The following is a 55526-nucleotide window of genomic DNA, read 5'->3' on the forward strand; positions in this document are numbered from 1 at the left end:
ACTCTCTGATCCCATTAAACTACACAACATGCACAATCAGGGTGACCAACAGTATTATCTTAAGTAAAAAACAATAACATTACACACATTTAAGTGAACGAACACAACAACTGAAATCCCTTGCACAGCTGTTGTAACCAAACTATTTTCCACAGCTATTTGCGTTTTTGGTGTGCACTGCATGCTGGGTACCCAAGGGCGCTGACGCTACAATATTTATTATCTAGATGTCTTCCGGCTGTGTAATATGACGAGATGCTAGCGATGCAAACATGAAAGCTTGTCTCGGGGGGTCATGCATGTGATCTCACTACAAGCTTTTGATTACACGTGAGGACTGTTAGCAAAGTATTTCTATTCGTGTTTTGTTAGTGATTGAATGGTAATGTCAGCTAGCTAAAAACAATGTTAGTTAGCTTGGCTAAAATGGTTTTCATAGCAACAGATATCAACAAATCAGATCTATCTAACTTTATTCAGAAGGGGGGGGGGGGAACATATAAACTAGAGGTGAAATGGTAGGCATTGTTCTGCCTTGAAGCTGCGTGCGCATCCTCATTGTTTGTAACCACCAACCCATCTATATGTAAAGATAACATCCAAGCTAGCAATTTCGCCAAATTTGACTGCAGATTTTTTACACCATATGTACTTCGTTATGGTTTTTGAGTCAAACAACTTGCTAAATGATTAAATGTATGTTAAATGTCAAATCCAACTTTAAATGTATAAAAGAGAGAATTAAACCTAGAGGTTGAAAAGGCTACGTTAAACTGACATGCACAAACTCAGAGCACTGAGTTTCAACATCCATGTACACATTTTGTCTCTATTATTTACTCTACTCTTTAACGCATGACTATGTTTAACTTAATGTCAGCACCTCTCTGTCATCAATTGTCTCTGGAGTGGGGGATGGGGGCTTCTTATCCAACAAATTACATCCCTGAACTTTTAAAACATATCAATGGCCTACTACAATTGTAAACATCCTTTGGCCTTCCCATGCTGGGAAGAAAACTACAGTTTTTCTTTGATTAAACGTTGACCTTGAATAAACGCTGCACCAAAAATGAACATTGTGTAATAAATGGCACCTTCGATTAAACGCCTCCCCCAAAAAATCAGAAAACGGTTATTTAATTGGTTAAATTAAAACACAGTATTTATTACACAAGTAATTTACAAGTGTAGCATACTATTATCCCATGAAACACTGGCAGGCACAAGTGTCTTTCTTGCTACAGATTTATTTGAAGCTTTTTCTCCAAATCCACCGTTAAAACTAAACTCACGCTGTAATGAGAAAATAAAGACCACATTAGCTTAATATGAACATGCAATGACATGCGCAGCATGTAAATAACATTCACCAAAGTCAAATACAGACACAAAACAACATACTTTGTTGGCTGCATGCTGTAGCCTACACAAGGGAATAGAGGTTTCCTTAGATTGCTAACAACCTCTATAACAACCTTAAACTTATCACTTAGAGTGAATGTGCATAAAGCTCCAGGACCTGACAACATCCCTGGCTGTGTTCTCAAGGCCTGTGCTCCTGAACTGGCAGAGGTGTTCACTGACATCTTTAACCTCTCCCTGTCGCAGTCTGTCGTCCCCAATAGGTTCAAGGGGGCCACCATCATCCCAGTCTCTAAGAAACCATCAGTGAGCTGTCTCAATGATTACCGCCCTGTTGCCCTGTTGTGATGAAATGCTTTGAGACGTTAGTCAAAGACCACATTACATCCTGCCTGTCACCTGCATTAGACCCACTCCAGTTTGCATATAGGCCGAACAGGTCTACAGATGATGTTGTAGCTTTGGCCTTGAACACTGCTCTCTTTCACTTGGATCAGAACAACATATACGTGCGGATGCTCTTCATCGACTTCAGCTCCGTTTTCAACACCATAGTACCATCCAGGCTCATCATAAAACTACAGGACCGGAACATCAGTCCTTCCATGTGCAGCTGGACAGGACACAGGCAGTACGGCTAGGTAACATCACCCCACCAGTCTAACACTCAGCACTGGTGCCCCACAGAGTTGTGTGTTAAGCCCACTGTTGTACTCTCTGTTCACCTATGGTTGTGCAGCCACAAAAAGGTCCAACACTATCATTATGTTTGCTGATGACACCACCATTATCGGCTGCATCAAGAATGGTGATGAGTCTGCCTACAGAGCAGAGGTGGCAACAATGACATCCTGGTGTCAGCATAACAGCCTGTTGCTTAATGTAGCAAAAACCAAGGAGTTGATAGTGGACTACAGGCGGCTGCAGGGAGAACATGCACCCATTCACATCGCGGGCACAGCTGTGGAGAGTCAAAAGTTTCAGATTTTTTGGTATCAACATCAGTGAGGATCTGAGCTGGACCACCATATTGGTGTGGTTACAAGGACAGCGAAACAGAGGCTCTTTTTTCAGCGGCGACTGTGGAAATTTGGCATGGACTGCACTATACTGACCAATTTTTACCGGTGCACCATTGAGAGCATACTGACTGGTGGCATTACAACATGGTTTGGCAACAGCACTGCCCCTGACAGGAAGACACTACAAAGAGTGGTCAAATCTGCACAGCGTATTACAAGGACTGCATTACCATCCATTCAGGACCTTTACAGCCAGCGGTGCAGGAGAAAGGCCAAGTGGATCATTTCTGACCCTAGTCATCCCTGCCACAGTCTTTTCTCCCTCCTGCCTTCTGGAAGGCGATACAAGAGTATAAGGTCCTGTACCAGCAGATACAGGGATAGTTTTCTCACACATGCCATCAGGATGCTGAACTGTCCTTGAAATATCTTTTTGCACTACAATTTTTCTTATTTTTTCTACCCTTTTTCTCCATTCTTTAGTATTGAATTTTTTTATTCTGCAAGTTGAACGGACATTGAGCACAAAGAATTTCATTACTTATAAATGCTGTTTATGAGTATATGATAATAAACTTGAACTTGAAACTTTTATCAGAGCTTTAAATTGTCTGTGCTTCGCTTGCTGTTAGGTTGTCGACTCTCTCACTCATGAGCGTCCCAAAAGGCCTTCAAAATAAAGTCACGTAATAATTCTGAATACAATTATATAATTCTAAATTAAGACATTGCTTGAAAAAAATTATACATTATTATAATGCAATTGCGACAATTGCATTCAGGCCTATAGATAGTTATACATATTGTATAGAATATGGCGAGGTAGCTGACTTAACCATTCCTGAATGTGCTTTTCATCAACACCAAGTTTGCGTGCTATAGATCTGTTGTGGTGGTGAGTGCTTTCTGCACAGGTTTCTGTTTGAAAGCTGTAAGAATGTTACGGCATGCTGCGTCAGATTTGTACACAAAGTAGAGACACGCGCGGCATACATTTTACACTGGGCTTTTGTTTGACTTCCTTGTCTATTCTGTGTTTGTCTATGGCTGCACTGCAGCTACAATTCACTGAATCTCTCTTACCAATTAAACGTTGCCCTTGAATGAACGCCACCCTCGAATAAACGCTGCACCACTAACTGCTCTATTAAAAGGGTTCACTATGAAGCAAACCATTCTAACAAAATAATAACAACATTTACAATGATTTCAACAAGAAGTCTCTCTGACTTGACAACTCTCTAAACAAGCAACTTTCCAAAGCAATCTCTGAAACAGCTGACCAGTGTGGTAATTTTACGTTGACAACTAAACCGCTGATTGGAAGTGCGCGGCTGATTGCCAATCACGAGATAGGGAGACTGATAGCCAACCGCCAACAAACGCTGACTAGACCATACCTGCATGCAGCGAATAGAAAGAAAGAGGGGAGAAAAGACAACTATACAGACTGAATTAGGACATTTTAAACATGGGTCCGTAACAAAGACGTTGTTAAAAATGCTCATTCACATTCATTTTTCTCAATTAATCTTATCACTTAAACACACTGGTTTAGCATTTTTTCCCACAAGGAAGTCTAACCTCAACAGTGGATCCTTGGTCCCTGGATCTCTTGCTGGAACATGGCATCTAAAAAACACATAGAAAAACCATCAAAAACTATGAAATGTAACATACCACACTACTGCTTAACAATTTCATAGTCTTACATTATCATAACTTCATACTCAACAGTTGTAGTATACAGACCTTTAAGAAAATATTGAAATGGTTAGGATTCTCAAAACACCAATCTCTGTACTGTAATCTCTGTAAAAAATATTTAGACATCCATTATTTACCTTTATTCAATTTACACTGTCTACATTCAAATTTAAGTCTGTAAAATGTAAACAGAGAAACGGACTCGACTATAAATACAAATTAAGACCAATTGAGAACAATTTATCTTGCAAATGGTTTTTACTTTAAATTCATGTTTCACCAAAAGAATCATCACAGTTTAACACAAATAACCAAACCTTACTGTTAAAATACTGCCAAGCCACTGACTCACATTAGAAAATTAAAACAAATAAACATAGCCTAGAAGATGTACCTGTAGGTCAATTACATAATCAAGAGCATGGAGTAGGAATGGATGGATGACAAAATACCCCGCCGAGCCCAATCCATTAAATATTTCCTACCCATAAGTTAATTTCCTGAAATGCAATTCACCAACATTTTGACAATTTCATGCTCCAAACTTTGTGGGAACAGTTTGGAGATGGCCCCTTCCTGTTCTAACATGACTGTGCAACAGTGCACAAAGCAAGGCCCATAAACACATGGATGAGCGAGATTGGTGTGGACGAACTTGAGTGGCCTGCACACAGTCCTGACCTCAACCCAATACAACACCTTTGGGATGAATTAGAGCAGGGACTGCGAGCCAAACCTTCTTGTTCCACATCAATGTTGGACCTCACAAATGCACTTCTGGAAGAATGGTAAAACATTTCCATAAACCTCTTAAACCTTGTGGAAAGCCTTCCTAGACGAGTTGAAACTATTATAGCTACAAAGGGTGGTCCGACATCATATCCTATGGTTTAAGAATGAGATGTCACTCACGTTCATGAGCGTGTAAAGGCAACCGAGCGAATACTTTGGCAATTTAGTGTATAAAATTGATACAAATATAAAATGTTATCAAGAGATAGGAAATCGTGCAGCATGGTACCAAATGCTGATTACAAACGTATTGTAGGTCTATAGGCTTTCAATGGAACTCCTAAACGATCAAACCATGAACCCAAACAAAGCTAGCAAGCAAAACAACCATGGTACCATTGCTACTTGCTTATGCTAGGTAGCTCTAACTGTGCAGCAAACTAGGCTACCTAGCTACAGTTTCAAAAAGAATAACTTACAATGTGAAGACCGTCAGAAAAACTTGGAACGAACAAACAAAATTACATCAACAATGACATGTAGCTAAAGATAGAATAACCCAACCGTAGGTAGGTACAGTACATAAATTTGAAACGCCGTCCACAAAAGCAAAAACTAGCCTTAAGGGTTATAGTTTGCTCGGCATTTATCTGACCTCTTTGTCTATTTGTTTGTGTATGGCCGCACTGCAACTACAATTCACTGAATCTGTCTTACTAATTAAACGTTGCCTTCGAATAAAAGCCGCACCACAAATGATCATTGTGTAATACACGCTGCAGTGTTTAATCGAAAGACACATTTGGAACTCACCGTACTAATTTAAATTACATCAACAATGACATGTAAAAATAGAACAACCCAACCGCATAGTCACGCACAGTATACAAATTTCAAACGCGTCTCACAGAAGCAAGTATAATGTTAAAGATTTTACGACTTGCTAGCCTGTAATACTGTCTGTACAAAGAGATATTCTTAGCTCAGCTAGCCTACAGTAGATAGATTAGCTGCTATCCTGTTTACGACAGTATAAAAGTCTTCAAGTTATCATACGAATACAAACGCTAAAATACATGTTTTGTACTGCCATTGTAGGATCTTATTACTCACTGTCAAATGTAACAATGAAAATCTCTGAGGGCTGCAGGAGTTCTCCAACGATAAAATAAAATGGTCGTCTTCTTGTGCGTGTACCAAGCTCGCGCGTGTGTCAAGGGGCTCTGGCCCCTTGTGTGTGAGAATGTGGAGCACGCGCGCACAGGAGCAAAGGGAGAGAGGATTTGGGGAAACAGCCCTAGAAATTAGCCAAGCATGCATGTTTCAAATATTCACTAAAAATCGAGTTTTCATGTTACAGTCAACTTTTTCTCAGATTTGTGTACTCAACATTCTCAAGAGTCTTCATATGAACTAGTGATTGAATCAGAGTATCATTTTTTGGCCGGCGGATGTGTAAAGCATTATTTTAGCATTAGCAATAAATTCAATTTGCTTTATATCAATCATTTTTAGAGGTATGAAGTTGCCTTTGCACATGGTAACATGTTGTAGTGTCTTCCACGTGACATACCAAGTTTGGTGTTGATATCTCAAAGATTTGCTGAGATTTGACCAAACGTCCTGTTTGGTTGCTTTGTTGCAGATTTTGATTGGCTCTACCGGACAAACGGTTTTGAAAATCAGAAATCCCTACGATAACTTTTGTGAGGCTCAGTCTGGATATCATCTATGGCAATTTTGAAGAAAATTCGACCAAAAATGTAGGAGGAGTAGGGAAAAAACGCGTTTCCTTAATCTTTATTGTACAGACAAATTCAATATGGCGGCCGTTATAGCTTCTTGAGGCTTTTTTATTCCTCATGAGAAATAAGGCATATGTAATGAATTTCAGAATTTTGGGACTTATGGCCTGCAAATGGCATCAATTTGAAAATTGACATATTGGGGCGTGGCCTGTAGCGCCACCTATTGTCTCACATGGCCCATGTTTGGTATGGTAGTTACTAATGGTCTGCAGTTTCAACATGCCAAATTTCACAACTTTTTACGGTACTGGTCTAGGGGCTGCCATTGACTCCCATGGGTAAAACATAATAATACCACCAATAACAATAGGGTTCTCCTACCGGAGGAACCCTAATAAGAAAAGGTAGAAACACTTAAGTGGCTTCGCCGCTTCGCGGCTTGGCCACCAATAAGAAAAGGTAGAAACACTTAAGTGGCTTCGCCGCTTCGCGGCTTGGCCACCAATTACACATGTAAACGGAGTAATCGTATTATTGGTATAAACCGACAATTGCTAGTAATCGTGTTTCTCATGGTCAAGTAAATGTACCAATCACCTGTGTGAGAGACTGAGTGGTGCGTGTCTGTCGTTACGGTGATGGTGCAGCTATGATTGCTAACGCGGTGAGGGCACAGAATAAGAGAAATGTAGCTAGAATCCACACCTCAAACAAGATAACCTAGACGCAAAACTGTACGTCCAATCCAAAATATAAGGATATTTTCCGAGACCCAAGACTCTGCCGAAACCAGAGATATTCTTTATATGTATGTGCAGTCAGAAATACGACTCTACCTGCAGTTTCAAAAACGTGTTCCTTTTGCTTTCCTGGTGCTTGTTTGTTTGGTTGCCACGGTGATGGTGCAGCTGTGATAGCTAACGAGCTAGGCAGAGAGAAAAACGAACATTTAGGTGTGGATTCTAGCTACATTTCTCTTATTCTCTGCCCTCAGCGCATTAGCAATCATAGCTGCACCATCGACAGACACGCACCACTCAGTCTCTCACACAGGTGATTGGTACGTTTACTTGACCATGAGAAACACGATTACTAGCAATTGTCGGTTTATGCCAATAATACGATTACTCCGTTTACATGTGCAATTAGTTATGCGATTACTCAATAAACACGTCTACATGATTCTTTTTTATTAATCGTTGTATGCTCCACGGACAAAACTTGCACCATCATCCTTCTGCAACAAAGTGTCGCCGTGTCTTCCTGTATCGGCCCTACTGCTGTATGTTTCATTCCATCAACACATTGAATCCAACTAAGAAAGCCGAGTAAACGCATAGGCTACATCTGCTACTGCTAATACTATCCCAACTATAATTTAATCTGTTAAAACGATAATATTCTTGTTACGACTAGCTAGCCTACTTCTTCTGTTTAACAGTTCAGCTTTCAGCTTCTCCCATATTGTAGGCCATTTTAGCTCTTAGCTTTGTTAAGATGATGCAGTTCAGCTTCCACACTGCCTCTTTTGTGTGACTCACACATTTTTTAAATTCATTTCAGCTTGCGGGTATTTTCTCATTTCTCACTTTTATACTTTTTAAAATATAAAGGTTTTTGTGCAAATTATTCTCCCTTTAAAAGTAATGGTAAATCCTTTCAAATCATTGTTGGAATGCTGCTCCAGTCCCTTTCAAAAATACCTTTCGGTTGCTTTGAAGCTTCAGCTTATAACTTTCTACTAAATTTTCACTATTTTCAGCTTTTTTAGCATGGTCAGCTATCCCCATTCAGGTTTTCAGCATTCTCACTGCTGTTTCGCAGGAACAGCCGTTTCTAGTTATTGTCTGAGATAACCATTTGCCATCCATTACAGTACTGTATATAGTTTATATCTTACCAGAAACCAAGCACAATCAATCATTTAAACATTAGTGCAGTGAAATGAAACACAATAATGTAATGCAAGTATCTTTAATCATGAATTTCTTTCAAGGTTATCAAGAGACAACAATGGATAAAATAATCTGATTGTTGGTAGAATCAGTTATAGATTCAGCATGACCTTCTGGTACAGTATTGGTATTTCCAGCGACGATCTCTGAAAGTACACAAGACAAACAGACATTTTGTTCCTGTTAGTTTTGTAGTCAATTCATCTTTTGCTGAAGCTTGTTTAATCCAAAAGCAAGATGTAGATACACACACACACACACACAGAGAGAGAGAGAAAATACTTGGAATCTGTGATGAATAATCATACTCACTCATGCTTGTTTTCATGGTAGCTTTCAACTCCAATCAGGTAGGTATTTGATGGGACATCAAATGCGAAGGCCTCATCAAATGAGTTTACGTAGTTTGTCCACTGGCAGGTATCAGTACAGAAGTTGCTGGCTCCACAGCAGGTGAACTTCCATCTGTAAAATGGTGGAAATTAGGTTCGAATTATGATATATTTTTTGTATTGACCTTGCAATTCACATTATAGTAGGGTTGTTCAACAAAAACAGTGCCTCCGTCAACCCTGTGTCACCTCTAGGAAGATTTTGCACCATTTAATCCCCAAATGTCTCTAAATGTCACCATCATTGTAAAGCACTAGTTATTTTGTTTGATTGGACAGTCATTTCTTGAAGATTAGTATTTATTTCATGTGATTAGTGACTCATTTACATCTCACCTTCTGTCCTCATGCTTGTTCTCATGATAGCTGTGCATCCCTGTGATGACCTGAGAGGTTGGGCATTGGTAGCTCAAAGGTTTGTCAAAGCCATTTACGTAGGAAGACGTAAAGCAGTTAGTTGCTGAGTCAAACGTGGCTTTGCACCTAAAGTCCCACACACGGTCTTCATGTTTGTTGTGATGCTCACTAAAATTGGATAAATACATTACAATGCACAAATTAATAGTTGAATTTATACGAAAACAAACATTTATGCAGGTTGAAGGTCTTATTGTTGCCCAACCAATTTTGTCCAGAATGCAATTGCAATAACCTAAATCCAAAATACAGAGCTAAACTACAGTTTAATTTCTCAAAATGGAAAATTGTAAATCTGAATCAACAGCAACTCTGTAATATGCAACAGCTTGCTAGGGTTTGAGAAAGGGTTAGGGTTAACTTGGCAGTGCAGCAGTAAAAAGCACACTTTGATTTGGAAATCTGTGCTTGTGAGTCAGTGCAGAATTCAGGTTTTGCAGAAGATTGGTTGTACGCAAGGAATCACCTCGCTATGTGAGATATGGATTGTCCTGAATTGCAATTAAAGAATAACGGCTCGTCATAGTTGTTCTGCCAGCGGAGGTCTGCAACACACAAACAATAGCACAAGAAAGACTTAATTGATCACTGTAGTAATTAGCACCTCCTCCTTTAAAAAAAAAAGATTTCTGACCACACACATTGCTTTTTGATTGAAATATTAAGTCCACATTTTGAGTTACTCTTCTACACATATGCTCAGGCTTTAATCCTCGACCTCACACGTGACATAAAGCATACCTTTTCCGTTGACCAACACACCAGCAAGAAGCAGAATAAAGACGTTGGCTCTCTTCATGGCTTTTCAGAGGGTTTTGAGGAGAACAAACTCAATCAGCGAGGGTGGTGCTCCATTTATAGACAGACGCGATCTGTGTCCATGCTGGACCTTAGGCCACGTACGTGTGAAATCTCAGTGTTTGAGCAGGTGCATTGCAGGTGTAATTCATGTTATACTGAACTGAACAAACATGCAACAATTTCAACGATTTTACTGAGTTACAGTAAAATGGGTTAGCTTGGAAGGGCGTAGGCCTTCCACAATCAGAATGAGTTTTTCTCCACAAAAGGGCTTTATTACAGACAGAAATACTCAGTTTCATCAGCTGTCCGGGTGGCTGGTGTCAGGCTATCTGGCAGGTGAAGGATCCGGATGTGGAGATCCTGGGCTGGCGTGCTTACATGTGGTCTGCGGTTGTGAGGCCGGTTGGACATACTGCTAAATTCTCTAAAACGACGTTGGAGGCAGCTTATGGTAGAGAAATTAACATTCAATTCTCTGGCAACAGCTCTGGTGGACATTCCTGCAGTCAGCATTTCAAGGGGTGGCGGGGTGGTTAGAGCGTTGGACTAGTAACTGAAAGGTTGCAAGATTGAATCCCCGAGCTGACAAAATCTGTCGCTCTGCCCCTGATAAAGGCAGTTAACCCATTGTTTCTAGGCCCGTCATTGAAAATACAAATTTGTTCTTAACTGACCTGCCTAGTTAAATAAAATAAAAATTGCACTCTCCCTCAAAGCTTGAGACATCTGTGGCATTGTGTTATGTGACAAAACTGCTCATTTTAGAGTGGCCTTTATAGTGCCACACCTGTAAAGTGGATGGATTATCTTGGCAAAGGAGAAATGCTCACTAACATGGATGTAAACACTGTTTCAGAGAAAAAAGCTTTTTAGGCTTATTGACATTTTCTGGGATCTGTTATATCAGCTCATGAAACACGAGACCAACACTTTACATGTTGCGTTTATATTTTTGTTCATGTGGGGGCTAAATTCTGAAGGTTTCAAGGAGGCACGGGTAGTCATTTTCTGAATCAAAGTACAAACTGGTTTAATCCATCTTAATGTACATGGTTTACAAATGAATGGAGAATCCACATGACAGCCCTGGCAGAGAGTGCACGACATAGAGTGCTGGCATAAAAGGCACAGAGCAAAAGACAGGAGATCATTTTATACAGTCAAGATATCGCCCCCTCCCAATCCTGAGTAGACAGAGAAACATCCTGTTATGGCATGTCTGTTCCCCCCTCCAGTATTTGGTTACGTTATCGGTCAGTTCTGTTCAATGTCGCAGTGTTCTATCTCCTAATTCAGGCAGGGGTAGAGCTCACAAGTTTCTTATTGATCCCTTATCAATCATAAACAGGCCAGCAAGTGCCCTAGAGAGTTTGTTCTGTTTACTTTGTTATTGGTTGGCTGTTACAGTAGTTCCAAAATTACACAAGACTGACAATATCTTTGAAAATGTTTATTTGTCAGAAAATCTATTTATAATCAATAAACTACTTTCTGTACATTGGATTCGCATTACATCTGTACAACAATACAACAATGCCTCATAGTAATCATTGACAAGTATGTGTGTACTCTCAGAGTGATGACTCTTAAGGGGAGATATTATCACAATAAATTACTAATTAGTTACACTGTAGACTCTATAACCTTTTCTTCCTTTCTTTCAAGCTGAATGTGTTCTCACATCCATCTCCCTCATCTCTTCCTTGTAATCTTTCTCACCTTCTATCATGTGGAATGATCAAAGGAATGTTTTTCCTTAAGCCCTCTTCCTAGGGAAAGAGATACCTAGTCAGTTGCTGAATGCATTCAACCGAAAAGCATACATCATACATTGACATGGCTGTTAAAGACACATAGGCTATTTAATGAAATTGTTAATAAGGCCAATTATGATGGCCGTCCGTCCATGCGAAAAAGGGCCTATAAAGTTTTGATTCTGCTATCATAATTTGCCAGGGTTTGAGGGGTGACCTAGTGGTCACTGTGTTTCATGGCAGCGCTCAGCTGAAGCGCCTCTTCTGTCAGCAGCTTTTTCCTTCTCACCACCTGTTCCCTGTTGTGCGCTGATTACACCCCTTATAAATAGGCTACCCTCTGTTTTCCCTCCTTCTTTGCCGAAGAGTTTTGTGATGTATAAAGACCAGTTCCATATCCTGCGATACATTCTTTTGTTCCAGCCACGTTGAGCCGCTTCCCTACCCTTCCCTGGACATATTGGACTGCCTTCCCGATCTCGGACCCTGCCTTTCTCGACTACTTTTTTGGATCACCCATGAGTTACCTTCTACGGCTTGCTTTCTGTTTTGTTTCCAGAGCCTTGCTTGTGTGATTTCAGTTGTCCTTTAATAGGCCCGACCAAAAAATAAAAAATGTCTATAAATTATATTGGCGATTCGCCCTGCTTGGGGGTTCTCTCACAACCCTGACAGGCTGAATTCAGAGTTCGGAAACAGGAATGAACAACTGTCTAAAAATCTCTTGTGATTAAGTGCATGAAAATAATAAAAAGGTCAAATCAAACTCTTGAAATTTATAACAGAATGGAAGCAAACAATAGATGTTTTAGTAATTATTGTCTGAGATAACCATTTGCCGTCCATTACAGTACTGTATAGAGTTTATATCTTACCAGAAACCAAGCACAATCAATCATTTAAACGTTAGTGCAGTGAAATGAAACACAATAATTTGATGCAAGTATCTTTAATCATGAATTTCTTTCAAGATGATCAAGAGACAACAATGGATAAAATAATCTGATTGTTGGAAGAATCAGTTATAGATTCAGCATGACCTTCTGGTACAATATTGGTATTTCCAGCGACGATCACTGAAAGTACACAAGACAAACAGTCATTTTGTTCCTGTTAGTTTTGTCGTCAATTCATCCTTTACTGAAGCTTGTTTAATCGAAAAGCAAAAATATGACACACATATACTGTAGATACACACACACACAGAGAGAGAAAATACTTGGAATCTGTTACATTAGCATACAGTACCAATGAATAATCATACTCACTCAGGACGGTTATCATGGTAGCTTTCAACTCCAATCAGGTAGGTATTTGGTGGGATATCAAAAGCGAAGGCCTCATCAAACGAGTTTACGTAGGTTGTCCACTGGCAGGTATCAGTACAGAAGTTTCTGGCTCCACAGCAGGTGAACTTCCATCTGTACAATGGTGGAAATTAGGTTTGAATTATGATATATTTTTGGTATTGACCTTGCAATTCACATTATAGTAGGGTTGTTCACCAAAAACAGTGCCTCCGTCAACCCTGTGTCACCTCTAGGAAGATTTTGCACCATTTAATCCCCAAATGTCTAAATGTCATCATCATTGTAAAGCACTAGTTATTTTGTTTGATTTGACAGTCATTTCTTGAAGATTAGTATTTATTTCATGTGATTAGTGACTCATTTACATCTCACCTTCTGTCCTCATGCTTGTTCTCATGATAGCTGTGCATCCCTGTGATGACCTGAGAGGTTGGGCATTGGTAGCTCAAAGGTCTGTCAAAGCCATTTACGTAGGAAGACGTAAAGCAGTCAGTTGCTGAGTCAAACGTGGCTTTGCACTTAAAGTCCCACACACGATCTTCATATGTGTTGTGATGCACACTAAAATTGGATAAATATTACAATGCACAAATTAATAGTTGAATTTACACGAAAACAAACATTTATGCAGGTTGAAGGTCTTATTGTTGCCCAACCAATTTTGTCCAGAATGCAATTGCAATAACCTAAATCCAAAATACAGAGCTAAACTACAGTTTAATTTCTCAAAATGGAAAATTGTAAATCTGAATCAACAGCAACTCTGTAATATGCAACAGCTTGCTAGGGTTTGAGAAAGGGTTAGGGTTAACTTGGCAGTGCAGCAGTAAAAAGCACACTTTGATTTGGAAATCTGTGCTTGTGAGTCAGTGCAGAATTCAGGTTTTGCAGAAGATTGGTTGTACGCAAGGAATCACCTCGCTATGTGAGATATGGATTGTCCTGAATTGCAATTAAAGAATAACGGCTCGTCATAGTTGTTCTGCCAGCGGAGGTCTGCAACACACAAACAATAGCACAAGAAAGACTTAATTGATCACTGTAGTAATTAGCACCTCCTCCTTTAAAAAAAAAAGATTTCTGACCACACACATTGCTTTTTGATTGAAATATTAAGTCCACATTTTGAGTTACTCTTCTACACATATGCTCAGGCTTTAATCCTCGACCTCACACGTGACATAAAGCATACCTTTTCCGTTGACCAACACACCAGCAAGAAGCAGAATAAAGACGTTGGCTCTCTTCATGGCTTTTCAGAGGGTTTTGAGGAGAACAAACTCAATCAGCGAGGGTGGTGCTCCATTTATAGACAGACGCGATCTGTGTCCATGCTGGACCTTAGGCCACGTACGTGTGAAATCTCAGTGTTTGAGCAGGTGCATTGCAGGTGTAATTCATGTTATACTGAACTGAACAAACATGCAACAATTTCAACGATTTTACTGAGTTACAGTAAAATGGGTTAGCTTGGAAGGGCGTAGGCCTTCCACAATCAGAATGAGTTTTTCTCCACAAAAGGGCTTTATTACAGACAGAAATACTCAGTTTCATCAGCTGTCCGGGTGGCTGGTGTCAGGCTATCTGGCAGGTGAAGGATCCGGATGTGGAGATCCTGGGCTGGCGTGCTTACATGTGGTCTGCGGTTGTGAGGCCGGTTGGACATACTGCTAAATTCTCTAAAACGACGTTGGAGGCAGCTTATGGTAGAGAAATTAACATTCAATTCTCTGGCAACAGCTCTGGTGGACATTCCTGCAGTCAGCATTTCAAGGGGTGGCGGGGTGGTTAGAGCGTTGGACTAGTAACTGAAAGGTTGCAAGATTGAATCCCCGAGCTGACAAAATCTGTCGCTCTGCCCCTGATAAAGGCAGTTAACCCATTGTTTCTAGGCCCGTCATTGAAAATACAAATTTGTTCTTAACTGACCTGCCTAGTTAAATAAAATAAAAATTGCACTCTCCCTCAAAGCTTGAGACATCTGTGGCATTGTGTTATGTGACAAAACTGCTCATTTTAGAGTGGCCTTTATAGTGCCACACCTGTAAAGTGGATGGATTATCTTGGCAAAGGAGAAATGCTCACTAACATGGATGTAAACACTGTTTCAGAGAAAAAAGCTTTTTAGGCTTATTGACATTTTCTGGGATCTGTTATATCAGCTCATGAAACACGAGACCAACACTTTACATGTTGCGTTTATATTTTTGTTCATGTGGGGGCTAAATTCTGAAGGTTTCAAGGAGGCACGGGTAGTCATTTTCTGAATCAAAGTACAAACTGGTTTAATCCATCTTAATGTACATGGTTTACAAATGAATGGAGAATCCACATGACAGCCCTGGCAGAGAGTGCACGACATAGAGTGCTGGCATAAAAGGCACAGAGCAAAAGACAGGAGATCATTTTATACAGTCAAGATATCGCCCCCTCCCAATCCTGAGTAGACAGAGAAACATCCTGTTATGGCATGTCTGTTCCCCCCTCCAGTATTTGGTTACGTTATCGGTCAGTTCTGTTCAATGTCGCAGTGTTCTATCTCCTAATTCAGGCAGGGGTAGAGCTCACAAGTTTCTTATTGATCCCTTATCAATCATAAACAGGCCAGCAAGTGCCCTAGAGAGTTTGTTCTGTTTACTTTGTTATTGGTTGGCTGTTACAGTAGTTCCAAAATTACACAAGACTGACAATATCTTTGAAAATGTTTATTTGTCAGAAAATCTATTTATAATCAATAAACTACTTTCTGTACATTGGATTCGCATTACATCTGTACAACAATACAACAATGCCTCATAGTAATCATTGACAAGTATGTGTGTACTCTCAGAGTGATGACTCTTAAGGGGAGATATTATCACAATAAATTACTAATTAGTTACACTGTAGACTCTATAACCTTTTCTTCCTTTCTTTCAAGCTGAATGTGTTCTCACATCCATCTCCCTCATCTCTTCCTTGTAATCTTTCTCACCTTCTATCATGTGGAATGATCAAAGGAATGTTTTTCCTTAAGCCCTCTTCCTAGGGAAAGAGATACCTAGTCAGTTGCTGAATGCATTCAACCGAAAAGCATACATCATACATTGACATGGCTGTTAAAGACACATAGGCTATTTAATGAAATTGTTAATAAGGCCAATTATGATGGCCGTCCGTCCATGCGAAAAAGGGCCTATAAAGTTTTGATTCTGCTATCATAATTTGCCAGGGTTTGAGGGGTGACCTAGTGGTCACTGTGTTTCATGGCAGCGCTCAGCTGAAGCGCCTCTTCTGTCAGCAGCTTTTTCCTTCTCACCACCTGTTCCCTGTTGTGCGCTGATTACACCCCTTATAAATAGGCTACCCTCTGTTTTCCCTCCTTCTTTGCCGAAGAGTTTTGTGATGTATAAAGACCAGTTCCATATCCTGCGATACATTCTTTTGTTCCAGCCACGTTGAGCCGCTTCCCTACCCTTCCCTGGACATATTGGACTGCCTTCCCGATCTCGGACCCTGCCTTTCTCGACTACTTTTTTGGATCACCCATGAGTTACCTTCTACGGCTTGCTTTCTGTTTTGTTTCCAGAGCCTTGCTTGTGTGATTTCAGTTGTCCTTTAATAAACTTTCCGTTACGCACTCCGCTTTTGGGTCCTCCTTGCAGCCAGCCGTGACAATAATTGGTCTACTAACAACTTCATTAAATGACCTATATGTGTGTTGAAACAGCCATGTCAATTTATGATGTTTTATTAGGCCCGACAAAATAAAAAAATGCCTATAAATTATATTGGCGATTCGGCCCAGAAGTGCGTCGGCCCACCGGGCAAATGCCCGGTATGCCAGATGGCCAGTCCAGCCCTGCTTGGGGGTTCTCTCACAACCCTGACAGGCTGAATTCAGAGTTCAGAAACAGGAATGAACAACTGTCTAAAAATCTCTTGTGATTAAGTGCATGAAAATAATAAAAAGGTCAAATTAAACTCTTTAAATTTACAACAGAAGGGAAGCAAACAATAGATGTTTTAGTAATTATTGTCTGAGATAACCATTTGTCGTCCATTACAGTACTGTATAGAGTTTATATCTTACCAGAAACCAAGCACAATCAATCATTTAAACATTAGTGCAGTGAAATGAAACACAATAATGTAATGCAAGTATCTTTAATCATGAATTTCTTTCAAGGTTGTCAAGAGACAACAATGGATAAAATAATCTGATTGTTGGTAGAATCAGTTATAGATTCAGCATGACCTTCTGGTACAGTATTGGTATTTCCAGCGACGATCTCTGAAAGTACACAAGACAAACAGACATTTTGTTCCTGTTAGTTTTGTAGTCAATTCATCTTTTGCTGAAGCTTGTTTAATCCAAAAGCAAAAATATGACACACATATACTGTAGATACACACACACACAGAGAGAGAGAGAGAGAAAATACTTGGAATCTGTGACATTAGCATACAGTACCAATGAATAATCATACTCACTCATGCTTGTTTTCATGGTAGCTTTCAGCTCCAATCAGGTAGGTATTTGATGGGACATCAAATGCGAAGGCCTCATCAAACGAGTTTACGTAGTTTGTCCACTGGCAGGTATCAGTACAGAAGTTGCTGGCTCCACAGCAGGTGAACTTCCATCTGTAAAATGGTGGAAATTAGGTTCGAATTATGATATATTTTTTGTATTGACCTTGCAATTCACATTATAGTAGGGTTGTTCAACAAAAACAGTGCCTCCGTCAACCCTGTGTCACCTCTAGGAAGATTTTGCACCATTTAATCCCCAAATGTCTCTAAATGTCACCATCATTGTAAAGCACTAGTTATTTTGTTTGATTGGACAGTCATTTCTTGAAGATTAGTATTTATTTAATGTGATTAGTGACTCATTTACATCTCACCTTCTGTCCTCATGCTTGTTCTCATGATAGCTGTGCATCCCTGTGATGACCTGAGAGGTTGGGCATTGGTAGCTCAAAGGTCTGTCAAAGCCATTTACGTAGGAAGACGTAAAGCAGTTAGTTGCTGAGTCAAACGTGGCTTTGCACCTAAAGTCCCACACACGGTCTTCATGTTTGTTGTGATGCTCACTAAAATTGGATAAATACATTACAATGCACAAATTAATAGTTGAATTTATACGAAAACAAACATTTATGCAGGTTGAAGGTCTTATTGTTGCCCAACCAATTTTGTCCAGAATGCAATTGCAATAACCTAAATCCAAAATACAGAGCTAAACCACAGTTTAATTTCTCAAAATGGAAAATTGTAAATCTGAATCAACAGCAACTCTGTAATATGCAACAGCTTGCTAGGGTTTGAGAAAGGGTTAGGGTTAACTTAGCACTGCAGCAATAAAAAGCACACTTTGATTTGGAAATCTGTGCTTGTGAGTCAGTGCAGAATTCAGGTTTTGCAGAAGATTGGTTGTACGGAATGTAAGGAATCACCTCTCTATGTGAGAGATGGATTGTCCTGAAGGGCAATTAAAGAATAACGGCTCGTCATAGTTGTTCTGCCAGCGGAGGTCTGCAACACACAAACAATGGCACAAGAAAAACTTAATTGATCACTGTAGTAATTAGCACCTCCTCCTTTTAAAAAAAGATTTCTGACCACACACATTGCTTTTTGATTGAAATATTAAGTCCACATTTTGAGTTACTCTGCTACACATATGCTCAGGCTTTAATCCTCGACCTCACACGTGACATAAAGCATACCTTTTCCATTGACCAACACACCAGCAAGAAGCAGAATAAAGACGTTGGCTCTCTTCATGGCTTTTCAGAGGGTTTTGAGGAGAACAAACTCAATCAGCGAGGTTGGTGCTCCATTTATAGACAGATGCGATCTGTGCCCTTGCTGGATGTTAGGCCACGTACGTGTGAAATCTCAGTGTTTGAGCAGGTGCATTGCAGGTGTAATTCATGTTATACTGAACTGAACAAACATGCAACAATTTCAACGATTTTACTGAGTTACAGTAGAATGGGTTAGCTTGGAAGGGCGTAGGCCTTCCACAATCAGAATGAGTTTTTCTCCACAAAAGGGCTTTATTACAGACAGAAATACTCAGTTTCATCAGCTGTCCGGGTGGCTGGTGTCAGGCTATCTGGCAGGTGAAGGATCCGGATGTGGAGATCCTGGGCTGGCGTGCTTACATGTGGTCTGCGGTTGTGAGGCCGGTTGGACATACTGCTAAATTCTCTACAACGACGTTGGAGGCAGCTTATGGTAGAGACATTAACATTCAATTCTCTGGCAACAGCTCTGGTGGACATTCCTGCAGTCAGCATTTCAAGGGGCGGCAGGGTGGCCCAAGTGGTTAAAGCATTGGACTAGTAACTGAAAGGTTGCTGATGCAGGCAACAGGCCAGCCCCAAGACAGAAGAGGTGGTACGACTTTTTTCAAAAGGTATGTAAAATGACTAAAGATCACTGAAAAACATTGATGTATTGTGATGGCCTATGAAAGATTACTGAATGATGATGAGAATGAACAGCAACTTCAGTCACCAATAAAAGATATGTCAAAACGTTCCATTTCTATTGGATTGTTTTCTGTAAAAAATATGTTTGTTTTCAGTGGCACAGATTGAGAAGTGCCCGTTGCAATTGTGTGGCCAAAGAATGCTGTTTGGTGGGACACAGCAGTGTACGTGTCGCTTTCACAACCCCAAAGGTAATGTGAATGAGACTTCTTCACACCAAAACACTAAAATAATCACTTTGTGATGTGCTCAGTAATGTGGTGTCTGACATGGATCTCTTTGTCCTTAATCCAGCCAACCACTGGACAAACTGTGGCACGGACCTCTACCTCTGCCCCTCCTCCACTGGGAATGGCCTCTGCCTCAGCCTCGGCCCCTGTCCCAGCACCTGCACGGCCCACACTGAATTTGTCCATGGTGACTATTTCCATATTATTATTGTCATACAAGCCATCAATTATGGACAACCACTGATTACATATGCTAATGGAAAATGGAAGACCATTTCAGGTTTACAATGTATTCCTTTGATAAATGCTTACAAGAAGAACGTCTCCTTTCGCAAAATTTCTTGAAGCTGTGGCCCAGCGCTGGCGCTCCTGGAGTTGAGGTAAATATTCTTTTATCCATCTTTTCCAGAATAGATTGGACATATATTGCACCTGCTTCCATCTACGCCGTGTGTAGAGGTCATACTGGTTAAACAATCCTGGAGGTAAGGATGGCTTTGTTTTCAGTAACAGGAGATGATTTGGCATCAAAGCCTCCAAATCACTCAGATCACTTGATGCTTTTGTGATAGGTCGGCTGTTGATGATCGACTCTGCCTCGCACAGGACTGTATGAAGGCCTTCTTCTTCAAGGACTTGCTCTCTCACAGTAGAATTCAGCACTTTCCTTATGGATCTTATCAGCTGTTCCCACGCTCCACCATGATGTGAAGCGGCAGGAGGATTGAATGACCACTTGATCCCATGTTGGTGGAACAGATGCTGAAACTGTGAGGAGTTCCAGTCGGCAACGGCCGCCTTCAGCTCGCGGTTCGCTCCAACAAAATTTGTCCCATTATCCGAACGAATATCTTTCACTTGTCCTTGTCGTGCTATGAAGCGCCTGAGTGCATTTATGCACGGATCTGTGTCTAATGATGAGGCAAGCTCAATATGCACTGCACGCACGGCTAAACATAAACATAAAGACTCTTTATGAGGCTTCGTCAACGTTTCACCTCAAATGGTCCAAAGTAATCCACACCGACTCTTGTGAAGAGTGGGTCATCCGGCAGTACTCGCTCTTGTGGGAGGTCAGCCATTAGTTGTTTTCCAACCTTTCCATGTAAGCGGCGACAGGTCACACACTTTCCAAGGACCTTTCGGACAGCCGTGTAGGCACTCGGGATCCAAAACTTCTGACGCAATTCAGAGAGCATGTGATTGCGCCCTCCATGTCTTCATGGATCTGTTGGAGAACCAGATTGGTTATGTGGAAGTCTCTTGACAAGATGACAGGCTGCTTGCTGCTCTCTGGCATAGCTGCACGACTCAGCCTTCCACCAACACGCAACAGGCCGTCTTGAAGTATGGGATTTAACTAATACAAGTGGCTGCTGCGTTTCACATTCTGTCCTTTGAACAGAGAGGACATTTCTTCAGAGAATTTCTCCTTCTGACAGAATCTGACTATGTGAAGCTCTGCCTCATCAAGGTTTTCCACTGAAATATGTGCGTTTTTGATGCTTTCTTTGAGACTGTCCATCCGACTGTGGTTTGGCTGTTGACCACTGTCAATGCTGGCTTTCTCACAGGCTGCATTCAGCTCTTCACGCCTTCTTCACGACTCCAAAGCATGGCTTTAAGCTTCAAGAACCATGCCACAGCTCGTTTCAACGTTATCCACGATGAGAAGTAGTTTATCAGTTTCTTGAATGGATTTACATGTTCTGTCACATTTATGGAGTTTACTTTAACTCTTTTGTTCTCAGGATCATCTGAAGTGATTTCTGCATTGTTCAATGGAGTCTTTGGCCAGCACTCAACTGGACTGCAGAGGAATTCTGGGCCTGACACCCAACTTGTGTTCTTCAAGAATTCATCCACTCTTTGGCCTCTAGAGGCGTAGTCAGCCGGGTTCTTGTCAGTGCCAACATGTCTCCATTGTTCCACATCAGAGCCTTTCAGGATAGCTGAAGTTCTGTTCGCCACAAACGTGCGGAAACGTGTCGTCTCATTTTGAAGATATCTCAGCACCACCGTACTGTCAGTCCAGAACATTGATTGTTCAAGATCTACTTTGAGCTCTCTTCTCAGGACACCGTCCATTTTCACGGCTACTGTGGCAGCGGTCAACTCAAGACGGACATTTTGACACCGACGTTGTCTATGTAGTGCAAATATTCAAGTTTAAATATATATGAGAGAGAACAATGGTTGTGCTCGCCGAAGGCTTGAGCACACCCAAAAAATATATGAGATTACAATAGGTTGTGCTCTTGCCAAAGGCAAGCACGCCTAATAAATATATATGTGAGATAACATAGTGTGTGCCTTGCTAATGCAAGCACACCCAAAAAATAAATACATAAGATAACATAGTGTGTGCCTTGCTGATGCAAGCACACCCAACTATATATGTGAGATAAGTGTGCCTTTCTGACGCAAACTGTGGAGGAATTAAATCTATTCTGCTAATCTATGCTGCTCTTCCATGTTCTATGTCTCTGTTACATAAAAAGACAGTCAATACTTCAGATATACCAAAATGTGTAATTACAATGCTGAACATGTACTCCAGATATAATCAATGCTTCAGATAAAATAAGTGATGATAATGATGAACATATATTCCAAACGTATGATTGTGCACCAGCATGTGACTATGTCTGAGAGAAGCGGAGAAAGGGGTAATTCTCAAGAGAATGTATCTTTTCGTGAGAAGAGGAATGCAATAAGTCAGCATACGGACAGGGGGGGGGGGCGAGAGGACCACACCATGACCGCACCATGGGACAAGGAGAGGGTACAATGGGCCTCACAACTCTTGAGTCCACACTGATAAAAGATACATTAGGTCACACAACTCTGTGGGTCTAGAGGAGACAGAACCGGTTTTAGGCGGTGGAGGATGTATCCTTCGTTTACTCTATGAAGCGAGACTGGTAACATTGACTGGTATCGCCGATCTAGATCGAGACACCATGGTGTATTGTATTCAGTGTTTGATTTGTATCATTTCTTATCTTATTAAACTACAAAGAACTTGGTCTCGCATTTCACCTCATTCTTCTCCACCCAAATTTGAACCTCAACAAAGCACACCCAATAAAGAAATAAATATATATGTGAGATAACGTAGTGTGCCTTGCTGACACAAGCACACCCAATTAAATCGCTTTTATGCAAAGAGTGTCAAGGCCACGGTCGTGCCCCCATTGTTTAGTTCTGTTTTTCCCTTGTGTTCTGTCTTATGGTCTTGTTGATTGCTGTGTTCGTTTCTGTTCGCTCGTTAGTGTTATTGTGTCCACCTGTGTCTTGTTTGGCTGTGTATTTAGGTTCCTATTTTGTGTCCTGTCCTTGTCTTGACCTTGTCATAATGTACTTGTCAGTACCCAGCCTTTTCCCAGTTTGAGAAGATTAAACCATTTGTTTCTTGAAATCCTGTCTGCCTCTCTCCCTTCGTTTGGGTCCTCCCTCCTGCACCGTGACAAAGAGTTCAAGTTCAAGTCGTTTATTGTCAGATGCACAGAACAACACAGGGTCAGACTGGGCACTGAAATTCTTAGGACAAGACAACGCAAAGCAACCTGGCATAACATATAAGTGTGGCCTGGTAAAAGTAAGACTGGACACAGTAATATCAAGATTATTTATATTTATTTGTGGGGGTTTTTTCCCTGACTGCACTCAGTGATAAAAGTATTAATCTTTAAGCTTTCTGATGTAATACTTCTTTCTTATACTGACTCTTATTCTGCAAACTTAGCCAAATGTATTAAAAGAATAAACAAACCGTACTCCAAATGAGCAACCTAGATATCAAACCTAAGCCTCATTACTTTGTCGGCAAGAATACACACCTGACTTGGTAGCTATTTCTTACTGTCATCTACCCGCGCTGACTTGTATGACGTGAAACGCGATCTCAACACCCTCGCGAGCTAACAGTTAACTGCTCTTAAAGTGGCAGTGTAACCTCAACTAAAAGAAGCCACTATTCAAGTTACTAACTTCTATTAGAACAAACAATAGTATTTAAACAGTTCAAGAACAATCCCTACCCATAGCTCACCTGGCTACATAAGTACACAGAACATAGATTACAGAGCCTATGAACGAATCGTTCCCTCTAGCGTTTCCTCTAGCTACCACTACAGAGCCTATGCAGGTCACGTGAAAAATTATCCAAATACTCGTACCCGAAGACCAAGTCGGGAAATGAACGAATCATTTCTGTTTACTTGGACGAGCCTATGCAACAGTCCCGATGCGCGGCCACGAGAAAATGAACGAATCACTCTTTGAGAGGACTCGTTACTCCCGAGTCCTTGTAAGGATTCGTTCAAAATGAACAGGATTGCTCAATTTCTGAGTTTTGATGCAACTGTTTCAACTGTGAGGCTGCCACCTATCACCATTACCTCTTGCACATAGAAAAACAAGAAGAGAACCCTGTTTCATTCTACTTTCGCTGTTAGTATTTTAAAGTGTAAATTAACAATAACAAATGTATGTTGTATGCTTTTTAATACATGCAATCTTTCAAAATAATAAGCATGCATACTTACATCAGTTGTATAATGTAAGTAGGCTACATCCATGAAAACTCTTGTCTTTCTCCATTTTAACGTTTTTTTGTGAAGGACTTTGTGACCTGGTTCTGCGAAAGTTGCTATACCAAATAAACTTTAAACATTAACTGGTGCCAGTGACAGATGATTAAACTGGCAGGCAAAGTCCTAAAGTTACGTCAGCCAGATTCTTAAATAATAATTTCCAGTTTAAACTTTCATCTGTTGACAGATGGCGTTAACAATTAAGGGTAGTGCCTGATCATATCGCAAGCCTGATCCTAATCAGGTCTTTCTGTGGTGATTCTTAACCCTGTAAGACCCGGTTTACATTTACATTTAGTCATTTAGCTGACGCTCTTATCCAGAGCGACTTACAGTAAGTACAGGGACATTACCCCCGAGGCAAATAAGGTGAAGTGCCTTGCCCAAGGACACAAAGTCATTTGGCACGGCCGGGAATCGAACTAGCAACCTTCGGATTACTAGCCCGATTCCCTAACCGCTCAGGCACCTGACTCCCAGGGTCAGGTTTAAAATTACAACATCACCTTTCGCTCTCAAAAAAACACATTTGCAAATAATATTTGTCAAACTTTATTTCCAGAAACTTGTTATATTAGTAAGTTTTCCTAATATACATTTCAAGCTTATTAAAAAATTCCCCCCAGCCCCCCTAAATGTTTGAATGAGCTTGTTTCAAAGGGCTTTCCTAATTAATTAAATGCAATAAGAATACATTCTTTAAACATCAGTAGAAAGGGAAAACTTAGTGTGGAAGTTAAAGTCAGAATATAGTTTAGGACTCTTTTACACAGGATTGCTCAATTTCTGAGTTTTGATGCAACTGTTTCAACTGTGAGGCTGCCACCTATCACCATTACCTCTTGCACCAAGGAAAATCAGAAGAGAACCCTGTTTCATTCTACTTTCACCGTTTAGTATTTTAAAGTGTAAATTAACAGTACAAATGTATGTTGTATGCTTTTTAATACATGCAATATTTCAAAAAAATAAGCATGCATACTTATATCAGTTGTAAAATGTAAGTAGGCTACATCCATGAAAACTCTTTTTGTCTGTCTTTCTCCATTTTAACGTTTTTTGTGAAGGACTTTGTGACCTGGTTCTGCGAAAGTTGCTATACCAAATAAACTTTAAATATTAACTGGTGCCAGTGACAGATGATTGAACTGGCAGGCAAAGTCCTAAAGTTACTTCGGCCAGATTATTAAATAATAATTTCCAGTTTAAACTTTCATCTGTTGACAGATGGTGTAACATTTAAGGGTAGTGCCTGATCATATCGCAAGCCTGATCCTAATCAGGTCTTTCTGTGGTGATTCTTAACCCTGTAGGACCCGGTTTAAAATTACACTTCACCTTTTGCTCTCCCAAAAACATATTTGCAAATAAGATTTTTTTTTAAAGACCACATTTACATAGCCAAAAAATACTTTTCATCTGTTGAGAGATGGTGTTAACATTTAAGGGTGGTGCCTGATCATATCGCAAACCTGATCCTAATCAGGTCTTTCTGTGGTGGTTTCTAAGAGCCATATCTGACTGTGTATTTGGGTGTGAGTCTGTGACACATCCACTCAGTGGCGAAAATCTGCTATCAATTTTGGGGGGGGACAATTATATGACATTTTCGCAAGAGCAATTCCTGAGGGGGACACCAACATTACTGCTGTAACACACAGCCTACATTGTAATAAGTTAGATGTATATTATTAATATTATTAAAATGTCCTTATGTTTACATTGATTTATTGGGGGGGACAAATCCTATTTTTACCAGTATTGGGGGGTCGTGTCCCCCCTGTCCCCCCCGGGATTTCTGCCTATGCATCCACTACTTCTCTCCAAGAAGGTGGTAAGTGGGGGCAGGGACAACTCTATTTAATGGATTTCGTTTATTGTATAGCTGTTATCTGGAAAAATCAGTCTGGTGAGGAACATCACAACTTTTGCTACTTATTCACAACGGCCCTGTAAGTAGCTATGTTAGTTTAGTGCTAAATGTTTTATCGGATTATGAAGACCTTCCGCTTTGCTAAATAATTGCTGCCTTTTTCATGGAAGCAGAAAGCCAGTGTTCATACTTTATTGTAGACTATATATTTGAATATCATCTTTTGTCATTTTGGTAGGTGGACTGGATGTGCGTGTTTTAACCTTTTAGTACCTAAATCAATAACTCGGACCATGATTAGTTAATAGGTCAAATATGTGCCGCCCTTTAGTTTTGTATAATCGTGAATTGAGTGACTTATGGAAATGTCATAATAACATGGCATTTCAACATGACAGCGAAATACAACGTGTTGGCCTATCTAATTGGCTAATTTATACAATCCATTTAACTTAACAGCAATTTTCTTCTTTTTTAAGTTCAGACAAAACCACACCAAAAATGGCCATGCTGTGTATCTAGCCATCTTCATAATATTAATGAATAAATTAATGAACAAACCTGACTGGCATGAATGCACTATAGCTCTTCCTTATTAAGAATAATGTATTGTTGGGGCTTTTTACAAGACAATACATTACTAGCTGTTGTACGCGCACATTGTTGTATAGTTCATTGAAATGCAATGAGCAGTTGTAAAGTACTTGATTCCGGCAGGTTGATGATTTGTTACTTTCCAAAGCTACAGGTGTTTCTATGCTGAAAGGCTGTAATCATCATTTGGTTATCAGAAAACCAAAACCCCTTTATGTTAGCCTTCAGAGTGAATGCCATAATACATTTTGAATATCTGGAGTTGTCTATAGGCAAGTTTTTGGCACAGGTGAAACATTTTAGATGAGTTGAGAAAATGATGGATGTTTTTTTTGGATAAAATATAGATTCCTGTCATATGTATTAATGTATTCCATTTCTTTGAAGGTTCACATCAAATCAAGAATGTCATACCTTTCGCCCATCTTAGTTATTGGAGGACAAGGAGGTTCTGCCTTTGACTTCAGTGGTACCAACAGTGGAGCAACACTGAAAAAGATATGGGTGTGGGTTGTGAGCTCGCGGGTGAAGGCTTTGAAGATTTGGCTTACTGATGGTCAAAACCAAGAATTTGGAAATCCTGCAGGGGATTTTTCTGAATTTGAGTTCGGGGATGGAGAGCATATCACCAAGCTTTCACTGTGGGGAAATGGTGCTGGAACACGTTTGGGTGCTATAAAATTCCGAACAAGTTCCTCACGGGAGTTCTTTCCTCAAATGACCGAATGGGGGCTGAAAACTGAGTACCATATTGATGTTGGCTCTGGGATCTGCGTTGGACTTTGTGGAAGGTCTGGTTCAGACATTGATTCCTTAGGTTTCCAATTCATTAATACCATCAAGTCTACCGTATTGAAGGATGTCCAGTACCCCACACTTCATGATGTAATACCCCAGGTGGCTGTTGAGGAAATCAAGTCCATGACCTACGAAAACAAATCTACTGTCACTCAAGAATACAAATTGGAAACGTCTAAAACCGTCACCAAAAAGTCATCGTGGTCTGTGACCAACAAGTTAGAAACAAGCTTTAACATTGAGGTGAAAGCAGGAATTCCAGAGGTAATAGAAGTATCTACTGGATTTAGCTTCACAGTGGGAACAGAAAGCACACATACTTTAGAAGAAGAGACATCCACTACTGAGACTCTGTCTTTTCCGGTTAGTGTTCCTGCTGGGAAGACCGTACATGTTGACGTCACTATTGGTAGAGTTACAGTTGATCTCCCCTACACTGCCACAGTGGAAATTACCTGTCTCAATAACAGTGTTCTGAAGTTTAACACCAGTGGAACCTACTATGGTCTCACTTACACAGATGTAAAAGTAGTTACAAAGTAAAATCCTTAAACTGTTGCATAGGCAGATTCACAATGATTTATGTGATGTCTATGTCTGAAATAGTTATCTGAGGACAGATCAATGTCATCAAAGAAACCATAGTTTAAACTGATGTGTTTAACTTGTGAAAGAGACCATGGGACAACATAGTGAACTATTTGATTACGTTTGAAGAATGGTGACTTTTAGGAAAGTTACACTGTAAAAAAACATATTTTTACAGTTTTTTATTATTCTTTTTCTTTTCTTTTCTCCAAATTTTCCTTGTATTTCAAAAGTAAAAGAAATCTATCTTAAAAGTATAATAATAAATCGTTGATTTCAATGTGTAATGATATCACCCCAAAAAATCGGTATAAATGGAATAAAACAACAACAAAAAACATTGCTTTTAGAAATGACGTGTCAAATCCTAATGTCCGCTGTTGCAGGAGAACTCTTGAGGGTGTATAAAATCCTGTTCATATCAATTTTACTTCATGTAAGACAACTAGAAAATGTATAGGCAGTGTCTCCTCTATGAATTCAATCATTAAAAGAAGTGCTTGACCAAATTGTATTTGCTGTTTGAGCTTTAGTGCTTGCCTCGTGTATCAGTTAAAAAAGTGTGCTGTGGCTAAGTTTCCACAGCATGTGGAAGTCTACTCAGTTGCTGTACTAATCATTTTGTAAAACAATCCATCAATAAAATCTAGCAATTCAGATTTCTTTGTGATATTTTTCTTCATGACAAGCTAATTTCCCAAAGCACACCTACTTAGTTTTCCAAATTGATCAGATTTTAGTCTTGGACAAATGAGCCTGACGTGAGAAGCTTGCAGTGTCCTAGAAACCAGTTTTCTACTATTGTGGACACCCGTAAAGGTGTTTGTTTATTTTGTCTTTTCCACAGGGGCAGTTCATAAAAGTGACCACTAAGTGATGCCCTGGAACTACAATTACAATTTGACCATTTATTTATATTTTTGTATTAAAGACAATGCAGGTGACCATAAGCATGTAAACTTGTATGTGTGCATATGTGTGTATGTATGGGTATGTGTACCGTAGTAACCACGCAGCTCACTCATGCTTTGACCTCGTATGACCCCAAAAAACGACACAATCAGGGACAGGTTTAGCCCAGGTAGGGCATTTATTTAACAGAAAACACAAAAGTAAAGCAATCCTCAATTAACCTAACCCTCAATGGAGGGAAAGGTCCACGGTCATCTCACATGGTCCTGGTGTCTCTCTAAGCTGGACAAAAAAGATAACAAGAAGGCATGTAATTTTCAATGCGGCTCTCACCTCAATTGCTCCCTTTTGATCCTTTACTGGCCGGCTTTTATGCTGTGCCTCGCCCTGATTGGCTGACGAGGCGCAACTGTGGTCCTTGTTAGCTGGTCGGGGAGCGGGAAGTACCTCCCCTGGATCACTCGAGCACCAGGATTGCCACAGTTATGGGTATGTATGTCAAAAACATACAAACAGCTGGAGTGATGAGGTATTTTGTTAATCTTGTATATATCGTCTCTGTTCCTTTGTGAAAATGTGTTGTTTACATTTACATTTAGTAGACGCTCTTATCCAGAGCGACTTACAGTAAGTACAGGGACATTCCCCCGAGGCAAGTAGAGTGAAGTGCCTTGCCCAAGGACACAACGTCAGTTGGCATGACCGGGAATCGAACTGGCAACCTTCGGATTACTAGCCCGATTCCCTCACCGCTCAGCCACCTGACTCCCTGTTTAGTTTTTTTCATTTAGTCCTGTTGGTGTGATTGTGTTTAAAAGAGTGACCCACTTCCTTTCTACATGCCTCCGCTGGGTTGGACGTGTGTATGGTTGGTGAGGTTATCGGGGTCTGGCTGTGGGAGTTTGTAATTAATTGTATTTTTCTGTAGTGAGTGGTTGGTGTGGGGTTTGGCAGTTGGGGCATGTTACTGAATTTGGTATGTATGTGTGTATTTGTATGACTTCGGTATGGTTCCAGATCTGTATGGTTCCATAGGTGGGTATGTGTTTCAGGGCCGGCCCAAGCCTTTATGGGGCCTTAAGCAGAATTGATTTAGGGGGCCCTCCGAATTTGTATAATTACCATTAACATAATATATAATTATTTTTAATTAAGATGTAATTTCATGAGCTCTTGGGGGCCCTCTGGTGGCCATGTGGCCCTAAGCAGCCGCTTAGTTCGCTTATGCCTTGGGCCGGCTCTGATGTGTGTTGTGGAGTGCATGGTGTAGGGGCCTGATTATGTGTGAGAATGTGGTTACTAGGGGGATGATTGCCCTCTGCTGGTCTGGGGAGGGAGTTGTGGTTGGAGGTCTGTCTGTTTCTGGGATTTGTGAGCAGAGGAACAGGAATGATAGAGAGGTTAGGTTTAGGATCAGAGGTGGGGTGGGGTTTAGATTTAGGTAACCCTATATATGTCCTCCCTTTTAGTAGAGGTCCCCCCCAAGCCTATATCCAAATATCGTCCTCCTCTCACCCTAAACCCACCCCCCCATTCCCAAATAAAACCCCTCCTTTGCTCTACAACCCTGATCTTAAACCTCCTCTCCCCCCTCCGCTTTCTTTGCACGTATTCATTTTTTTAGATCTTCCTGTAAAAGGAAGGAAAATAAACTTGTATTCATTCTTTTTCTCTTAAATCTTTTGTTTTCTCCTTTGTTTTTTCTCTCAATCTTTTCATTTTATTTTCTCTTGGGTCTAGATAATGAGCCCCTGTGCCCGTACACACTAACCTTAAACCCCCTCCCAGTCCCAGATCAAAATCTAACCCCCATTTCAACCCCACCCTCTTTCCTAACTCAAAAATAGGGGAAATCTGGGAGTTAAGTTAACCATGGGTAGGATGCTACCTGGAGGTAAGACTTGAGGTCAGGGAATGCACTACCTCAACATAAATAAGACATGTTTTAATAAATAAGCAAATAGGTAATTCCTAAGGTTAGGGGAAGACAAAGGGGTAAAGAAGTGCTGACGTAGCAGAAGTGCTGGCTATCCCAACATGCTTTGGAGACAGGATTTTCTGTATAATGTGAGTATTCCACGAAAAGGCACACATCAGTACAATCTCCACGGAGAGTTGTCCTATGCCCACCTTTCCAGGCAGGAGAGAGCCTGGCATGGACTAGGTGGAAGTGGGGGGCGTGGCATCTTGTGGGTGTCCATTTGTGCTCAGGGTCTCTCATGAAAGGCTGTAACCCAAACTGTCATTTTCCTTGGTGCAAGAGGTCATGGTGATAGTTATTTCAACTCATCAGTTGAAACAGTTGCATCAGAACACAGAAATTGAGCAATCCTGTGGTAAATGGTTCCTCTATTCTGCCCTACCACATGTGTTTTCCAACACCAGTTACAGTCAGCCCTTCCTAAGAACCAAGTCGTTCCTCTCCCACCTTCCAGCGAGGTCTAGCAGGCTGACGCCCACACCTCCTTTTGGCCACTTGCCATCTGTCAGGGTCAATTTGTGTCGGATTAAGAACATAAATAAGACATGTTTTAATAAATAAGCAAATAGGTAATTCCTAAGGTTAGGGGAAGACAAAGGGGTAAAGAAGTGCTGACGTAGCAGAAGTGCTGGCTATCCCAACATGCTTTGGAGCCAGGATTTTCAGTATAATGTGAGTATTCCACAAAATACTCTAACATGATAGTTGTTTCAACTCATCACAGTTGAAACAGTTGCATCAGAACTCAGAAATTGAGCAATCCTGTGGTAAATGGTTCCTCTATTCTGCCCTACCACATGAGTTTTCCAACACCAGTCGTTTCCAAACCAAACCATCGTATTTCGACAACTTTACCGCATACAAAAACAAAGTGAAGCATTTTCTTTTAACCGTCGGGCTGTCTCAGACCCCCCACATTGCGAAGGTTAAAATAAAAATGCTATTTATTTGTTTTTGTATTCGGTCAAATTGGGTAAACACAACGATGGTTCGTTGTGAACCTTTGGGTCATGTGACCCGAAGGCAGCACAAGGGTTAATTTGACTTTGAATCCCTCTAATACCACACACTCAAACATCATTTGGATTAGATTCTCATCCATCACTCCACATACATCGCACATCTGAAAGACCGGCATGTCTATCTGATGGAGCACCACTTTGGTGAAAATGTAATTGTGTGCATTCTTGACTATTGAGATTCACCAGCACTTTTTCACACATCTGCTCTACATTAAATCCAGGAAACACCTGCTTCCACACTTTCTTTGATGCTAGCACCTTTACTTTCCTGTCTACGAGACTGGATCAGAGTCTGTAGGCCCACCATGACAATAAATGTGTGTAATTTAAAAAAAATAAAACATTGCGTTTTCCCCTCTACAAGTCACCCAGCAGTTTGGAATGGCCTGTTCATCCTCACCGATGGTACTTGGTGGCACGCTAGCCGACTGAGAAGGGTGCCAGTTCCCTTATGCATCGACAAAACGACATACCAAACAATACCGTCAGTGTGGCTGGATACTCCTGTCCGTCAGCCGGCTTCCATACAGGATGAAGCGAGGCCTCAGCCCCGGCCTGATGTTTCACCCCCTCGGCCCACTCACACGCATTCACGGCCTGGTCAACTACAAGACTTCATTATCACACTTCATGTGTGAAATCTGCCTTTGAAAATTTTGTCTGTACACTGAGTTCACAGTGGCACATTCTATCACACCACTGTTTCATTGAGGTGTGTCATTTAAATGCATAGTACAAGGTCACTGGTTTGACTCTTTGACTCATTATTCAAAATACATCACCACCCTGTGGAGGTAATAGAAAATTGCATATTCTATGTCAAATGACAACAGACAGGCCACTTATTTTAAATAAAAAAGTTGTATTACAATGTAAAATGAGTTTAAGCTTTTACCAGCTTGAACAACAACCTTCTCCATGCCCTACACATACAGTACTATCAGTAATAAACAAGACATGCTGAGCCACCCTGTTACTTGCATTGACTGTTCCAGGCACACATGGGAACTCTACCTGCTTATGCCAAATTTCCAGGACTTTGCTCAATAAATCCAACTTGGAAAATAATTTAGCGCGCATCACTTCCAGAGTATGAGTATATGCAGGTCTAAAGTGTCCAGTTATAGACGTAATATATGTGCAAAGAAGATTTTTTTGTAATATATGGTATTGTTTTACGCTTGAAGCTGGAAAGTAAAAGAAAAGGCTCAAGACGCACTTGTTCCGGGAGTACAACGACCCTTAGGAATGGTTCGCTTGACCCGATGTTAGTTTCCTCAAGGATCACAATGACTCTTGCTCAGAGACTTGTTGCTCTTGTGGTTAGTGGTAACTGATTTAAATTTTTGTACTCGCTGTGATATATTGTTTTATTATTGTTGCTTGCTTTTTTCCACAGGTACACTTGCACTTATAGCAGTTCATGTTGTTTAATTGTAACTTAACTTAACTACATGCTCTTATGGTTCTTCCCTTTGGCACTTATTTTGGTTGTTCACAATGTGTGCTTCATGTTTTGGCTACTCGCAATGTTTTGTGGCTATCTCGTTGTTATGATCAGTGACCTATGCACTTTGTAAAGCTCTCTCTTGGAAGTCGCTTTGGATAAAAGCGTCTGCTACATGAATAAATGTAAATGTAAATAGAGGAACCATTTACCACAGAATTGCTCAATTTCAGTTCAAGTTTCAATGCAAGTTTTGATGCAACTGTTTATATTTTTATGCCAGAATGTTTTGATAAACACATTAGTATTACACAGTAATATTTCGTGCAGAATACAGAGAGAATAGAGTATAGAGACTTGTTTAAACAATTTGAAAGTGTGAGAAGGTAAAGAAGTGGCTGGAGGAAAAGAGAAGCAGAAAAGTGCAACACCCTCCCACTACCATTATCTCTAATTTACTCTCCTGAGTCTCATCTGTGTTGTATGTCTGCAAACTGCTATAGTACGGACCTACACGAAAGTTATGAAGTCATTGGACTTGTGTGGGGAGAGTCTACTGTGATGACTGTGTTCCTCCACAGATACCATGGGCTTGGACATAGAGTTGGACCAGTTACTATTCTCTTTGACTTGATGGGTGTGATCTGTGAAGAACAAATGGCTCCATGCAATGGTGAAAGGCTGTAACCCACACTGTCATTTTCTTTGGTGCAAGAGGTCATGGTGATCATCTTCACAGTTGAAACAGTGGCATCAAAACTCAGAAATTGAGCAATCCTGTGATAAATGTCTAATCTAATCTGCCCTACAATCTGTGTTTACTAACACCAGTTACAGTCAGCCCTTACTAAGAACCATATCTGACTCTGTGTGTTTGGGTGTGTGTGTTTATGACACATCCACTACTTCTCTCCAAGATGGTGGTAAGTGGGGGCAGGGACAACTCTATTTAATGGATTTTCGTTTCTTGTATAGCTGTTATCTGGAAAAATCAGTCTGGTGAGGAACATCACAACTTTTGCTAAAGCCCTGTAAGTATGTTAGTTTAGTGCTAAATGTTTTATCGGATTATGAAGACCTTCCGCTTTGCTAAATAATTGCTGCCTTTTTCATGGAAGCAGAAAGCCAGTGTTCATACTTTATTGTAGGCTATATATTTGAATATCATCTTTTGTCATTTTGGTAGGTGGACTGGATGTGCGTGTTTTAACCTTTTAGTACCTAAATCAATAACTCGGACCATGATTAGTTAATAGGTCAAATATGTGCCGCCCTTTAGTTTTGTATAATTGTGAATTGAGTGACTTATGGAAATGTCATAATAACATGGCATTTCAACATGACAGCGAAATACAACGTGTTGGCCTATCTAATTGGCTAATTTATACAATCCATTTAACTTAAGAGCAATTTTCTTCTTTTTTAAGTTCAGACAAAACCTCACCAAAAATGGCCATGCTGTGTATCTAACCATCTTCATAATATTAATGAGTAAATTAATTAACAAACCTGACTGGCATGAATGCACTATAGCTCTTCCTTATTAAGAATAATGTAATGTTGGGACTTTTTACAAGACAATACATTACTAGCTGTTGTACGGGCACATTGTTGTATAGTTCATTGAAATGCAATGAGCAGTTGTAAAGTACTTGATTCCGGCAGGTTGATGATTTGTTACTTTCCAAAGCTACAGGTGTTTCTATGCTGAAAGGCTGTAATCACCATTTGGTTATCAGAAAACCAAAACCCCTTTATGTTAGCCTTCAGAGTGAATGCCATAATACATTTTGAATATCTGGAGTTGTCTATAGGCAAGTTTTTGGCACAGGTGAAACATTTTAGATGAGTTGAGAAAATGATGGATGTTTTTTTTGGATAAAATATAGATTCCTGTCATATGTATTAATGTATTCCATTTCTTTGAAGGTTCACATCAAATCAAGAATGTCATACCTTTCGCCCATCTTAGTTATTGGAGGACAAGGAGGTTCTGCCTTTGACTTCAGTGGTACCAACAGTGGAGCAACACTGAAAAAGATATGGGTGTGGGTTGTGAGCTCGCGGGTGAAGGCTTTGAAGATTTGGCTTACTGATGGTCAAAACCAAGAATTTGGAAATCCTGCAGGGGATTTTTCTGAATTTGAGTTCGGGGATGGAGAGCATATCACCAAGCTTTCACTGTGGGGAAATGGTGCTGGAACACGTTTGGGTGCTATAAAATTCCGAACAAGTTCCTCACGGGAGTTCTTTCCTCAAATGACCGAATGGGGGCTGAAAACTGAGTACCATATTGATGTTGGCTCTGGGATCTGCGTTGGACTTTGTGGAAGGTCTGGTTCAGACATTGATTCCTTAGGTTTCCAATTCATTAATACCATCAAGTCTACCGTATTGAAGGATGTCCAGTACCCCACACTTCATGATGTAATACCCCAGGTGGCTGTTGAGGAAATCAAGTCCATGACCTACGAAAACAAATCTACTGTCACTCAAGAATACAAATTGGAAACGTCTAAAACCGTCACCAAAAAGTCATCGTGGTCTGTGACCAACAAGTTAGAAACAAGCTTTAACATTGAGGTGAAAGCAGGAATTCCAGAGGTAATAGAAGTATCTACTGGATTTAGCTTCACAGTGGGAACAGAAAGCACACATACTTTAGAAGAAGAGACATCCACTACTGAGACTCTGTCTTTTCCGGTTAGTGTTCCTGCTGGGAAGACCGTACATGTTGACGTCACTATTGGTAGAGTTACAGTTGATCTCCCCTACACTGCCACAGTGGAAATTACCTGTCTCAATAACAGTGTTCTGAAGTTTAACACCAGTGGAACCTACTATGGTCTCACTTACACAGATGTAAAAGTAGTTACAAAGTAAAATCCTTAAACTGTTGCATAGGCAGATTCACAATGATTTATGTGATGTCTATGTCTGAAATAGTTATCTGAGGACAGATCAATGTCATCAAAGAAACCATAGTTTAAACTGATGTGTTTAACTTGTGAAAGAGACCATGGGACAACATAGTGAACTATTTGATTACGTTTGAAGAATGGTGACTTTTAGGAAAGTTACACTGTAAAAAAACATATTTTTACAGTTTTTTATTATTCTTTTTCTTTTCTTTTCTCCAAATTTTCCTTGTATTTCAAAAGTAAAAGAAATCTATCTTAAAAGTATAATAATAAATCGTTGATTTCAATGTGTAATGATATCACCCCAAAAAATCGGTATAAATGGAATACAAGTAAAAAAAACAACAACAAAAAACATTGCTTTTAGAAATGACGTGTCAAATCCTAATGTCCGCTGTTGCAGGAGAACTCCTGAGGGTGTATAAAATCCTGTTCATATCAATTTTACTTCATGTAAGACAACTAGAAAATGTATAGGCAGTGTCTCCTCTATGAATTCAATCATTAAAAGAAGTGCTTGACCAAATTGTATTTGCTGTTTGAGCTTTAGTGCTTGCCTCGTGTATCAGTTAAAAAAGTGTGCTGTGGCTAAGTTTCCACAGCATGTGGAAATCTACTCAGTTGCTGTACTAATCATTTTGTAAAACAATCCATCAATAAAATCTAGCAATTCAGATTTCTTTGTGATATTTTTCTTCATGACAAGCTAATTTCCCAAAGCACACCTACTTAGTTTTCCAAATTGATCAGATTTTAGTCTTGGACAAATGAGCCTGACGTGAGAAGCTTGCAGTGTCCTAGAAACCAGTTTTCTACTATTGTGGACACCCGTAAAGGTGTTTGTTTATTTTGTCTTTTCCACAGGGGCAGTTCATAAAAGTGACCACTAAGTGATGCCCTGGAACTACAATTACAATTTGACCATTTATTTATATTTTTGTATTAAAGACAATGCAGGTGACCATAAGCATGTAAACTTGTATGTGTGCATATGTGTGTATGTATGGGTATGTGTACCGTAGTAACCACGCAGCTCACTCATGCTTTGACCTCGTATGACCCCAAAAAACGACACAATCAGGGACAGGTTTAGCCCAGGTAAGGCATTTATTTAACAGAAAACACAAAAGTAAAGCAATCCTCAATTAACCTAACCCTCAATGGAGGGAAAGGTCCACGGTCATCTCACATGGTCCTGGTGTCTCTCTAAGCTGGACAAAAAAGATAACAAGAAGGCATATAATTTTCAATGCGGCTCTCACCTCAATTGCTCCCTTTTGATCCTTTACTGGCCGGCTTTTATGCTGTGCCTCGCCCTGATTGGCTGACGAGGCGCAACTGTGGTCCTTGTTAGCTGGTCGGGGAGCGGGAAGTACCTCCCCTGGATCACTCGAGCACCAGGATTGCCACAGTTATGGGTATGTATGTCAAAAACATACAAACAGCTGGAGTGATGAGGTATTTTGTTAATCTTGTATATATCGTCTCTGTTCCTTTGTGAAAATGTGTTGTTTACATTTAGTAGACGCTCTTATCCAGAGCGACTTACAGTAAGTACAGGGACATTCCCCCGAGGCAAGTAGAGTGAAGTGCCTTGCCCAAGGACACAACGTCAGTTGGCATGACCGGGAATCGAACTGGCAACCTTCGGATTACTAGCCCGATTCCCTCACCGCTCAGCCACCTGACTCCCTGTTTAGTTTTTTTCATTTAGTCCTGTTGGTGTGATTGTGTTTAAAAGAGTGACCCACTTCCTTTCTACATGCCTCCGCTGGGTTGGACGTGTGTATGGTTGGTGAGGTTATCGGGGTCTGGCTGTGGGAGTTTGTAATTAATTGTATTTTTCTGTAGTGAGTGGTTGGTGTGGGGTTTGGCAGTTGGGGCATGTTACTGAATTTGGTATGTATGTGTGTATTTGTATGACTTCGGTATGGTTCCAGATCTGTATGGTTCCATAGGTGGGTATGTGTTTCAGGGCCGGCCCAAGCCTTTATGGGGCCTTAAGCAGAATTGATTTAGGGGGCCCTCCGAATTTGTATAATTACCATTAACATAATATATAATTTTTTTTAATTAAGATGTAATTTCATGAGCTCTTGGGGGCCCTCTGGTGGCCATGTGGCCCTAAGCAGCCGCTTAGTTCGCTTATGCCTTGGGCCGGCTCTGATGTGTGTTGTGGAGTGCATGGTGTAGGGGCCTGATTATGTGTGAGAATGTGGTTACTAGGGGGATGATTGCCCTCTGCTGGTCTGGGGAGGGAGTTGTGGTTGGAGGTCTGTCTGTTTCTGGGATTTGTGAGCAGAGGAACAGGAATGATAGAGAGGTTAGGTTTAGGATCAGAGGTGGGGTGGGGTTTAGATTTAGGTAACCCTATGTATGTCCTCCCTTTTAGTAGAGGTCCCCCCCAAGCCTATATCCAAATATCGTCCTCCTCTCACCCTAAACCCACCCCCCCATTCCCAAATAAAACCCCTCCTTTGCTCTACAACCCTGATCTTAAACCTCCTCTCCCCCCTCCGCTTTCTTTGCACGTATTCATTTTTTTAGATCTTCCTGTAAAAGGAAGGAAAATAAACTTGTATTCATTCTTTTTCTCTTAAATCTTTTGTTTTCTCCTTTGTTTTTTCTCTCAATCTTTTCATTTTATTTTCTCTTGGGTCTAGATAATGAGCCCCTGTGGCCGTACACACTAACCTTAAACCCCCTCCCAGTCCCAGATCAAAATCTAACCCCCATTTCAACCCCACCCTCTTTCCTAACTCAAAAATAGGGGAAATCTGGGAGTTAAGTTAACCATGGGTAGGATGCTACCTGGAGGTAAGACTTGAGGTCAGGGAATGCACTACCTCAACATAAATAAGACATGTTTTAATAAATAAGCAAATAGGTAATTCCTAAGGTTAGGGGAAGACAAAGGGGTAAAGAAGTGCTGACGTAGCAGAAGTGCTGGCTATCCCAACATGCTTTGGAGACAGGATTTTCTGTATAATGTGAGTATTCCACGAAAAGGCACACATCAGTACAATCTCCACGGAGAGTTGTCCTATGCCCACCTTTCCAGGCAGGAGAGAGCCTGGCATGGACTAGGTGGAAGTGGGGGGCGTGGCATCTTGTGGGTGTCCATTTGTGCTCAGGGTCTCTCATGAAAGGCTGTAACCCAAACTGTCATTTTCCTTGGTGCAAGAGGTCATGGTGATAGTTATTTCAACTCATCAGTTGAAACAGTTGCATCAGAACACAGAAATTGAGCAATCCTGTGGTAAATGGTTCCTCTATTCTGCCCTACCACATGTGTTTTCCAACACCAGTTACAGTCAGCCCTTCCTAAGAACCAAGTCGTTCCTCTCCCACCTTCCAGCGAGGTCTAGCAGGCTGACGCCCACACCTCCTTTTGGCCACTTGCCATCTGTCAGGGTCAATTTGTGTCGGATTAAGAACATAAATAAGACATGTTTTAATAAATAAGCAAATAGGTAATTCCTAAGGTTAGGGGAAGACAAAGGGGTAAAGAAGTGCTGACGTAGCAGAAGTGCTGGCTATCCCAACATGCTTTGGAGCCAGGATTTTCAGTATAATGTGAGTATTCCACAAAATACTCTAACATGATAGTTGTTTCAACTCATCACAGTTGAAACAGTTGCATCAGAACTCAGAAATTGAGCAATCCTGTGGTAAATGGTTCCTCTATTCTGCCCTACCACATGAGTTTTCCAACACCAGTCGTTTCCAAACCAAACCATCGTATTTCGACAACTTTACCGCATACAAAAACAAAGTGAAGCATTTTCTTTTAACCGTCGGGCTGTCTCAGACCCCCCACATTGCGAAGGTTAAAATAAAAATGCTATTTATTTGTTTTTGTATTCGGTCAAATTGGGTAAACACAACGATGGTTCGTTGTGAACCTTTGGGTCATGTGACCCGAAGGCAGCACAAGGGTTAATTTGACTTTGAATCCCTCTAATACCACACACTCAAACATCATTTGGATTAGATTCTCATCCATCACTCCACATACATCGCACATCTGAAAGACCGGCATGTCTATCTGATGGAGCACCACTTTGGTGAAAATGTAATTGTGTGCATTCTTGACTATTGAGATTCACCAGCACTTTTTCACACATCTGCTCTACATTAAATCCAGGAAACACCTGCTTCCACACTTTCTTTGATGCTAGCACCTTTACTTTCCTGTCTACGAGACTGGATCAGAGTCTGTAGGCCCACCATGACAATAAATGTGTGTAATTTAAAAAAAATAAAACATTGCGTTTTCCCCTCTACAAGTCACCCAGCAGTTTGGAATGGCCTGTTCATCCTCACCGATGGTACTTGGTGGCACGCTAGCCGACTGAGAAGGGTGCCAGTTCCCTTATGCATCGACAAAACGACATACCAAACAATACCGTCAGTGTGGCTGGATACTCCTGTCCGTCAGCCGGCTTCCATACAGGATGAAGCGAGGCCTCAGCCCCGGCCTGATGTTTCACCCCCTCGGCCCACTCACACGCATTCACGGCCTGGTCAACTACAAGACTTCATTATCACACTTCATGTGTGAAATCTGCCTTTGAAAATGTTGTCTGTACACTGAGTTCACAGTGGCACATTCTATCACACCACTGTTTCATTGAGGTGTGTCATTTAAATGCATAGTACAAGGTCACTGGTTTGACTCTTTGACTCATTATTCAAAATACATCACCACCCTGTGGAGGTAATAGAAAATTGCATATTCTATGTCAAATGACAACAGACAGGCCACTTATTTTAAATAAAAAAGTTGTATTACAATGTAAAATGAGTTTAAGCTTTTACCAGCTTGAACAACAACCTTCTCCATGCCCTACACATACAGTACTATCAGTAATAAACAAGACATGCTGAGCCACCCTGTTACTTGCATTGACTGTTCCAGGCACACAGGGGAACTCTACCTGCTTATGCCAAATTTCCAGGACTTTGCTCAATAAATCCAACTTGGAAAATAATTTAGCGCGCATCACTTCCAGAGTATGAGTATATGCAGGTCTAAAGTGTCCAGTTATAGACGTAATATATGTGCAAAGAAGATTTTTTTGTAATATATGGTATTGTTTTACGCTTGAAGCTGGAAAGTAAAAGAAAAGGCTCAAGACGCACTTGTTCCGGGAGTACAACGGTACTTAGGAATGGTTCGCTTGACCCGATGTTAGTTTCCTCAAGGATCACAATGACTCTTGCTTAGAGACTTGTTGCTCTTGTGGTTAGTGGTAACTGACTTAAATTTTTGTACTCGCTGTGATATATTGTTTTATTATTGTTGCTTGCTTTTTTCCACAGGTACACTTGCACTTATAGCAGTTCATGTTGTTTAATTGTAACTTGTTTAACTACATGCTCTTATGGTTCTTCCCTTTGGCACTTATTTTGGTTGTTCACAATGTGTGCTTCATGTTTTGGCTACTCGCAATGTTTTGTGGCTATCTCGTTGTTATGATCAGTGACCTATGCACTTTGTAAAGCTCTCTCTTGGAAGTTGCTTTGGATAAAAGCGTCTGCTAAATGAATAAATGTAAATGTAAAGTAAAAGTTGGGTACAGTTTTTTGGTTCATGGAAGACTAAATAAATGTTACGTATAGTAGTAAACACCAAGAAACAAAACAACAGAACAAGACACATACAAAACATACAGTACCCTGCAGACCTAATGCTGCACACTCAGTTCAATGCTAACAAACTTAATACCCGCTATACTGTAAGTGTGCTGTATTGTTTAAAGAAATCCAATCTGTTTTCCATATAGATTGGACAAACAAGATATTGGACTAAAAAGTTAGAAATTTGGTGGCAAAATATATGTTTAAGACAATTGGTTTTGTTATATCTTTGTATTACAAAATAAAGTGGGTAGCATTTTCAACCAAAGTAAGAGCGAGCGAGCTATCTTGAAAATGGCAGCAATAGAATGGTGTGCCAGACACAAGTGGTGAAGACTGTGGAGCAACATTTATTTTATTTTATATGCAGTTGAACTAGTATAAAGGTTTTATCTACAGTGTCCTACCTTTTCTGTGGAGTTGCAGGGAGCCCAACAGACACACAGACTTGAGCATCTCAGTGATGTACATCTCCAAGCAGCACTGCAGCTGGATGAAGAGCCTGCAGATCTCTGGATGGATCTCTCCATCCTCAGGTCTTATGGAGGTACAGAAAAAGTCAGAGCAAGTACACCTTCCACTCGGTCAGAGTTGTATAATAATAATAATAATGTATACAACAATACAAACACACACAAACAAACAAACAAACAAACAAACAGGAGAACTAACTTACTAAATCGTCATGCCCAAAACTGGAGAATCTACCTTTATGACATATTCGCATAAATGATCAATGCAGTATGTATCCTATAAGTTACAATTTATGTATTGATGGTGTGCATTATTAGAGTGCTGGGACAAGTAAAGAGAAAGAAGATGTTTGTCCTTTGAATTTTCTTCATACAGAACTGGGTTTAGATGCAGGTGGGGGTGATGATTAGGACAGTCATGTGTAAAGGGATTGCTTTTTTGACTCCAGGTAAGTGAAACTTTGCTAACATAACCATAGTATGCACTACAATCCAGAGAGAGGTATAGTAAGGAAGTAATTCCTGGTATTGTAGTAAATATGAGTTATTGAAATGCGGTGGTACTGTAGCTGTAATACTAGTAACTAAAATTAGTAATAGTTTATTAACATTTCTCTGCAATAGTCTGTGTTGCAGTGGTTGAGGCTTAATTGTTGCTTCTTATGCAGAGACAGGTATTCCATTCACACTTCTAGTTTATTTATTTAAGAGTATTAAGATATATCTGAGGATTCCTAGGACATCCTGCCTGGGCTGTGAAGATGGTGTCGGGACTTTGATCACAAACTATGTGAGTCACGGCAATACAGGACTGAGAAAGACTGATGCATGACTCCTAGATAGCAGGCCATGTGACACAGGAAGGAGATGCTCTGATTTTGTCATGCGTGTAACAGACAGTGAAGGATACACATAATGAAATCACCTAAAAGACATGGTAGGAAATGTATTATTAAAAAGATGGATAGGTTTAAGCAAAGGGCTCCATATTTAACCACACATTGTCATTATGTAAAATATGTAGGCAGATGAGACTAAAACAAGCACGCTATTTTAAGTTTATAACGGTTGTAAGAAGGCTATATAACAGTGTCTATTTGAAATATAACTATATCGGACTGGACACAATCTAACGAGCTCAATAGCTTGTTAGATTGTGCAGGCTACAATGTTTTAATCACTCACTATAAATTATACAAACATATTTTGCATGTTAACAAAAACTTTTATGAATTACGAAAATCAGTCGGCATCCATTGACAACTCCTAACAGGAGAAAGCGGAGACAAACAACAAAGGATTTCCAAACCTTCCCGGGGAAAAGAAAAAAAATCCCTAAAATAACAGAAAAGTAGGCCTATAGCTGGAACTAAAAAGGAGCGGCGATGCGGTTTCTCTTTCAGGACCACGGACAGCCTCTAACCTATACTCACCCAGATATTACTGTCAGGCTCTGGTGGGCGTCTCTGGCCATCTCACAACCTTTCGTTGGGGTCTTTAGCATCTCAACAAGGGGCAGTCGACTGTGATTTTGCCTATTGAGATTACCAGTTTGCGGTACAGGGCCACGAGGGTGTTAAACTCCTGAACGATCTGCAGAATAAAAGTGTGCTTGTTATCAGAATGATATCAGAGTGTACACAACAGTTAGTTGCAACCAAGTAGGCCTACATACATTATTGTTGTCATATCGTTTTCTTCACTGCAGTGCAGGCATTAACAGGCAAAAGCAGTGGCACCCCCAGAAATGTTTTATAGGAGTGGCCAGATGGGGCCACTGAAATCTTGGGGTGGCACTCCAAAATCTAAAGCCATAACTGAATTTCAGGGATTCTATTCTACTGTTGTAGTATATAGATTATTTGAAAACATCAGCGGACTGGGGAAGGGTGACAGGATCTGAGTGTGGAGATATGTGGATTTTCACATTTACATTTATTCATTTAGCAGACGCTTTTATCCAAAGCGACTTCCAAGAGAGAGCTTTACAAAAAGTGCATAGGTCGATGATCATTAACAACGAGATAGCCCCAAAAACATTGCGGGTAGCCAAAACATGAAGCATACATTGTGAAAAGCAAATAAGTGCCAATGGGTAGAACCAGAAGAGCATGTTGTTAAACAAATTACAATTAAACAACATGATCCTTGAAAGTGTACCTGGAGGAAAGCAAGCAACAATAATGACAGCTATACAAGAAACAAAATGCATGAAATAGAGTTGTCCCTGCCCCCACTTACCACCTTCTTGGAGAGAAGTAGTGGATGCATAGGCGGAAATTTCCCCCATCCTGGGAAAAATATGATTTGTCCCCCCCAATAAATCACTGTAAAGGAAATTTAAATTATATTAATAATATACATTTCGCCACTGAGTGGATGTGTCACAGACACACACCCAAATACACAGAGTCAGATATGGTTCTTAGAAACCACCACAGAAAGACCTGATTAGGATCAGGTTTGCGATATGATCAGGCACCACCCTTAAATGTTAACACCATCTCTCAACAGATGAAAGGTTAAACTGTAAATTATTATAAGACCCTTTGTTGTAAAATTACGATTGGGCTTTTAGCTTTTTAATTGCTCTTTTATTTTATTTTTATTTTTTGGCTATGTAAATGTGGTCTTTAAAAACAAATCTTATTTGCAAATATGTTTTTGGGAGAGCAAAAGGTGAGGTGTAATTTTAAACCGGGTCCTACAGGGTTAAGAATCACCACAGAAAGACCTGATTAGGATCAGGCTTGCGATATGATCAGGCACTACCCTTAAATGTTACACCATCTGTCAACAGATGAAAGTTTAAACTGGAAATTATTATTTAATAATCTGGCCGAAGTAACTTTAGGACTTTGCCTGCCAGTTCAATCATCTGTCACTGGCACCAGTTAATATTTAAAGTTTATTTGGTATAGCAACTTTCGCAGAACCAGGTCACAAAGTCCTTCACAAAAAACGTTAAAATGGAGAAAGACAGACAAAAAGAGTTTTCATGGATGTAGCCTACTTACATTTTACAACTGATATAAGTATGCATGCTTATTCTTTTGAAATATTGCATGTATTAAAAAGCATACAACATACATTTGTACTGTTAATTTACACTTTAAAATACTAAACGGTGAAAGTAGAATGAAACAGGGTTCTCTTCTGATTTTCCTTGGTGCAAGAGGTAATGGTGATAGGTGGCAGCCTCACAGTTGAAACAGTTGCATCAAAACTCAGAAATTGAGCAATCCTGTGTAAAAGAGTCCTAAACTATATTCTGACTTTAACTTCCACACTAAGTTTTCCCTTTCTACTGATGTTTAAAGCATTTATTGGGTGTGCTCAAGACTTCGGCGAGAGCACAACCTTTGTTCTCTCACATATATATTATTATTATTATTCTTTTTGCCCCCTAAAACTCAGTCAATATTTGGCCTACATAGACAACCTAGGTGTCAAAAGTTTCGTCTTGGTAGCGATTGAGTTGCTTCTATTGGGATTTACGTTCCGTTGCATGGTTTAGGCTCAAGTTACGTTTTTGTGGCGAAAAGTGAAGCTAACGGTGGCTAATTTGCTAGCCACAGTCACTGACGTTACTAACGTCACTACGTCACGAAAACACGCGTGACTACCTTTGGCAGAACATTGGTTTCCAATCTGTTAACTTGGGGGATAGCTAGGCTAACTATAGCTTTACTGCAAGGCAGCTGCAGAAACGCCACAAGCAAAGAGGCCAGGGTGATAACTATTTACTCATTTTACTTTGTGATATGACACACAATTGTGATGTGTAATGTACAATATAAGCTGATATTATTAAGGAAGTACATCTACTTTCGGAAACAGTAGTCTACTATTTCACTGAAGTATTAGCATCATGACATTAGCCTAATTCTTATTGCAATTCTTATTCTTATTTGCAAATGTGTTTTTTGGAGAGCGAAAGGTGATGTAATTTTAAACTGGGTCTTACAGGGTTAAGAATCACCACAGAAAGACCTGATTAGGATCAGGCTTGCGATATGATCAGGCAGTACCCCTAAATGTTAAATGTGTCACAGACACACACACCCAAACACACAGTCAGATATGGTTCTTAGGAACCACCAGTCAGCCCTGACTGTAACTGGTGTTGGAAAACTCATGTGGTAGGGCAGAACTTTTTTCTACCTTCTCCACCCTTCTTAACCCACCTCCCCCACCCCCTCCCTCCACCCTGACAGCAGACGACTTCTCCTCCTTCTTTGAGAAAAAAATCGCCGACATTAGCAGTCGGTTCCCTAAACCCACCTTTCCTACCCTCTCACCCTCCATGACTGACCCAACTAAATGTCTAAACTCTTTTTCTCCCCTGTCTGAGGCAGAGATCTCTGACCTCATTCTCTCTCATCGCCCCACCTCCTGTCCCCTTGATCCTATCCCCTCCCCTCTCTTTCAAACCATCTCCCTCTCCATCATAACTTTTCTTCTCCATGTCCTAAACTCCTCTCTTACCTCTGGCACCTTCCCCTCTGCCTTCAAACAGGCTAGAGTTACCCCTCTACTCAAAAAACCCTCCCTTAACCCTGCCGTCCTCCAGAACTACAGACCGGTATCACTGTTACCCTTCCTTTCAAAAACAATTGAACGTGCTGTATCTAACCAACTGTCTAACTTTCTCTCTCAGAACAACCTGCTTGACCCCAACCAATCGGGCTTCAAGACTGGCCACTCCACAGAGACTGCCAGTCTGCCAGAGCGGCTTCCAGGTCATCCGTCATCATTCTGCTGGACCTTTCTGCAGCGTTTGATACGGTTAACCACCAGATCCTGCTCGCCAGACTTTCTGAGATGGGCATCACTGGCACTGCACTCCAGTGGATCTCATCCTACCTGTCGGGAAGATCCTACCAGGTTTCCTGGGGAGGCAAACTGTCAGGCCCTCGCCAGCTCTCCACTGGTGTCCCACAGGGCTCCGTCCTTGGACCCCTCCTCTTCTCTCTGTACACCACCTCACTTGGACCAATCATCACCTCCCATGGCTTCTCCTACCACTGCTACGCTGACGACACGCAGCTGTACCTGTCGTTCCCCCCGACCGATCCGGGGATCTCAGCTAGGATTGAGGCCTGCCTCACAGACATCTCCGCCTGGATGACCGAGCACCACCTCCAGCTGAACCTCGCCAAAACAGAACTTCTCATCATCCCGGCTAAACCCTCCATCTCCCACGATCTCTCAATCACCCTGGGATCTGCGACGGTGACCCCTTCATCCTCTGCCAGGAACCTTGGGGTTACCATGGACGACAAGCTCTCCCTCACGGCCCACATTGCTGCGGTCTCCCGGTCGTGTAGATTCACCCTCTACAACATCCGGAAGATCAGGAGATACCTGTCTGAGCACTCCACCCAGCTGCTAGTCCAAGCACTTGTCCTCTCCAAGTTGGACTATTGCAACTCGCTGCTCGCTGGTCTCCCAGCATGTGCAACCCGCCCTCTTCAGAGGATTCAGAACGCAGCGGCCCGCCTGGTCTACAATCTACCCAGACGCTCCCATGTTACACCGCTCCTCATCTCTCTCCACTGGCTACCTATCATGGCCCGTATCAGATTCAATACCCTGGTATTGACCTTCCGAGCAGTGAACGGGACTGCACCCGTCTACATCAAGTCTCTCCTGCAGCCTTACACCCCCACCCGTCACCTACGGTCTTCTTCAGACAACCGCCTGGTGGTCCCACCGCTCAAGAACGCCCGGTCCCAACACAAGCTCTTCTCCTGTCTGGCCCCCCAGTGGTGGAATCAACTCCCCACCTCCATCAGAGACACTGACTGTCTCTCCACCTTCAAGAAAAGGCTCAAGACGCACTTGTTCCGGGAGTACAACGACCCTTAGGAATGGTTCGCTTGACCCGATGTTAGTTTCCTCAAGGATCACAATGACTCTTGCTCAGAGACTTGTTGCTCTTGTGGTTAGTGGTAACTGATTTAAATTTTTTGTACTCGCTGTGATATATTGTTTTTATTATTGTTGCTTGTTTTTTCCACAGGTACACTTGCACTTATAGCAGTTCATGTTGTTTAATTGTAACTTGTTTAACTACATGCTCTTATGGTTCTTCCCTTTGGCACTTACTTTGGTTGTTCACAATGTGTGCTTCATGTTTTGGCTACTCGCAATGTTTTGTGGCTATCTTGTTGTTATGATCAGTGACCTATGCACTTTGTAAAGCTCTCTCTTGGAAGTCGCTTTGGATAAAAGCGTCTGCTACATGAATAAATGTAAATGTAAATAGAGGAACCATTTACCACAGAATTGCTCAATTTCAGTTCAAGTTTCAATGCAAGTTTTGATGCAACTGTTTATATTTTTATGCCAGAATGTTTTGATAAACACATTAGTATTACACAGTAATATTTCGTGCAGAATACAGAGAGAATAGAGTATAGAGACTTGTTTAAACAATTTGAAAGTGTGAGAAGGTAAAGAAGTGGCTGGAGGAAAAGAGAAGCAGAAAAGTGCAACACCCTCCCACTACCATTATCTCTAATTTACTCTCCTGAGTCTCATCTGTGTTGTATGTCTGCAAACTGCTATAGTACGGACCTACACGAAAGTTATGAAGTCATTGGACTTGTGTGGGGAGAGTCTACTGTGATGACTGTGTTCCTCCACAGATACCATGGGCTTGGACATAGAGTTGGACCAGTTACTATTCTCTTTGACTTGATGGGTGTGATCTGTGAAGAACAAATGGCTCCATGCAATGGTGAAAGGCTGTAACCCACACTGTCATTTTCTTTGGTGCAAGAGGTCATGGTGATCATCTTCACAGTTGAAACAGTGGCATCAAAACTCAGAAATTGAGCAATCCTGTGATAAATGTCTAATCTAATCTGCCCTACAACTTGTGTTTACTAACACCAGTTACAGTCAGCCCTTACTAAGAACCATATCTGACTCTGTGTGTTTGGGTGTGTGTGTTTATGACACATCCACTACTTCTCTCCAAGATGGTGGTAAGTGGGGGCAGGGACAACTCTATTTAATGGATTTTCGTTTCTTGTATAGCTGTTATCTGGAAAAATCAGTCTGGTGAGGAACATCACAACTTTTGCTAAAGCCCTGTAAGTATGTTAGTTTAGTGCTAAATGTTTTATCGGATTATGAAGACCTTCCGCTTTGCTAAATAATTGCTGCCTTTTTCATGGAAGCAGAAAGCCAGTGTTCATACTTTATTGTAGGCTATATATTTGAATATCATCTTTTGTCATTTTGGTAGGTGGACTGGATGTGCGTGTTTTAACCTTTTAGTACCTAAATCAATAACTCGGACCATGATTAGTTAATAGGTCAAATATGTGCCGCCCTTTAGTTTTGTATAATTGTGAATTGAGTGACTTATGGAAATGTCATAATAACATGGCATTTCAACATGACAGCGAAATACAACGTGTTGGCCTATCTAATTGGCTAATTTATACAATCCATTTAACTTAAGAGCAATTTTCTTCTTTTTTAAGTTCAGACAAAACCTCACCAAAAATGGCCATGCTGTGTATCTAACCATCTTCATAATATTAATGAGTAAATTAATTAACAAACCTGACTGGCATGAATGCACTATAGCTCTTCCTTATTAAGAATAATGTAATGTTGGGACTTTTTACAAGACAATACATTACTAGCTGTTGTACGGGCACATTGTTGTATAGTTCATTGAAATGCAATGAGCAGTTGTAAAGTACTTGATTCCGGCAGGTTGATGATTTGTTACTTTCCAAAGCTACAGGTGTTTCTATGCTGAAAGGTTGTAATCACCATTTGGTTATCAGAAAACCAAAACCCCTTTATGTTAGCCTTCAGAGTGAATGCCATAATACATTTTGAATATCTGGAGTTGTCTATAGGCAAGTTTTTGGCACAGGTGAAACATTTTAGATGAGTTGAGAAAATGATGGATGTTTTTTTTGGATAAAATATAGATTCCTGTCATATGTATTAATGTATTCCATTTCTTTGAAGGTTCACATCAAATCAAGAATGTCATACCTTTCGCCCATCTTAGTTATTGGAGGACAAGGAGGTTCTGCCTTTGACTTCAGTGGTACCAACAGTGGAGCAACACTGAAAAAGATATGGGTGTGGGTTGTGAGCTCGCGGGTGAAGGCTTTGAAGATTTGGCTTACTGATGGTCAAAACCAAGAATTTGGAAATCCTGCAGGGGATTTTTCTGAATTTGAGTTCGGGGATGGAGAGCATATCACCAAGCTTTCACTGTGGGGAAATGGTGCTGGAACACGTTTGGGTGCTATAAAATTCCGAACAAGTTCCTCACGGGAGTTCTTTCCTCAAATGACCGAATGGGGGCTGAAAACTGAGTACCATATTGATGTTGGCTCTGGGATCTGCGTTGGACTTTGTGGAAGGTCTGGTTCAGACATTGATTCCTTAGGTTTCCAATTCATTAATACCATCAAGTCTACCGTATTGAAGGATGTCCAGTACCCCACACTTCATGATGTAATACCCCAGGTGGCTGTTGAGGAAATCAAGTCCATGACCTACGAAAACAAATCTACTGTCACTCAAGAATACACATTGGAAACGTCTAAAACCGTCACCAAAAAGTCATCGTGGTCTGTGACCAACAAGTTAGAAACAAGCTTTAACATTGAGGTGAAAGCAGGAATTCCAGAGGTAATAGAAGTATCTACTGGATTTAGCTTCACAGTGGGAACAGAAAGCACACATACTTTAGAAGAAGAGACATCCACTACTGAGACTCTGTCTTTTCCGGTTAGTGTTCCTGCTGGGAAGACCGTACATGTTGACGTCACTATTGGTAGAGTTACAGTTGATCTCCCCTACACTGCCACAGTGGAAATTACCTGTCTCAATAACAGTGTTCTGAAGTTTAACACCAGTGGAACCTACTATGGTCTCACTTACACAGATGTAAAAGTAGTTACAAAGTAAAATCCTTAAACTGTTGCATAGGCAGATTCACAATGATTTATGTGATGTCTATGTCTGAAATAGTTATCTGAGGACAGATCAATGTCATCAAAGAAACCATAGTTTAAACTGATGTGTTTAACTTGTGAAAGAGACCATGGGACAACATAGTGAACTATTTGATTACGTTTGAAGAATGGTGATTTCAATCGTTGATTTCAATGTGTAATGATATCACCCCAAAAAATCGGTATAAATGGAATACAGTAAAAAAAACAACAACAAAAAAACATTGCTTTTAGAAATGACGTGTCAAATCCTAATGTCCGCTGTTGCAGGAGAACTCCTGAGGGTGTATAAAATCCTGTTCATATCAATTTTACTTCATGTAAGACAACTAGAAAATGTATAGGCAGTGTCTCCTCTATGAATTCAATCATTAAAAGAAGTGCTTGACCAAATTGTATTTGCTGTTTGAGCTTTAGTGCTTGCCTCGTGTATCAGTTAAAAAAGTGTGCTGTGGCTAAGTTTCCACAGCATGTGGAAGTCTACTCAGTTGCTGTACTAACCATTTTGTAAAACAATCCATCAATAAAATCTAGCAATTCAGATTTCTTTGTGATATTTTTCTTCATGACAAGCTAATTTCCCAAAGCACACCTACTTAGTTTTCCAAATTGATCAGATTTTAGTCTTGGACAAATGAGCCTGACGTGAGAAGCTTGCAGTGTCCTAGAAACCAGTTTTCTACTATTGTGGACACCCGTAAAGGTGTTTGTTTATTTTGTCTTTTCCACAGGGGCAGTTCATAAAAGTGACCACTAAGTGATGCCCTGGAACTACAATTACAATTTGACCATTTATTTATATTTTTGTATTAAAGACAATGCAGGTGACCATAAGCATGTAAACTTGTATGTGTGCATATGTGTGTATGTATGGGTATGTGTACCGTAGTAACCACGCAGCTCACTCATGCTTTGACCTCGTATGACCCCAAAAAACGACACAATCAGGGACAGGTTTAGCCCAGGTAGGGCATTTATTTAACAGAAAACACAAAAGTAAAGCAATCCTCAATTAACCTAACCCTCAATGGAGGGAAAGGTCCACGGTCATCTCACATGGTCCTGGTGTCTCTCTAAGCTGGACAAAAAAGATAACAAGAAGGCATGTAATTTTCAATGTGGCTCTCACCTCAATTGCTCCCTTTTGATCCTTTACTGGCCGGCTTTTATGCTGTGCCTCGCCCTGATTGGCTGACGAGGCGCAACTGTGGTCCTTGTTAGCTGGTCGGGGAGCGGGAAGTACCTCCCCTGGATCACTCGAGCACCAGGATTGCCACAGTTATGGGTATGTATGTCAAAAACATACAAACAGCTGGAGTGATGAGGTATTTTGTTAATCTTGTATATATCGTCTCTGTTCCTTTGTGAAAATGTGTTGTTTACATTTAGTAGACGCTCTTATCCAGAGCGACTTACAGTAAGTACAGGGACATTCCCCCGAGGCAAGTAGAGTGAAGTGCCTTGCCCAAGGACACAACGTCAGTTGGCATGACCGGGAATCGAACTGGCAACCTTCGGATTACTAGCCCGATTCCCTCACCGCTCAGCCACCTGACTCCCTGTTTAGTTTTTTTCATTTAGTCCTGTTGGTGTGATTGTGTTTAAAAGAGTGACCCACTTCCTTTCTACATGCCTCCGCTGGGTTGGACGTGTGTATGGTTGGTGAGGTTATCGGGGTCTGGCTGTGGGAGTTTGTAATTAATTGTATTTTTCTGTAGTGAGTGGTTGGTGTGGGGTTTGGCAGTTGGGGCATGTTACTGAATTTGGTATGTATGTGTGTATTTGTATGACTTCGGTATGGTTCCAGATCTGTATGGTTCCATAGGTGGGTATGTGTTTCAGGGCCGGCCCAAGCCTTTATGGGGCCTTAAGCAGAATTGATTTAGGGGGCCCTCCGAATTTGTATAATTACCATTAACATAATATATAATTTTTTTTAATTAAGATGTAATTTCATGAGCTCTTGGGGGCCCTCTGGTGGCCATGTGGCCCTAAGCAGCCGCTTAGTTCGCTTATGCCTTGGGCCGGCTCTGATGTGTGTTGTGGAGTGCATGGTGTAGGGGCCTGATTATGTGTGAGAATGTGGTTACTAGGGGGATGATTGCCCTCTGCTGGTCTGGGGAGGGAGTTGTGGTTGGAGGTCTGTCTGTTTCTGGGATTTGTGAGCAGAGGAACAGGAATGATAGAGAGGTTAGGTTTAGGATCAGAGGTGGGGTGGGGTTTAGATTTAGGTAACCCTATGTATGTCCTCCCTTTTAGTAGAGGTCCCCCCCAAGCCTATATCCAAATATCGTCCTCCTCTCACCCTAAACCCACCCCCCCATTCCCAAATAAAACCCCTCCTTTGCTCTACAACCCTGATCTTAAACCTCCTCTCCCCCCTCCGCTTTCTTTGCACGTATTCATTTTTTTAGATCTTCCTGTAAAAGGAAGGAAAATAAACTTGTATTCATTCTTTTTCTCTTAAATCTTTTGTTTTCTCCTTTGTTTTTTCTCTCAATCTTTTCATTTTATTTTCTCTTGGGTCTAGATAATGAGCCCCTGTGGCCGTACACACTAACCTTAAACCCCCTCCCAGTCCCAGATCAAAATCTAACCCCCATTTCAACCCCACCCTCTTTCCTAACTCAAAAATAGGGGAAATCTGGGAGTTAAGTTAACCATGGGTAGGATGCTACCTGGAGGTAAGACTTGAGGTCAGGGAATGCACTACCTCAACATAAATAAGACATGTTTTAATAAATAAGCAAATAGGTAATTCCTAAGGTTAGGGGAAGACAAAGGGGTAAAGAAGTGCTGACGTAGCAGAAGTGCTGGCTATCCCAACATGCTTTGGAGACAGGATTTTCTGTATAATGTGAGTATTCCACGAAAAGGCACACATCAGTACAATCTCCACGGAGAGTTGTCCTATGCCCACCTTTCCAGGCAGGAGAGAGCCTGGCATGGACTAGGTGGAAGTGGGGGGCGTGGCATCTTGTGGGTGTCCATTTGTGCTCAGGGTCTCTCATGAAAGGCTGTAACCCAAACTGTCATTTTCCTTGGTGCAAGAGGTCATGGTGATAGTTATTTCAACTCATCAGTTGAAACAGTTGCATCAGAACACAGAAATTGAGCAATCCTGTGGTAAATGGTTCCTCTATTCTGCCCTACCACATGTGTTTTCCAACACCAGTTACAGTCAGCCCTTCCTAAGAACCAAGTCGTTCCTCTCCCACCTTCCAGCGAGGTCTAGCAGGCTGACGCCCACACCTCCTTTTGGCCACTTGCCATCTGTCAGGGTCAATTTGTGTCGGATTAAGAACATAAATAAGACATGTTTTAATAAATAAGCAAATAGGTAATTCCTAAGGTTAGGGGAAGACAAAGGGGTAAAGAAGTGCTGACGTAGCAGAAGTGCTGGCTATCCCAACATGCTTTGGAGCCAGGATTTTCAGTATAATGTGAGTATTCCACAAAATACTCTAACATGATAGTTGTTTCAACTCATCACAGTTGAAACAGTTGCATCAGAACTCAGAAATTGAGCAATCCTGTGGTAAATGGTTCCTCTATTCTGCCCTACCACATGAGTTTTCCAACACCAGTCGTTTCCAAACCAAACCATCGTATTTCGACAACTTTACCGCATACAAAAACAAAGTGAAGCATTTTCTTTTAACCGTCGGGCTGTCTCAGACCCCCCACATTGCGAAGGTTAAAATAAAAATGCTATTTATTTGTTTTTGTATTCGGTCAAATTGGGTAAACACA

The 55526-nt window shown here is 40.8% G+C and overlaps 6 protein-coding genes across 8 annotated transcripts; 3 read left to right on the forward strand and 3 right to left on the reverse strand.

The window, feature by feature from the left end:
* Window positions 1-8534: 8534 nt before the first annotated feature.
* On the reverse strand, window positions 8535-10188 carry LOC134015130 (hemagglutinin/amebocyte aggregation factor-like). The gene is made up of 5 exons (XM_062454478.1): window positions 10080-10188; window positions 9805-9883; window positions 9258-9446; window positions 8842-8994; window positions 8535-8675 (listed from the first exon to the last, which is right to left on the reverse strand). The coding sequence occupies exons 1-5, from the start codon at window positions 10135-10137 to the stop codon at window positions 8630-8632; spliced, it is 525 nt and encodes a 174-aa protein (XP_062310462.1). The 5' UTR covers window positions 10138-10188; the 3' UTR covers window positions 8535-8629.
* A 2657-nt stretch (window positions 10189-12845) lies between these two features.
* Window positions 12846-14510, reverse strand: LOC134015131 (hemagglutinin/amebocyte aggregation factor-like). The gene is made up of 5 exons (XM_062454479.1): window positions 14399-14510; window positions 14124-14202; window positions 13579-13767; window positions 13165-13317; window positions 12846-12972 (listed from the first exon to the last, which is right to left on the reverse strand). Exons 1-5 carry the CDS (start codon window positions 14454-14456, stop codon window positions 12927-12929), a joined length of 525 nt encoding a protein of 174 aa, XP_062310463.1. The 5' UTR covers window positions 14457-14510; the 3' UTR covers window positions 12846-12926.
* Window positions 14511-17338: 2828 nt separating this feature from the next.
* Window positions 17339-20107, reverse strand: LOC134014920 (hemagglutinin/amebocyte aggregation factor-like). The gene is made up of 7 exons (XM_062454100.1): window positions 19929-20107; window positions 19265-19407; window positions 18921-18980; window positions 18648-18726; window positions 18096-18284; window positions 17680-17832; window positions 17339-17479 (listed from the first exon to the last, which is right to left on the reverse strand). The coding sequence occupies exons 1-7, from the start codon at window positions 20105-20107 to the stop codon at window positions 17434-17436; spliced, it is 849 nt and encodes a 282-aa protein (XP_062310084.1). The 3' UTR covers window positions 17339-17433.
* A 6228-nt stretch (window positions 20108-26335) lies between these two features.
* LOC134015357 (aerolysin-like protein) lies at window positions 26336-29031 on the forward strand. 3 transcript variants are annotated; one of them, XR_009929096.1, is made up of 3 exons: window positions 26336-26353; window positions 27374-28493; window positions 28612-29031. XR_009929096.1 is itself a non-coding variant. In XM_062454820.1 (2 exons), exon 2 carries the CDS (start codon window positions 27392-27394, stop codon window positions 28325-28327), a length of 936 nt encoding a protein of 311 aa, XP_062310804.1. In that variant the 5' UTR covers window positions 26336-26353; window positions 27374-27391; the 3' UTR covers window positions 28328-29031. The 3 variants fall into 3 exon arrangements, 2 of the variants coding, with proteins under 2 accessions (XP_062310804.1, XP_062310805.1); XM_062454820.1 differs by having other exon boundaries at window positions 27374-29031; XM_062454821.1 differs by having other exon boundaries at window positions 26348-26471; window positions 27374-29031.
* A 5590-nt stretch (window positions 29032-34621) lies between these two features.
* Window positions 34622-52316, forward strand: LOC134015212 (aerolysin-like protein). The gene is made up of 4 exons (XM_062454592.1): window positions 34622-34765; window positions 35664-36783; window positions 36902-37234; window positions 52234-52316. The coding sequence occupies exon 2, from the start codon at window positions 35682-35684 to the stop codon at window positions 36615-36617; it is 936 nt and encodes a 311-aa protein (XP_062310576.1). The 5' UTR covers window positions 34622-34765; window positions 35664-35681; the 3' UTR covers window positions 36618-36783; window positions 36902-37234; window positions 52234-52316.
* LOC134015213 (aerolysin-like protein) lies at window positions 49717-52316 on the forward strand. The gene is made up of 2 exons (XM_062454593.1): window positions 49717-49874; window positions 50773-52316. The coding sequence occupies exon 2, from the start codon at window positions 50791-50793 to the stop codon at window positions 51724-51726; it is 936 nt and encodes a 311-aa protein (XP_062310577.1). The 5' UTR covers window positions 49717-49874; window positions 50773-50790; the 3' UTR covers window positions 51727-52316.
* Window positions 52317-55526: the final 3210 nt, after the last annotated feature.

This window comes from Osmerus eperlanus, chromosome 28, assembly GCF_963692335.1.
Source record: "Osmerus eperlanus chromosome 28, fOsmEpe2.1, whole genome shotgun sequence".
Lineage (NCBI taxonomy): Eukaryota > Metazoa > Chordata > Actinopteri > Osmeriformes > Osmeridae > Osmerus > Osmerus eperlanus.

Excerpts from the sequence above, each read along its gene's own strand:
- LOC134015130 (XM_062454478.1), bottom strand. The coding sequence starts at position 10,137 with ATGAAGAGAGCCAACGTCTTTATTCTGCTTCTTGCTGGTGTGTTGGTC. Across the intron at positions 9,884-10,079 it reads TGTGTTGGTCAACGGAAAAG|ACCTCCGCTGGCAGAACAAC; the intron begins GTATGCTTTATG and ends TGTGTGTTGCAG. Across the intron at positions 8,995-9,257 it reads AACAAGCATGAGGACAGAAG|ATGGAAGTTCACCTGCTGTG; the intron begins GTGAGATGTAAA and ends ACCATTTTACAG.
- LOC134015131 (XM_062454479.1), bottom strand. The coding sequence starts at position 14,456 with ATGAAGAGAGCCAACGTCTTTATTCTGCTTCTTGCTGGTGTGTTGGTC. Across the intron at positions 14,203-14,398 it reads TGTGTTGGTCAACGGAAAAG|ACCTCCGCTGGCAGAACAAC; the intron begins GTATGCTTTATG and ends TGTGTGTTGCAG. Across the intron at positions 12,973-13,164 it reads TACCATGATAACCGTCCTGA|TGATCGTCGCTGGAAATACC; the intron begins GTGAGTATGATT and ends GTGTACTTTCAG.
- LOC134014920 (XM_062454100.1), bottom strand. The coding sequence starts at position 20,107 with ATGGACAAATTCAGTGTGGGCCGTGCAGGTGCTGGGACAGGGGCCGAG. Across the intron at positions 18,727-18,920 it reads TGTGTTGGTCAATGGAAAAG|ACCTCCGCTGGCAGAACAAC; the intron begins GTATGCTTTATG and ends TGTGTGTTGCAG. Across the intron at positions 17,480-17,679 it reads TACCATGAAAACAAGCATGA|AGATCGTCGCTGGAAATACC; the intron begins GTGAGTATGATT and ends GTGTACTTTCAG.
- LOC134015357 (XM_062454820.1), top strand. The coding sequence starts at position 27,392 with ATGTCATACCTTTCGCCCATCTTAGTTATTGGAGGACAAGGAGGTTCT.
- LOC134015212 (XM_062454592.1), top strand. The coding sequence starts at position 35,682 with ATGTCATACCTTTCGCCCATCTTAGTTATTGGAGGACAAGGAGGTTCT.
- LOC134015213 (XM_062454593.1), top strand. The coding sequence starts at position 50,791 with ATGTCATACCTTTCGCCCATCTTAGTTATTGGAGGACAAGGAGGTTCT.